We start from the raw sequence: 61,563 nt of genomic DNA, 5'->3' as shown, positions 1-61,563 counted from the left end.
TCTTATATTTGTTATCCATGGCCTCCTTCCTTCTAAAATCAACTTTTAAAACTTTGCTATTCAGCCAGAAGGAATCTGTAGCATTGACAGGCTTTAGTTGATTTTAGAAGGGGGGGGGGGGGGGGGGGGGGGGAATTGGGGTTTTGCATTAATAACAGCTATAACAAGATTAACATGGTAACAGTGCCTGGATTTATGAGTAGGTTTCCCAGGTTTATCATGCTTGATTTTGAAAAATTGAAACTCTGCCAAAATATATTTTTGGTCTCCGCAGCTGTGAAGGAGTCATTTATGTATTGAAATGATGAAAAACTAGCGATTCAGACTTTTGGCCACTATTTGCAGAATAATTGTTTATCTATTTTGATAGCGCAGACATTTTGGGACATGGGAATACCTAAAATATTTATGATTTTACTTTATGAGTTTGTTTTTATATGTGTCATAAGGAAAGGAGGGTGGTTTTAACTTATATATTTTACTATTATTTCAGGCCCCCTGGGGTACTTTAACTCATATACTGTATTACATTTACAGTATACTGCAATACTGCCTCTGACTGACTGTAATATAGTTGCCGAATAACAGCTATGGGAGCCTTTGACAGGATGAAGTCATGGTGGGCGCTTATCACACTGTCAAGTGCTGCAGTCTGGGGACTTTTTTATGGTCCTAGGCTTGCCACCATAGTAGTTCTGTTACACCCCCTTTTGTCCAGATTTACAATGTTCAACTAATATCACATGCAACTCCTATTATCAGTACCATCCATAGATTCTTTCGCTTTTTGGACGTGTCTTGATCAGTTTTCTCTTTTTCTTCCCAGAAAGTGTGATATTAGCTCTCGGGCAGGAACTAAAATGACTAAATAGAAAACACAGTCAGAAACAAATGCTCCGTTCACATACTAGATTGTACATTAAACTACAGCCTGTATTCTCCTGATGTATGGGCAGGGTCCCCCTTGTATAAGAGCACAACAGGCATTTTTTTTTACTAGTATACATCATTGTCTGTGTTTTTTTTTTGTTAAATATTAGTTAATACCACTGTTAAACTGGCCTTCTGGTAAAGCAATATCCTGTTTACACTAGCTTTACATCCAAACTCTGGATCACATGATCTTCTCCTTAGAGTTGGTGCATCATTACAACATATGGACTTGGATTCAAACACTGTGTTGAGATCCAGCCCCCTCAGTAACAAAACATTGTCCTGAACAGCCAGACAAAGTGCAGGCATCTCTATAAGCGAATACAATACAATATTATAGTACTTTATTGATCCCCTGGAAGGAAATTCTTTTGTACTTGGTTTCCAGATAATTTTTTACACACCATTACCAGTGCGGCGCTTACAGTGTTGTGGTGAAACAGTAGTGTGCTGCTGTTGGTTTCGGCAAAATGGACACTCCCCGCCTGGTGTCAGCTTCTACTGGAGCCTTGGTACAATGTTCCTCCTGACAAAGAGTAAGGCTTTGATTGCAATCACTTACATCTCAGGTGCTCCAATGGAGCTGTAACTGGTTCTCTTGGCTGCCAGGTTCTGATGCTTTGTCACATCCAGTCGTGCAACATGGAACTCCTGCTACAGAGAGATGATGGTGCTAAAAGGGGGATGCAGGTTGGTGCCTGAGAGGGGCACTGATGATGTACAGGGCCGCAGGAGCTATTAGGGCAATAAGACCGATGGGCCTTGACTGCTGGGCATTAGGAGAAAGGGCCTGGTGGGGAGGATCACCTAGTCTCTGGGTCATCAACATGATTTGCCAGCGATAGTGACTGATGGTGCTGGATCTCCTCAGTACATCAATCTGAATCCAACCCCTGGTAACATTATCTAATGAAAGTGAAGACCATGTGACCTGGAATCAATGCAACATTACTGTATGCAACCCTTCCAGGTTCTGGGAACACTACTAGTCATTTACAGGAGTAATTAGTAACAGCACTCAGCAGGGAATAAACTACTGAATTTACTCATTTTCTCTGCAAAACCTCTTTAAGGGGACAAGACTCCAATAACTGATATCACTAATATATATATATATGTGTAAACACTATAGGCAGATACAGTATTTGGCCGGTTGATCTTCCCTCCGGGCGCCACCTGGTGTCAAGTGCGATTCCAGACAACTTCCGGTTTCTTGCGTTCCGCGCCTCGGTTTCGAGTGGTTTGTTGTCCTGACCAACGGTAAGTTAGTATAGTAGGGGGCGTGGCGATTCAGGCCGGACTATAAATGCGCTGGCCGCGGTGCGCTCCTCATCTTCGTGGTGCGGCAGGTGAGTAGAAAGCAGCGGGTGTGTGGGAACGCATGGATGTAGTATTACGCGGGGAGCGGGTCGGGCGTGGTTTGTCCTCCAATTCTTGGCATGCCGGTTGTTGTCCGTACACCTGTGTGTAATGTGCGGAGGTACATGATGTCCGGTGTATGTCTTCGGTGCCAGCTCTCTCCTGGGCTGGTTCTATCCTCAATCACCGGTACAAGCCGTGTATGGGGGAAGCTTCAGTGACTGTGTCCTCTACATGATGTGTAACCTGTGTGCGGCCCCCTACACTTCCTGTGGGATTGGATGTATGGATCATGACTACATGAGGGTCCCATCTACCCCGGTGCTGCAGGAGTTGTTCCAACTAAGGGATGACAAGCTGAAGAGTTGGGAGTGTATTTGCTGACACCCATGATGTCCCATGTGGTGGGGTCTAGTAATTCATACTGAATGGAGCAGCACCATGTGTCGCTCAGCTAAGAGCCATTGTCTCTATTCCCTGTACTACTGGAACTGGTGCCCTCAGGTTCTCTGATCCGGTGGATAGCAATGGCTATACAGCAATACAATCCCTTTAATGGTGGTGCTCCTGTAGGACTGTTGTACTTGGGTGCCTGTCATATGTTGTTTGTATCCTGCATGACTGCTAGTATAGACTGTGTGGGTTTTAGGTCTTTCTCCTTACTGGGGGCTTCAGTGGTCACTAGTCTGTAGATGGGTCAAATTGTCTATCAACCTAACATTATGATCATTTCAGTTTCTTCCAGGTGACCTTGTGTATCCGGTGAGACTATGGATGCTGATGTGTACAGTATCACTGAAGATTGAGTTTTGGTTTGTATTGTGTGGCCCATATTATGTAGTGATGGGCTTAGTATATGGTGTATCAGTCTTTTGCTAGGTTCTTTTTACCCTCATGTGTATTTAGTCACTGATGCTCATGGCTGTGTACTTCTCCAGGGAGGATTAAGCCTGAGCTGTTGTATGCACTTAACTGATGTGTCTGTTTTAAACTATTGTTACAATAAAGCTGGTTTGAAATAAGATTCTCTTTTTCGTTGCCTTCATTTTTCTTTAGTTTTTTTGTCAGTTTTTGAGAAACATGAATACCAGCAGTAATACAGAATGGAAAGATTTGCCCCTGTTCTGTGGGAATGGGCATTATCGTGGCTTGGATGCATTGTGCCTGGGTATTCTTGCTGTATTCATTTGTTGTATGCTCTAGGGACACCATTTATGGTGATGGGTCATGTAACCATTTTGTGCCTTGTATTCCCATAATACTCACAATGACTTATTTCATTTAGTTTAAACCAATGTGAAGTGTTCTGAACACTGGGATGGTTTCCTTGTTTGCTCAGTACACCAGGAGAGCATTGCACCCACTATTTGTGGTGCATAGCCTTTCTTGTGCAGCCATGCCCCTTTGTACAAGACTATTGGTGTAGTCCTTTTTCAGATGCAGTTTTTGAGCCAAAAGCAGCTATGGATAATACTGAATAAGTGGTCTCACCCTGAAGGGTTTGAACCCTAGAAGTGCTGTGCAATGGTTTTCAGACTCTGCTACAGAACTCTATTTAATTTGCTTCCCCATAAATCATTTTCTTGGATCACCTTGCATCATGGGGGCATGTCCTGCTCTGCCAGCCCCTCCTATTTAATGTTTCCCATGCCGTATGCCTCAATTGTAACAGTTCTTGAATGTGACCGTGACATCTGTTCCTTTAGTGTCTTAATGACGAACTGTACCCCATGCATGTGTCTGACCACATGAAGTACAAGGAGGCAGAGTAGTGATTTGAATAGACACAGCTGTCGGTCAGATAATGGGGAATGGCTCACTGTTATAGATGATTCTCCTCTCTCAGGGCGAGTCCGCACATTCAGTTTTTCAGATAGTCTTTGATGCCCAGCGGAGCATCACTCAATGACATATCCTCTCCCATTATGATCCACACCTGCTTTTGGCTTCAAACTGCATCTGAAAAACTGAATGTGTGGCTGCACCCTTAGTCAAAAGCTAAATTGCGTATCAGAAAAGGTGGAGTGATGTGGCCAGAAGACAACCTCAGGCACATATCGGTCCTTGAACCTGGATGCGCAGCCGCGTAATACGTCATCATGCGGCCGTGCACCCTATCCTGTCCGGTGGAAGCCAGAGGTAAGTACAGCAGTAGCAAGACTGGCGGCCCTAATATGTGAAATAATCATGGGGCCATTATAGAAAATAATTAATGGTGGGGGACAGCCTATTTAGGGTTCACAAAGGGGTGCAGTATATAATTAAGGGGGCCCAGTGTATTAGATGTGATCACATGTACTGCTAGAGTGCTTTTTCAAGGAATTTCTTATTTTTTAATTTTTAAACTTCAGTCCAGCCTCCAACGGTCTGAGGGACAGTGAATGGCCCCCTATGAAAAAACTTTGGGGACCCCTGCTTTATATGGTTAACTTTCAAACAGACTTACCAAAGCAATTTTTCCCCTCGCTTTACCTCATTTTAGTGGTAAATTTTGGTAAAGTTTTGCATTTAATGTAAAAAAAATTATGTATTAATGTTTTCAGGCAGTTTTACCACCTAAATAAGTTGCTGAATAACATTTTCCATATGTCCACTCTACATCATTACTTTTGATGTTTGGATAGATTATTTTGATGTAATGCGGCTTACAAATCAAGTATTGGTTTTCCATATTTTCAGAATTGACTATTAGGGATTAATGACTGTTTTGATAGAAATTTTAAATATTTAACCCCACCACCTATAACAACCAATTTCAATTTTTAAATTTGTACCCCTCAAACTATCAAACAGCTTAGGAAGATTGTTAACCTTGATCTTTAATAGTAATTAAATCGAAATGGAGTACTTGGAATGGTCAAAGTTTGTCTGTTGTACGTTCATTTTGACCTAAAATTTACACATTTCCAAATGAGAACCCAGCTGTGAAAAATAGGGCCTGGGGGAGGGATACCTTATACTACTCAAATCCCCGGCTTTTCCCCAGCCACAGCTTAATTATATAATCCTGCTACGGACCGGGTTTACATTAAAGGAGAACTGGTGGTAGCTCCTTGGGTTGAAAAGATTGTTTCACTGAGGCTAGTGAATGAAGCCTTGTCTATTCAGAGTTGTGATTTATTGGTGTGCTAGATCCAGAAGTTGTGTGGACAAGTTTATCACTTCCTGTGGCTCTCAGAAGCCGTGTACTGGCAGTGTCTATAAAAGAATAGCTAGGTGTCCTTGTGTACCCTTCAGGACCTGAATCAACATGGTTTTTCACACCATCTTAATGTTCATGCAATTTCTCTGGCGTATAGAGTCCCACCCTCTCCACGTGGCCGTTACTTGTTTTTGGGTGCACAGCGAGACTCAGAAGGGAAGGAGTGCTCTACATCTGCCAGGATTATTTTTCTTTTTCATTGGCTACATTGTAGGCTTCAACATTTTTGCTTTTTTTTGTTATTGGGGCCAAGTGATGGGAAGTGTTACCATTCTTGGGTTGGTATCGCCTACTGTTTATGACTTTTATGAACATTTTTTTCAGTTTTAGAAAACCATCAATACTGTACTGTTTGTTCACTTTTTTGTTCACCATAATAATACCGTATATACTCGAGTATAAGCCAAGAACTCTAATTTTACCACCAATAACTGGGAAAACCTATTGACTCGAGTATAAGCTGAGGGTGGGAAATGCATTGGTCACAGCTTCCCGGTATACAGCCAGCCCATCCTGCCCCCCTCTAGTATACATCCAGGCCAGCCTTGTAATAAAAAATAAACTTGTATAATCACCCTCCGGTGGCCCTGATGAATGCACGGTTCCGTTTTTTTTCCTCGCAACTCGTTTTCAATCTTCCTTCTTAACATGGCTGCGCCCTGCAGGCTTTTAATCTCCCGTCCAGCAGACGCATACTATGACGCGGCTGCTGCTGACGTGTATCCCGATGCTGGCTCAGCTCCTATCTGAAATTGAGCATGCATCACCTCTGCGTCCACTCGGACTCAGAACGCTAAGGAGTTAACCCCTTAGTGAGCTGGGATGTGATGTGTATAGACGGAAGACACTAATGTGCTCAGGCAGCGGTGCCCCCAACAGATGTTGTCTGTTTTCTCATTCTGGGTCCCTCTAGGACAAATGCAATGTTGCTACATCCTTACTGACGGTACACTGGATATGAAGACATTATTGCAGTCTCTATAACAGACTTTTCTGAGACCACAACAGCTGTTTCTTGCATTTTTTTCAGTGTCCCTTTTCTTCGCCTATGCTTTAAAGAAAAAATTGCTGTCACTGTATAAGGGGTTGTTTCCTGTGTCCATAATAACTGCAATTATATGGATTTATCATTACATTTACAGTTTCATTGAACTTAAAACTCCTTTTGTTTGTTTTTGGTATATGTTTTACCTTGTAGTAGAAAAAGGCACAAACACTTTTCCATTCCTTAAGCCACCTCCATGCCAAGTAACCGTGGAGGAGCTCGCAGTGGGCCGTGTCTGGTACAGGTTATAGCACAATTCTACTGTCTGGCCACATGGTTGGACTGCGGATATACTAAAAGGCCACAACCTTTTTGATGTGAGGGGTCGGAAATGCGTTGACCTGACTTTTTACCTCGTGTTGCATGTACCAATTTTTATACTTCAATGAAGCATCTGCATTGGAAAGATCCCTGAAGTTGTCCACGGGTGCCGATTTTCCTCTTTACATGTTGCACGCTTGATAAAGCATGCCCAATGAGTGTATATCATAGTTTGCTTTTGTGAATGCATGTTATGTGAACATAAGACTAAGGGTGAAGACACACATGGCGTTTTTAGGCCGTTTTTGGGCCGTTTTTAGTTAGTGCGTTTTCAGATCGTTAAAAACGCATCCGTTTTTAAAAATGCATGCGTTTTTGAAACGTATGCGTTTTTGTCCGTTTTTCCGAAATTGTGCAATGAAAAACGGACAAAAACGCATGCGTTTTTTAACGATCTGAAAACGCACTTAGTAAAAACGGCCCAAAAACGCCATGTGTGTCTTCACCCTAAAAGATGAACTTTCGGTCTCATGCCATTCAGATTTATCTATAATACAAGACAGTCTTATACTGCAGAAATAGAGAAAATAATTTCACAATCCTCAGTTTCTCCTGCTGAAAGTATGTCACCATTCAGACTAGCACCATCGCACTCTCATTATCCTCCTTTAATTATATTTGTAGCTGGAAAAAAATATGTAGGCAGATGGTGTGGTACGTTCCAACAAAGTTAAAATTTATTTCAGTTCATCATACTCACAAGAGTCAATTAAAAATGTGCATATCACAAGTTCACATAACGGGACACTAGCTTTCCTATCCGCCCTTATACTGCACCTGATTTATCAAATTGTCTGATGCTGGATAGGCCTGGCTTAGTTTAAAATTGTTTAGTCATACTTTGCACCTCTGTTTGCTTAATTTGCACGTTGACCACACCCATTTTAACCAAAGACAAGCCCCTTTTAGTGCATCAGTCACAAAAATATCTAAATACTTAGGGACCGAAACCTGTGTTAAAAGCCCCCAAATAATGGCAATGTCATGTGGATCCCCAGGCACTGAGCTTATCAACCCCTTTACGCCAAGTCAACACTGAGGGGGCATAGATGGGCATACCTGGAAGCGGAATCCCACATCTGCCCACTTGCTGCAGTCTGCTAACTTTCACAAAGTTGGTCTCAGGATCAGGGGTAGTGGACCCACTGAACCACCGCCAGCGATGACGTAAGCTGACACCTGGAAGTGGAGTCTAAGAGGCACCAGGTTTTCACCTGAGCCCTCCGCAAAGCAGGTTGGATACCACCAAGTTTTTCCACAGGCGCAACTTCGCCCATGGTGGTGGCCAAGGCAAGGTAGAGAATCGTAAGGCTGTGTCGTGGACAGGTTGGAGGTCAGGACTGGAATCATGAACAAGGCAAAAAGTCAGGGCTGGCAGCAGAGGAGCAAAGTCGGGAACGGAATCAAGGTCAAGCTTTTTCTGAGGCACGGAGCTCAAAGATCCGGTAGGGGACACAGGAAGTTTGTAGCTGGGAATCTTCTCCGGGGTGTATCTAGAAGACAGCCACACTTTTTGTTTTTATAATTCTGTTTATTGATAATACCCCACACTTTATCACCTGGAGAATTGACTGGAGAGACTAGCGCGTTTGTTCCCAGGTGGAATTGAGGTCTTGAACCAATTTTTCCATGGCAAGAACATCAGAAGACACAGACAGAGGAAGAGTTGGGTGTGGATGTCATCCATAGACGATAAAGAAAGGAACGGCACCGGCAGATTCGGAGTCCAGAGAAATATTTGAGAATTCCGCCCATGGTTAGCGGGTTAACCAATCGTCCTGACGAGTGCTGTAGATAGCAGCCCAGAGTCCGGTTGACCCTCTCCACTTGCTCGCTAGTGTGCGGATGATATGCAGAAGAGAATTTGCAGTTGCTTAACTTGCAGTTGACTGTGCAAGGAACGCCAGAATCTGGAAACAAACTGGACCCTTGGTTTGAGATGATGTGTTGAAGAAGTCCATGAAGCCAGAAGATGTGGAGGAAGAACTGATTGGCAAGACGAGGAGTTGACGGCAGATGAACAAAGTGGGACATTTTGGAGAACTGGTCTGTGACTACCCAGATGACAGTATTACCAGAAGATGGCGGAAGATCCATAACAAAGTCCATAGCAGGAGCGGACCTGCTAGCTTTAGACATGACGACTTGTTACGGGCACAGGAACTCACAAAGTCTGGAACATCCTTGACCAGACCAGGCCACCAGTAAAATCAACATATGAAAGTGACAGATCTCTGCACCCCAGGGTGCCCAGCCACACGAGAGCAATGTCCCCAAGTTAATAACTTCTTCTGAAGAGCTGGTCGGACATAGGTCTTGCCAGGAGGAAGCTGCCATAGATCCACAGGAGAGACAACAACCAGCCATTCGGGTGGAACAATATGTCGAGGAGCTGGTTCTTCCCCAATTAAAACTGTAGGCAGGAAAGATGGCATTGGCCTTGAGAAGAAGAGGGATCAACAAGCCTGCCGTGGATTGAGGCCCTGAGCAGTCTGGAGATATAGGAAATTCTTGTGATCTGTATAGATGAGACTCCTTCCAGAAAATAATGCCACTCTTCCAAAGCAAGCTTTATGGCCAGAAGCTCCCGATCACCTATGGAATAATTCCTCTCTGCGGATGAGAAGCCGCATGTGAGAGTTCGACCCTTAGGCCCTTTCTGGGTGAGGCCGGGTGAAAATGGGAGCGGAGGCAACATTTACGCTTGGAAAAAGCTTGTTCAGAGGCCAGAGTTTAGGGTCGGCGTTTTCTTGGTTAGCGCAACAAAGGGAAACGCATAGGAGGAAGAATGTGGTATGACCTGCAGGCAGTAATTAGCGAAGACCAGGAAGTCAAACAGAGCAAGACCACTGAAGTACCGCTGACAACTTTGCGGGATCCATCTGTAGACCCTTGTCATAGATGATATACCCGGAAGACTCTTGATGGAACTGGCACGTCTCGAGCTTGGCATACAGGCAATTGGCCCTTAGGCGCCTGAGAACTTGACCTACGTAGACCTGATGGGATTCAAGGTCCGAAGAGAACACCAGAGTCCAAAGAGAATGACCAGATACTCAAGGTATCCATCACGAGTATTGAAGGTGGTCTTCCATTCATCGCCCTCATGGATACATAATATTATATGCCCCCCGAAGGTCCAATTTAGTGAAGAACTGGCTCCATGTAGACAGGTGAAGAGTTCTGTGATCAGCGGTAGTGGGTAGTGGTTCTTCACCGTAATCTTATTAACACCGCGATAGTCAATGCATGGACGGGTGAACCATCGTTATTGGCCACGAAGAAGAATCCAGCTGCTGAAAAGGACTTGTGTGTGAACCCCTTCTGCAGATTCTCCCTCACATAAGCCGACATAGCCAGGGTTTCGGGCACTGACAGCGGAGACGTGCCCGGCAACAGGTCTATAGGGAAGTCGTAGGGACAGTGCGGTGGCAGAGTCTGCTTGCTTCTCCAATAAGATGTCCGCAAAGTCTAAGTAAGAAGCTGGAAGACCCACTGGAGGGCTTGGAGGAGGCTGGAGAAGTTGTGGTGGATACGGGATGAGGTACCACCAAACATCGTGACTGGCACTCAGGTCCCCAACTATGAACCTCCCCGTCTGCCAGTTGACTACGGGTGCTTGGCGCTGCAACCATGGAAGACCCAGAAGGATGGAAAACATGGACTGGAGTAGCACATAAAATGATAGTTTTCTTTGTGAAACGCCCAGACTTGCAGACAGAAGCCAGGTGCGTTACCGGACTGGACCGCAGTGTATCTGCCCACTGACGAAGGAGATGACCAGCGGCTACTCAAGACGAACCAGAGGAAGATGATGCTGGTTCACAGCATCCACAAAGTTTCCCGCAGAGCCGGAATCCGGTAAAGATGAAGCACAAAACTGCTTGTTCCTGAGCTAAGTAGGTCAGGAATATTCAAGCAAGGAAAAGCTCTATTCTCACCTGGGGACGCCTCTCCCAGAAACCCTAGGTGTGTGCGTTTCCCCAAACGCTGTGGAGGGAGTGGACAAGCACTGAAAAAAAGTGCTCCAGGCTGGCACAAGAGAGATACAAATTCTCTTGTCGTCGTCTAGCGTTCTTGGGGAGTCAGACGCTTTTTATCCACGTGCATGGCCTCCTCTTGAGCAGACAAGGAGGAAGGCTTTGGTAGCAAGTGGGGCAGTCGACGGGTACATACCTGCGCTTGTTCGAGACGCTATTCCTCCAATAGTTCTGAGAACCGGATGTCAATCCAAGTAGCCAAGGAAATGAGGCCACTCAGGGAGGACAGCAGGTCGTTTCTTTCCAAGCAAGCTCAGAAGCTAGATGCGGAAGCGATCCATGTAGTCACCAAACGGATAAGTCGCCTTAAGTTCAGCAGTGCAGTTGCAACTGATGATGCCCAAGCAGGTCCCTCGAAGATGGACCAGAATTCAGCGAGGAATGCGGCGCGACTAGCCGTGACTGGAAGCTCAATGCCTGGTGGTGCACACAAAATATTTGCTGTGCGGCCTCCCGCTGGATACTTCAGGAAGCCTGAACCTGTTGATGTATAAAGCGCAATCAAGTATGCTGGTGTATAATAATTCTCCTCCACAGTCTGAAATCTTTTGACAAATTTGGTTCAAGATGCTTTGAAAGGTTCTTCTGGCGCAATTTTTTAATTCTTTTCTCCCCCAAATAAAGAATGAAGTAATGTTCCCAAACAGCTGTACTCAACACGACCAAGACGACTGGCATTAGCCAAGGTAAAATTGGCTACATTCAGACGAACGTGTCTACTTTATTGTAGCATGGCTACACGTGGGAGAGGAGGAGGGTTGAGCGCTGCTCATCCCCGCTCCTCTCCATAGAGATACACCGCATCATATTACGGGGAAAGAAAAGACACGTACAGGGCCAATGGGGGATGTATGGGCGCTATACATATGGCGGCCCTGTTAATGTAGCCTTAGTTCAGACAAGTGCCTGTTATACAAGATTAGAAAGTCTTTCTATAAGATTAATGAATACAACATTAACATGACTATAGTCTATATTAAATGAAAAAAAAAAAAAAAAGAACAAAAATGGATTAAAGTGTTTTTATTTTTTCAGGTTGCAAAATGATAAAAAAAATTTGTGTGATTACATGGGAGATCAGAGTCACTGGGAGAGATTTATCAGAAGTGTCTGAGAGTAGAACTATTCTAGTTGCCTATAGAAACCAATCACAGCTCAGTTTTCATTTCCCCATAACTATTTATAAAATTAGAGCTGAGCTCTGATTCGTTTCCATGGGCAACTAGCAACAGTTTTACCTCAGATAACTCTCCCCCACTATGTGTATCAGTTACGGCTTCTCCCTGAAATGATCTTTGATGTTAGACGCAGCAAGATGTTCTGGGGATATTGTCATAGTGATTTATGGAGCTGCTGTATAGTCATGCAGGACCATAATTCCTGTAGTTTCACCTGATGACTATTGTATTACTCTAATGTCTTGTATAGTCCGGTGCCCCTGCTATATACTATAGTCCAATTGTTTCTATCAACATTGAGTTTCTCCATTTTCTTTATAATAGATTGAAGCTGCATCATATAGTATATAATAAGAGAAGAGTTGGTTTAAAGCTTGTCCATCACATGAGAAACTCCGGCGTGTAAGATTTACACAAGTGATCCCTTGTTTCTTGTTGTATTATTACAGGATGCACCAAAATGGACAATAGGCCGATGTCCAGACTAAGGCTTGATCACTACATTAGAGATCTTCACTAAACTTCTCCCATTTCTACATCCTTCTGAGACTTCTTGGGTTTTCTTTTTGTGGTGCTGCTCTCAACTTCCATGCTGCTGGTACGTTTTTGAGGTTTTGCTGTGGTTTCCACTATGAAATAAAATTAGATGTGTATTATTAGTATGCAATGGCCATGTTGGTAATTCATGTAACATATAGTGAATGTATACTATAAAGCTATGGACACACAGTGGAATGGCTGCAGAATTCCACAAGCATCAGAACCCAGCCAATTAGCTGCAATTTTGATAAGCAAGGGGCAAATCTCAACCTTCCCATTAAAGGAAACCTACCACTTTAAAATGACCCTTCTGACCCACAAATACCTTAATCTAGCTCAGGATGAGCTGATGCCGGACCATATTTTCAATTAAACCAGAAACCGCTGTATTTGTACAAAAATGATTTTCTTGTGGTAGTAAAATCTCCCTTCGGCGCTTCTGTAAGCGTCATACGGCGCGCACCCCGGACCCTGCTCCGCCATCACGCTCTCGTCAGCGCCGCTCCCGTCACTAATTTTGCTGTGCCCGAGAGCCGGTGACGTCACCGAGCTCTCAGGTACACTAGCGCATGCGCACCATCTCCTCCCGGCCGGATCCCATTGCGCATGCGCGAAGTCCCGAAGCTTCGGAGAGAAGACCGTGGGGGTGAGCGAACATTAAAAAAACACTGCTCGCCGCTCCCACCAACGAAAGGGGGGGTTCCCTCCACTGCCACTACGAGGCTTCGGGACTTCGCCCATGCGCAATGGGATCCGGCCGCGACGCGCTAGGAGGAGGTGGTGCGCATGCGCTAGTGTGCCCGAGAGCTCGGTGACGTCACCGGCTCTCGGGCACAGCAAAATTAGTGACGGGAGCGGCGCTGACGAGAGCGTGATCGCGGAGCAGGGTCCGGGGTGCGCGCCGTATGACGCTTACAGAAGCGCCGAAGGGAGATTTTACTACCACAAGAAAATCATTTTTGTACAAATACAGCGGTTTCTGGTTTAATTGAAAATATGATCCGGCATCAGCTCATCCTGAGCTAGCTTAAGGTATTTGTGGGTCAGAAGGGTCATTTTAAAGTGGTAGGTTTCCTTTAAAATGTTTAATTCTGTACCTAGATTTGCAGCTGACAGATGACATGCCACAGTTCATAAATCTGCAGCAGAAAACTTTAATACAAAGGATGGGACTCCACGTATCACTATTACAGATTGACCACCGTGCCGGAGAATGGATCTGTCACAGACGGCCAGTGTACCCCCACCTCGGACTGACCTCAGTTGTGTGCAGCCACCTGCTACTTACTATAATACATTATTTCCCTTAAATTTTTCGTTTTTGTACTTCCATTTTTGCTCCCCACCTTCAAAAATATATCAATTTATTTTTCCATGTACAGAGCTGTGTTTTCTGTGTAATAAATTGTACCGTATGTACTCAAGTATAAGCACAGTTTTTCAGCACAAAAAACCCAAACTCTGCTTATACTTGAGTAAAAAAATAAATAAATCAAAACTCACCTTTCCGGCGTCCCCTGCAGGTCTTCTGTGCAATCTATCCGCCAGTGGCGGCAGGTCCGTGTGACGTCACATGCTCTGACGTCAACCGCGGCAATGGTATTGTTAAGAACACCCAACTCACAGACTACCCCTAGTTACAAACGGACCTCTGGATTTTGGTAATTTACTGTACTTTAGTCCTAGGCTTCAATAAACAGCCCTAACAGTTATCAAAGGTGTCTGCAATTAAGATGTATTGTTAATCCTGGTTCTTATGACAAACCAATATTTTTAAATCTAATAGTCATAGGGACCAAAATTTTTTTTTACCTGGGGTTATAAAGTATACAGTTCCGACTTGTATACAAATTCAACTTTAGAACAAACCTGCAGAATCTTGTACGTAACCTGGGGACTGCCTGTATTACTAGGGTGCATTAACTCATACAGTATTACATTTACAGTATACTGAATTACAACTGTACTGCAATACATTGTGTATTTACTGCTTTTGTATTACGGTCTGCCTCTGACAGGATGAAGTCACGGTGGGTGTTGATCACACTGTTAACCCCTTACCGACATGTGACGTAATAGTACGTCACATGTCGGGTCCCGGTGCATGTAGAGGGCTCGCGGGCCGGCACCGATTGCGGGTGTTTTCCTGCTGATCGCCGCTGTTGGCTTCTTTCTGAGGAACGTCGCTCCCCGTGACGTCATCGGGGAGAGACGATCCGTCCCATGGTAGCTTCGGGTCTCACGAAGACTCAAAGCTACTTCGGGTTAACCCATTCATTACAATGTGCTATCAGCACATTGTAATGTATGAGTAGTAAAGTACACATATACTGCCATACTGTAGTATATGATAGGATCGTACAGACACCCTAGGGTTAAAGTACCCTAGGGAGTCTGAAAAAGTAAAAATAAAAAAGTTAAAAAAAAATTTATAATAAAAAACCTAAAAATTCAAATCACCCCCCTTTCCCTAGAACTGATATAAATAAACAGTAAAAAAATCATAAAACACATTAGGTATCGCCGCGTCCGAAAATACCCGATCAAAATATGATAACGTTTTTTCACTGCGTTTAACCCCATAATGGAAAATTTTGCCCAAAGTCGAAAATGGCACTTTTTTGCCATTTAAAAAAAAAAGAAAAATTCTATAAAAAGTGATCAAAAGGTCGCACAGTCCTAAAAAATGATATCATTGTAAACATCATCAAAATTCGCAAAAAACAACACCACCCACAGCTCCATACACCAAAGTATGAAAAAGTTATTAGCGCCAGAAGATGGAAAAAAAACCCAAAAATTTTTGTACAGGAGGTTTTCATTTTTTTAAATGTATGAAAACATTATAAAACCTATATAAATCCCCATAATCGTACCAACCCAAAGAATAAAGTAAAATCCAAGCCCACAAGAATACGGCACAAATTCGTTTTTTTTACCAATTTCACTGCATTTGGAATTTTTTTCCCGCTTCCCATTACATGGAATGGAATATTAAATACCACCATTTTGAAGTGTAATTTGTTACACAGAAAATAAGCCGGCACACAGCTCTGTACATGGAAAAATAAAAAAGTTACAGATTTTTGAATGTGGGGAGTGAAAAATAAAAACACAAAAACGAAAAAGGGCTGCGTCAGGAAGGGGTTAAGTGCTGCAGTCTGGTGGCTCTTTTATGGTCTTAGGCTTGCCACCAAATTAGTTCCGTTACACCCCTTTTGTGTAGGTATACATCTGTTCAGATTTACAATGTACTACTAATATCACATGCAACTCCTATTATCAGTACCATCCATGGATTCTTTCGCTTTTTGGACGTGTCTCAATTGCTTGATCAGTTTTCTCTTTTTCTTCCCAGAAAGTGTGATATTAGCTCTAGGGCAGGAACTAAAGTGACAAAATAGAAAATACAGTCAGAAAATCAGTTCTCTGTTCACAGACTAGATTGTACATTAAACCACAGCCTGTATTCTCCTGATGTATGGGCAGGGTCCCCACTGTATAAGAGCACAGTTTTCAGGGCATTTTCTTGGCTAGTATACATCATTGCCCGCTTTTTTTGTAAAATATTCGTGAATACCACTGTTTAACTGGGCTTCTGGTAAAGCAATATCCTGTTGTTGTACACTATCTTTACATCCAAACTTTGGATCACATGATCTTCTCCACATGATCATTACACCATATGGATCTGGATTCAAGCACTGTGCGGAGCTCCAGCCCCTCAGTCACAAGACATTGTTGTGAACAGCCAGACAAGGTATAGGCATCTCTATATGCTAATACAATATTTTAGTACTTTATTGATCCCCTGGAAGGAAATTCTTTTGTACTTAGTTTCCAGCTAACAGTGTTGTGGTGAAACAGTAGTGTGCTGCTGCTGGTTTTGGCAAAATGGACACTCCCTGTAGCCTGGTGTCGGCTTCTACTGGAGCCTTAGTACAATGTTGATACTGATAACCAGTAAGTCATTGATTGCAATCACTTACATCTCAGGTGCTCCAATGGAGCTGTAACTGGTGCTCTTGGCTGCCAGGTTCTCATACTCTGTCGCACCCAGTCGTGCAACATGGAACTCCTGCTACGGAGAGATGATGGTGCTTAAAGGGGGATACAGGTTGGTGCCTGGGAGGGGAACTGCATGGAGGCTGCTGACTATGTACAGGGCCGTAAGAGCTACTAGGGCAGGGAGACCGATGGGCTTAGACTGCTGGGCATTGGGAGAAAGGGCCTGGTGGGGAGGATAACCTAGTCTCTGGGAGCATCAGTTGGATCAGCTATATCATTTGCCAGTGATAGTGACTGAATGTGCTGGATCTCCTCAGGACATCAATCTGAATCCAACCCCTGGTCAAATGATTGAATGAAAGTGAGAACCACTTGACCTGGAGTTTATGCAACATTACTGTATGCAATCCTTCCAGGTTCTGGGGACACTACTAGTCATTTACAGGAGTAATTAGTAACAGCACTCAGCAGGGAATAAACTACTGAATTTTCAATTTCTCTGGAAAACCTCTAAGTTTTATAACAAAAGAAATAGATTTAATTACAACTTACGCTCTTTTCTTTAAGTGATGAACCGTTATTAAGTCTTTGTCCACCACAGCTCCAACTATTTTATGCTTCCTCCGCTTCTCCCGAGTAATCAAACGACGCCGTTTCAGTACATTCTTTTGCAAGTCCTGTGGCACAAAAAAAGTGAAAATTACAACTGCTCAATTCTGAGCATATTAGCAGTTGGGGGCCTCAGTAATCTATATAGAAGTCTGAAAGCTAGTTTAAAATTTCCCTGCAGTACCAGTGCAGGCTGTCACCAGGTTACGTACAAGATAAGTACAAACCTAAATAACCTATGTTAAATTTGTATGCAAGTTGGAACTGCTATATTTTATTATTGTAACTCCAGACAAAACTGGATTTTGTGCTGCCATGGGAACAAATGTTATAAAAAAAATTAATCACAGACACTTTACAGCTGATCATTGCAGCCAGGAACTAAGGTAAAGCATCCAGAAAGGTTCATCAGGCGTCAGTGGGCAGAGGTCCATTTGTAACTAGGGATCGTGTGTAAGTCAGGGACTGCCTGTATAGTGGAAACCAATGCTTTGACATAGAAAGAGATGTGCACATGCCTGTGACACCTCTACCCCCAATAAAGGAGTTATCCCAGACTATTACATGTTTTGGCACTGAACAAATCAGATTTCAAAATTCTCTCTTGGTAAATTCTGAAGTTCAACACCTTCCTCCCTCAACTGAACTATTAGAACGATCGCTGCAAATTCAGAGAATATATATATATATATCTATATATATATATCTATATATATATATCTATATATATATCTATATATATATATATATATCTATATCTATATCTATATCTATATCTATATCTATATATATATATATATATATATATCCAGCAAACAAGGTATATGCCAAGCTCCAGGCTTCTCTGCTGTCCCATTAACCTTGGACTTTGTATACAAGATGGCAGGTTCAAGTAGCAGCATTTTCATTTATTATAATATTTTATTCCCATATAAAGAATGGCTGGACCATTATACAAGCTCTTATACCTCGTGTCCCCCCTCATCCTCATAGACTGTAAGCTCTTGTGTCACCCCCTCATCCTCATAGACTGTAAGCTTATGTGTCACCCCTCATCCTCATAGACTGTAAGCTCTTGTGTCACCCCCTCATCCTCATAGACTGTAAGCTCTTGTGTCACCCCCTCATCCTCATAGACTGTAAGCTCTTGTGTCACCCCCTCATCCTCATAGACTGTAAGCTCGTGTCACCCCTCATCCTCATAGACTGTAAGCTCTTGTGTCACCCCCTCATCCTCATAGACTGTAAGCTCTTTTGTCACCCCCACATCCTCATAGACTGTAAGCTCTTGTGTCACCCCCTCATCCTCATAGACTGTAAGCTCTTGTGTCACCCCTTATTCTCATAGACTGTAAGCTCTTGTGTCACCCCCTCATCCTCATAGACTGTAAGCTCTTGTGTCACCCCTTATTCTCATAGACTGTAAGCTCTTGTGTCACCCCTCATCCTCATAGACTGTAAGCTCTTGTGTCACCCCTCATCCTCATAGACTGTAAGCTCTTGTGTCACCCCCTCAGACTGTGAGCTCTTGTGTCACCTCCTCATCCTCATAGACTGTAAGCTCTTGTGTCACCCCCTCATCCTCATAGACTGTAAGCTCGTGTCACCCCTCATCCTCATAGACTGTAAGCTCTTGTGTCACCCCCTCATCCTCATAGACTGTAAGCTCTTTTGTCACCCCCACATCCTCATAGACTGTAAGCTCTTGTGTCACCCCCTCATCCTCATAGACTGTAAGCTCTTGTGTCACCCCTTATTCTCATAGACTGTAAGCTCTTGTGTCACCCCCTCATCCTCATAGACTGTAAGCTCTTGTGTCACCCCTTATTCTCATAGACTGTAAGCTCTTGTGTCACCCCTCATCCTCATAGACTGTAAGCTCTTGTGTCACCCCTCATCCTCATAGACTGTAAGCTCTTGTGTCACCCCCTCATAGACTGTGAGCTCTTGTGTCACCTCCTCATCCTCATAGACTGTAAGCTCTTGTGTCACCCCCTCATCCTCATAGAATGTAAGCTATTGTGTCACCCCCTCATTCTCATAGACTGTAAGCTCTTGTGTCAACCCCTCATCCTCATAGACTGTAAGCTCTTGTGTCACCCCCTCATCCTCATAGACTGTAAGCTCTTGTGAGCAGGGCTCTCGCTCCTTTTGTTCCATGTGACTGTTTGTACTCTATAATGTAATATTATATTTGTATATGTCCCCAATGATTTGTAAAACGCTATGGAATATGATGGTGCTATATAAATAAAGATTATTATTGATGTTACCCATAGCAACCATTCATGCTATATAGGAGATAACTTGCTGATTGCTGGGGGTCTCAGTTGTCGGACCCCAGGGATCATGAGGATAGGAGTCAGTTATATCCTAAATGAATGGAGCTCAGGTCGGACATGGACACTGCACCTCCTGTCCCTGAGGGCGCGTTCACACGTTGCGTTTTGACCTGCGTTTTCATTGCGTTTGAAACGCATATGCAACAGCTGAGGAAGGGCGATTTGCCTAATTACATCACTGTTAACATTTCAGTTTACAAAACACATCATAAACGCGATGTTAACGCATGCGTTTTGTTAACACATGCGTTAACATTGCATTTACAAACGTAAACGGTAATGTAATTAGGCAAATCACCTCATCAGCTGTTGTATATGCGTTTCAAACGCGACCAAAACGCAACGTGTGAACGCGCCCTCACACGTTGCGTCTTGGTCGCGTTTTCATTGCGTTTGAAACACATATACAACAGCTGATGAGAGGTGATTTGCCTAATTACATTACCGTTTACATTTGTAAACGCAATGTTAACGCATGTGTTAACATCGCGTTTATGATGCGTTTTGTTAACGGAAATGTTAACAGTAATGTAATTAGGCAAATCACCCCTCCTCAGCTGTTGTATATGCGTTTCAAACGCAATGAAAACGCAGGTCAAAACGCAACGTGTGAACGCGCCCTGAAGGAAGAAGCAGAGCACTGCGCCCGGCTATGTACCCTGAGCGCCTTTTCCTTAGGGATAAGCAGTTTTCCTTTATCCTGTGGTTCCTGGGGAACTTGTTGTGACTTGAACCGACAATCCCTCTATTAGATTTGATATGTTATAGGAAACTTCCCGCACGAACTACTATGCTTGATTTCACGCTTTTCGCTGCATCCTGGGACAAGACTCCAATAACTGATATCACTAATAAATACATGTGTAAACGCTACAAGCAAATACCGTTTTCGGCCGGTTGATCTTCCCTCCGGGCGCCATGCTGTTGTCACGTGCGGTTCCTGACAAACACCTTCCGGTGTCTCTTGCGTTCCGCGCCTCGGTTTCGAAGGGTTTGTTGTCCTGACCAATAGTAAGTCGGTATAGTAGGGGGCGTGGCGGGTCAGGCAGAACTATAAATATGCTGGCCGCGGTGCGCTCCTCCTCTTCGTGGTGCGGCAGGTGAGTAGGGGGCAGCGGGTGCGCCTGGATTCGTGGATACAGTATTACGTGGGGACCTGGTCGTGCTTGGTTTGTCCTCCAATTCTTGGCATGCCGGTTGTTGTCCGTACACCTGTGTGTAATGTGCGGAGGTACATGATGTCCGGTGTATGTCTTCGGTGCCAGCTCTCTCCTGGGCTGGTTCTATCCTCAATCACCGGTACAAGCCGTGTATGGGGGTAGCTCTACATGTGTAACCAGTGTGCGGCCCCCTACACTTCCTGTGGGATTGGATGTATGGATCATGACTACATGAGGGTCCCATCTACCCCGGTGCTGCAGGAGTTGTTCCGACTAGGGGATGACAAGCTGAAGAGTTTGTGGTTTATTTGCGGACAGCCGTGATGTCCCATGTGGTGGGGTCTAGTTGTTCATAATGGAGCAGGATGAACATGTTATGCAGCTCTGTTCACCATGTGGTAATTTTAGAACAAGGTGCTTGGAAACTCCTATTTCCTTTACTGCTGGAGAATTTAAGAGCCATTGTCTCTATTCCCTTTACTGTAGGAACTGGTGCCCTCGGGTTCTCTGATCCGGTGGATAGCAATGGCTATACAGCAGTGCAATCCCTTTAATGGTGCTACTCCTGTAGGACTGTTGTACTTGGGTGCCCTTCAGATGTTGGTTGTATCCTGCATGACTGCTAGTATAGACTGTGACCTTACTCCTTGCTGGGGGCTGTACATGGGTCCAATTGTCTATCAACCTAACATTATGATCATTTCTTTTTCTTCCAGGTGACCTTGTGTATCGGGTGAGACTACGGATGCTGATGTGTGCACAGGATCACTGAACTGAATTTTGGTTTGTATTGAGAATATTGAGCCTATATAATATAGTACTAGGCTTGTTATATGGTGTCTACTGGGTACCATGTCACTCTGTGAATTTGTAATACTTGGTTCTCTTATCCTCATATGTATATAGACCATGTTGACCCTGGCTGTATACTTCTCCAGGGAGCTGTTATATGCACTTTACTGTAATGTCTGTATTAAACAATTTCTAATAAAGGTGTTTTGAAATATTAAATTCTCATTCTTTGGTTACTGCCTTCTTACATCTTTCATTGGTCTGTCTTGCATCAGTTTTTGAGCCAATGCAGAAGTACAGCAGTAGGACAGAATAGAAAATGTTGCCCATGTTCTGTGGGTAAGGGGATTTATCAAGGCTTGGTTGCATTCTGCCAGCTATCATAATGTGCCTGGGTATCCTTGCCATGCTAATTTGCTGAAGCAAAGACAAGTCATAGGAACAGGCAAGTTGACATTTTTTTGCCTCTATTCCATAAAACTTTTCAACCACTCTTCAAGGACGTTGTTATTTCATGAGTTGTGTTAAGCAGATAGATAGATAGATATCTTCAATTAGATGTTAGAGAAAATGTTCCTTTGTAAAGATAATTTCTCAAATGTAGTCATATGGTCCCTTAGAAACAAGACTGAATCCTTGGATATGGCCACCTCTGGAGGGATTGCACAAAGATACAAAGGGTGTTTGTGTATGAAATGTCTGGGAATTACTGCATTCATTTCCCACAGCCGTCCTGTGGTAATGATTGCTGAATCCGGGGTGGTCAGGCAGGGCTCAATAGTGCATGTCTGGCCACTGCTGCCAGAGGGTGGGGTGGTTGTATCCGAGGAAGCTACCTTGTTTCTAAGGGACAACACAGCTACATTTATGAGAAATTATCTTCACACAGGAACATTTTTAATAACATCCAATTGAAGAAATGTTTACATGTGGCAAATTAATTTAAGTGAATGCCCAGATGGGAATACCCCTTAAAGTCGTCCTACTTTGCACCCAGCTGTTTTTTATGTGCAGTCTTGTGCTTTTTTACAAGGCTAAAGTGGTTTAAACCTTAAAGCTGTACAATGTTTCAGACTCCAGAATTCTGGCTAAGACTGCTGGATATATCTCCATCATATAAAACAAATGCGAGGGGTTTAGTGGTTTCTTTCTGAAGAAATGTATTGGAGAACGCTACCACGTTTACAGTCTCACACCACACCTTTTCAAATTTTAAGTGGCCTGCCCCTAAAGGGGTTCTGAGACAAATTATGTGACTTGGAGTGGCCTGCATGAAAAAAAATTTACTTGCCTCCAGTGTCCCGGTGTGCCTTGCTTTTCGTTTACACAGTCCCGGAAGTCAGCTTCTGCCCACCCAGCCCCATATCATGGCACAAGATGCAGTACTGGGAGTAGGGAAATGCGCTGTGTGTGTGCTGATTATCAGAGCTGTACTAGGTCTGATTAGACCCAGCAGCTCTAAAAATGAGTTTAAAAAATTGCACTCACCATTTGGTTGTAGATCTTATCTTTAGAACCATGTATTTATACTTAAAAGTACAAAAAACAAACAGGGGATATAGGGAGGACTAAAAACACCATGTGGAGGAGCGACTGCTTGCGCTTCTTCCTGCTCCTAGGACCTGGAGAAAGTGCAAGCTGAGGAACAGTTGTCACACTTCCACATGAGAGGTGTTTTTAGTCCTCCCTATATCACTTCATGGTTTTTTTTGTGCTTGTAAGTATAAATACATGGTTCTAAAGATAAGATCTACAACCAAAGGGTGAGTGCAATTCTTTTTCAACTCTTCATATTTTATTAATAACCAATCGGCTTTGAAAATAGTGCACCTTTTGTTTGGTTACAGTGCTTATTGAGTACCCATGTGTGTCCATTCGTGTTTACAACCCATCATGGGAATACTAATTTTGATGCTTTGTTTTCTACACAATAGACCCAGCAGTTAAGTGACCTCGAGTCTATAGAGCTGGCTCTTCCCCTCTGTCTTGCTACTTCAGTACATTGCAGTTAGGAATGGTGAAGGGAGAAGTAGTAATAAACTGCGTCTCTGACACCTGGAGACCTGGCCCTGTGGGAGCAGAAAAGAAACTGCTGACTCGTGACTTGTGGTTGTAGTCACATGTTGTGTTTAACACCATGCCATGGGTGTGGAGAGCAACAATTCCATTGAAGATATTGGCGCCAACATACGGTCGGCAGAAACACTAGAATGAATGCATAATTTAGCCCACACTAACCATGTATGAAGAGGGCATACATGTATGTCATAATACTTTAAGGGGTTAAAAGAAACAAATACAGTTGCATATATGACATAATACAATGACCTTATAAAAACAATACGACCATTGTAGCATTTCAGTAAACTTCTGGTCATTGCATACAGGAGAAGATTGACGAATCTGTCAATGGCAGAATTCTGGAGCGATTTGCACCTGGAATGCTGTGCACTACATTGATTGGGGATTTTAGACAATTTTTAGGAAGTTTTCCAACTTGTCTGAAAAGGGGAGTGGCCTAGTCCTGGCACCAAAATAATGTGTGTGGTTTTGTCTGGCGTAGGCTTAAAACTGAAGTCTAACCCTACACTGCTCTATTCACTAACATATTGTCAAATCCACACCATTTTGTTCTTAAAGCTGAATATACTGCCATTAATCCACAGATCTGTGCTGTTTCTGCTCGTCCTGATGTTCAGGCTTTCCCACAGGCTCTTACCAACATTGCGCCTGTCTCTAGGTCAAAGATTTGGGACAAAGGGTGACAGATCACATGGAGGTTGGTACAGATCATGTTTTAATTGTTAGTAACTTTAAAGGACACCTGTCATCAGGTCTCTATCACTATTTCTGTCACCTCTAGCTGTTGGAGCAGCTCACAAGGATCCCATCTCAGCCTTCATCTAGTCAATTCATACGTTAATCATAATAAAATCATCTTTTCTTTATCATGTAAATGAGGCTGGTCACATGGTCAGAAGCAGTGATGTCACCCTTGTCCCCCCTCTCCTCCCCCTGCTCATGTCTGTGTGTAATGTATAGTAAAGCATTGCTGGTGTCTGTGCTTTACCTGCTGACGTGCTCTCCCTCCTAATATACATGTGTGAGAGACAGACATCAGCTACACAAGTGCTTGACATGTTCTGCTAACACACACACACACACACACACACACACACACACACAGTCAGTCATGTGTATAGGAGTATCTCATACACACAGGCTGCAGGGGGCGCCAGCAGCAGGAAGCACATGGAGGAGCCATTACACTATTATACATCACACCATTATACAGGCTGTCAGTCATGTGTATAGGAGTATCTCATACACACAGGCTGCAGGGGGCGCCAGCAGCAGGAAGCACATGGAGGAGAGATTACACCATTATACCTCACACCATTATACAGGCTGTCAGTCATGTGTATAGGAGTATCTCATACACACAGGCTGAAGGGGGTGCCAGCACCAGGAAGCACATGGAGGAGCCATTACACCATTATACCTCACACCATTATACAGGCTGTCAGTCATGTGTATAGGAGTATCTCATACACACAGGCTGCAGGGGACGCCAGCACCAGGAAGCACATGGAGGAGCCATTACACCATTATACCTCACACCATTATACAGGCTGTCAGTCATGTGTATAGGAGTATCTCATACACACAGGCTGCAGGGGACGCCAGCACCAGGAAGCACATGGAGGAGCCATTACACCATTATACCTCACATCATTATACAGGCTGTCAGGCAAGCACTGGGGGTGTGGCTGTACCTCCCACTCATGAATAAGCCGGACAGCTTGAATATGATAATGACTCATTGGACATCTCTCAGGTCATTTGCATACAGCTTTAGGACCTCATTGCTTAGGTTTACAGGCATGTAGAGGGACAATGAAGTGATAGAGGCAATGCTATCTAATGGCAGTTTATGAAAATATATTTAGTTTAGGGGGTTAATTTGCCTGACGGTTCTCTTTAAATCCCCCATAATCTTCCCCTGCCCCTTTCTAGCAATGACATTTCAAAAAAAAATTTTAGGTTGGCAAAGTTAGTTTTAATCAATCCAACCTCTTACCAAATAAGAGGTTGGATCCTTGTATCCTGTCCCCTGGCAGTCGGCCTTATTCATAAGGGGGCCAGCCGACACTCCCCCTCCATGCCCCTGTCAGCGGGGACCTGAAAGAACAGCCGGCAGCAGCGCATATACGATGCGGTTGACGAATATATATAACATTTGGCTGGTGCTGTGAATAAGCACGCCACCGCATCGCAGAGAGCCAGCAGCGATAGCACAATACTGTATATGCGCTGCTGCCGGCTATTCTTACAGGTCCCCGCTGACAGGGGCATGGAGGGGGAGTGTCAGCCGACCCCTTATAAATAAGGCCGACTGCCAGGGGACAGGATACAAATAAATAAATCTAAATAATAGTCACCCAACTAATCTCCACAGCTGGTCTCTGGTCCCTTGTAACACCCAGCTCCTTGGCCAGTGATTTCCGAATAATGTGAAGATCTGGCGGGAGATTAGGAAATATGGGCCTGTTGGTAAAGGCTTTTCCTGCCAGACAATCCCTTTAAATGTCAAAATGATTAGCATTCAAATTTTTTTTCACTACTGGAAAATCTGGAAATTAGCATAAATGTACTATTATCCATGAATGTAAAACGTGCCTCTTTAAACATGTCTGCTAGTGATAGCACTAACTTATCCAAACTCTCCATGTCATCCACTTACAGAGGGGCTTCGTCACAGCATGGGCAGTAGCTCGCTTTGGGATAAGATTTACTCCAGTAGAAGAAGAAAGGATTCTTCCCATTTTGACTGGTTCTGTAGTTACAAAGATTTGGAAGGTTTTCTGTTGCCACTAATACATGAAATGGCGCCACTTATGAAGCAGGCAGAGAAGCCTTTGCATGTGCTGGACCTGGGATGTGGCACCTCAGATATTGGACTTGGTCTGTTTCGTGAGTCTTATCTTCCTCTTTGGATATCCTGCATAGATCGTTCAAAACCTGCAATACTGGCTATGAGGGAGCGCGTCATCCAAGACGCTGTTACTCCAAAGCATCCAGACTCTCATCTTGAGTATATTGAAGGTGATGTCACTGATCTGCAGGGTGTGCGGTCTGGTAGCATATCACTTGTATTAGATAAAGGAACCTCTGATTCTCTCCTGCGCTCAGGGACAGAACAAGCACAGCGTCTGGTACACGAAGCCCTCCGCGTTCTGCAGATGGGAGGCAAACTGGTTCAGCTCACTGATGAAGATCCTGATGCTAGGCTTCACTTTCTGGAGAGAGCTGGAGCAGGACCATCTGTGACATTTCATGATATTGCACAGAAGGATGGCATAATGTATTATGCTTATATTGTGACACAGAAAAATCAGCACAAAGGCGAGAGGTAGATGGAACATCAAGTACTGGACTCATTTATCTAAATACCTCTATAAGGCCAGCATTACTGTTACTCATGTTGTGAGAAGGATATTTCAATTTATGTATAAAAATAAAATTCTCAAAAAAATTTTGGGCTCTCACTTTATACAGAAAGGATAAACCTGCATAGCAGCAGGGAAAATGTATTATATGCGCAATTAATTGGAGAAAAAGTCAATTGCTGGCAGTTCGCTACCAATTATGATTATTTCAGGGCTTCAACACCAGTTTTCTGGCATAGAAGTCCTGATAGATGCGGCTCAGGGAGTGCAAGTATGGTACAGGCTTCAAAACTGAGGTATTTATTAACGTATATACTTGAGTAAAAGCAGACGAGAGTATAAGCCGAGACCCCTAATTTTACCTCCAAAAAAATGGGAAAACCTATTGACTCGAGTATAAGCCGAGGGTGGGAAAGCCCCCATGTAGTATATAGCCTGCCAGCCCCCATGTAGTATATAGCCTGCCAGCCCCCAGTAGTATACAGCCCCCATGTAGTATGCCAAGCACATAAAAAAAACAAACTTAGATACTCACCTTTGGGTGGTCCTGATGCTACGCTCCCCGCGGCGGCTCTTCTTTCTTCCCTTTGCTGTAATAGCCGACAGAGACGTGTCCACGCGATCTTCTGGCCGGTGCACACTATGACGTCATCAGTGGCGACCCAGACTAATCATAGTGTGCGCCGGCCGGCAGATTGCATGGACGCGTCTCTGCCAGCTAATATAGGATAGAAAAGACATTAGAGGAGCCGTGCCAAGGATAGGGAGCCGCGCCAAGGATAGGGAGCCGCACCGAGCATCGGGGTGCCAGAGGGTGAGTATGTAAGTTTATTTTTTTTATTGACTCGTGTCAATTCATGGGCCAAATATCACCTTTATAGTCCTATGCCCCTAAATGTAGCAAAAAGGTAGTTGCATGGTTCAGTTGCATATTATAATATGTGGAAGATAGAGTAACTAAGTGATGCATGATCAGTTCTACTCCAGCTCAAATGATGAAAGTGGCCTAGAAAAGGGGAGGTATGTTTTAATGTTTGTGCACTGTACTTTTGTATATTAAATGTTAAAACTAAGTCTCTGCTTGTAGCCTTTAAGAACCTGGAGTTTCTGATGGCGCAACTAGGATTCAAGTCACGGGTGCTCCTGCGACCCATGTCGTCCCCCTGTCTGTCGTCCCCTTGCCGCGTTCCAGGGATGGCTCCGGTGTCCCGGCTTCCAGAGATTTAAAGGGTCAGCACGCCGATAATTGGCACTGGCCGGCTGCCCATTCTGTTAAATTTCCTGCCGGATCTTTGTGCTTCCGTGCCTCAGAAAAGCTGTGTTCCATGCCCTGTGCGCTAGACCTGATTTCCCGTTGTGACCCCGGTTCTGTACCTGACCACGCTCCTTCACTGCCTGCCCTGACCTCCTGCTTTGCCTTTGATCCTGTGCTGCCTGTCTCAACCCCCTGCCTGTCCCCGACCACTATTCTGCCTGAGGAGTTTGTACTACGCCTTGGCCACCACCGCAGACAAATTTGTGCATGTCGACGACCTAGTGGTGCCACGCCGCAGCAAGTCCAACCCGCTTTGCGGCAGGCTCTAGTGAAAACAGGGTGCCACTTAGACTCCACTCCCAGGTATCGGCTTACGTCATCGTCCTCGGTGGTGCAGCGGGTTGACTACCTCTGAATCCTTGTTAATATTAATTTAAAAGTATGTGGTGGCAGTGAGGATTGGGTTAAGTGAACGCTAGGGCTAGGAGAGTAAAGGAAGGTACCATGAGGTAGTACAAACCTGCTGCCATTACATGAAAATGGCCTGTCTCCTGATTGGCCCTTGTGTTTAAAGGGAACCTACCACCACAAATCTACCTATAAAGGTAGATCGGGTGGTAAGTGGATCAATGGGACGTGAGGATAGCCCTTTTAAGGGCTAATCCTCACGTCCCCGCACTTTTTTAGTAACTTTTATTTGACTTTTATGCTAATTTTCTTATGCGGCTACTGGGGCGTGGAGTAGCCGCATCTGAGGTTACACGAGGCGGCTACTCCACACCCCGGTAGCCACTTTACCCCTCCTACTCACCATCTTCGGCGCACAGCTGCTCGTAGCTGCGCGCCCTCGTCCGACGATCCTGCAGTCTGCGCATGCACAGAACAGCAGGCCCGCGCCTGCGCGGTCACTGCTCCGAAGCCGGGGCTGCACAGGCGCGGGCCTGCTGTTCTGCGCATGCGCAGACTGCAGGATCGTCGGACGAGGGCGCGCAGCTACGAGCAGCTGTGCGCCGAAGATGGTGAGTAGGAGGAGAAAAGAGGCTACCGGGGCGTGGAGTAGCCGCCTCGTGTAACCTCCACGCCCCAGTAGCCGCATAAGAAATTAGCATAAAAGTCAAAAGTTACTAAAAAAGTGCGGGGAAGTGAGGATTAGCCCTTAAAAGGGCTCTCCTCATGTCCCATTGATCCACCTACCACCCGATCTACCTTTATAGGTTCCCTTGGTTGAAGGCAATTGGATGGTGGCTTTGAGGTATTATTAAGGCGAACCTGTCACGGGAATGTATTTTTTAGCTGATAACAGATTCCAATAGCCTATGCTATGCTGATTTTTAAATGCCTTCACTAATTGTATAATCCAAACACACTGACTCAGTGCCTTCCCTACAGAGAGCCGGTGTTGTGGCCATTATCCATAGTGCTATTGCCTGTACAGCAGCACTCTCATTGTTCTTATTTGCTAGGCAAATGTCTGATGAAGGTCAGGTTATGACCGAAACATCACATCTGTTTCATATTTGTTTGCCATTTCGATAATTAAAATCAAGTATTAACCCCTTATCGCCGGTGCTTGTTTTCAGCTTAATGACTCGATTTTTAGAATCTGTCACGTGTAAAGATAATTAGTTATAACTTCGGAATGCTTTAACATATCCAAGTGATTTGAATTTCTCGAGACACATTGTACTTCATGATAGCTGTAAAATTTAAGTGATAAGTTTCATTCTGAAAAAAAAAAAGTTTTGGAAAAAGTCTTCATTTTTAAAGTTTGAAATGTTCTGCTTTTCAGGCAGATAATTAAACTACCCTGAAAGCTAGATGACTAACATTTCCAGAATGTCTGCTTTATGTTGAGATATTATTTTATGCGTCCTCTCATTTTTCTAGGATGTTATGAGGTGCAGAACTTTAGGTGTGATTTTTCATGAAAAACTCACATTTTGAGGGACAACTCAGCTTTCAAGTGACTTTAAGGGCCTAAATGATATTAAAACCCCCTAAATTAACCCACTATAAAAACAACACCCCTCCCCTTTTTTTTTTCACATTGTTCACCGAGCGGGTTCAATATTGTTTTAGATTTATTGTACAGATTGATACGACACGGTGATACCAAATATGTATTTTCGATGTGTTTTTGTGTTATATATATATATATATATATACAACTTTATTTTGATTTTATAAGTAATTGGGCTGATTAGGGGACTTTTATTTTACTGAATTATTATAAAATAAATTTTTTTTTTACATTCTTTACATTTTCCAGACTTAGGTTTGAACAAGCGTTCATCCAATCACTTGTTCACGCCCTTACACTGCAATACACTTGTAAAGTAAAATGGTGCAGAAAGAAGAATATTGGTAAATTACCTAATATCCTGTCCCCCACACACATATTACAAAAATATGAGGTTAAGTGGCCAGCCCCTTGAATTAAGAAGGGGTATTTATATACCAGTTTCAGCATGGGTTTATGGGAGATTGGTCCTGTCAGCCTAATCTGATTGGTTTCTATGAGGAGGTAAGTTCCAGACTGGATCTGGGGGACGCTGTGGATGTTGTATATGTGGACTTTTCAAAGGCATTTGACACCGCGCCACATAAAAGGTTGGTACATAAAATGAGACTGCTGGGAATAGGAGAAAATCTGTGTATTTGGGTAAGTAATTGGCTTAGGGATAGAAAACAGAGGGGCATATTTATCAGGACCGTGAAGGCGTGAAGGGGGGCGCGGCCGGCCGAGCGGGGGGCGCGGCCGGACGGGAGTGGGCCGGCGCGGGGCGTCACTGTTCATACGTGAAAAGTCGCCGGCTACTTTTTTTCTGCGCCAGGCCCTGCCTGGCATAGTTTAAACGCTGTGCTGCTGGCAGCCCGATACATCAAGAGGCAGAAGCCTCTTGATGTATCGGCTGCGAATATGCAGAGGCGGGGCGATCATACGCTGGCGCACGAGCGCCAGCGTATGATAAATATCCTCCAGAGGGTCTATTACAAGAACATAATTGGACACTCACATATCACAGTGTTAACTGTTGCCTTGCCAGGCAGTAGCTACAGCTGCAATTACTCAGTTCTCCAACACCTAGAGAATTCTTAGAGAGATGATCAGTCCCCCTAACAGCTCCTGACATGGAGAGGGTGATATTCCCATTTACCACCTTGCCCATGCATTGGCAGGGGTGTTGAAGAAGTCAGAATGTGAGAGGTTACGAGTCTATAATGTGTTCCAAGCAAAGCTACATGCATAGAAGCAAGTCCAGGGGTAGGGAATTACAGCAGTGACCTTACCCAACCTAGAGGGTGAAGGGTGCCTTCCCACGTGCTGTTTTCATCATGTTTTTTAACGCATCCAAAACGCATGTTGGAGGCGGGTCTGCCTGAAACGCATGCGTTTCATTGCAAACGCATATGCGTTTTGGCCAAATCCCCTCCCACTTTTGTTTAAGATGTGTTTAAAAACGCGACAAAAACGGCACGTGGGAAGGCGCCCAGAGGGTAAAGCAGGTGGTAAAGCAACTGAGTGCACTGCAGGCAAACTGACGTTAGTACCGCACACACCAAGCCTCCTTACCTGTCCATTTCTCAAAGTGAAATTGCGGATGCCTCCACTGTGCCTCAGCATGTAAACGCCATTTCTGGAAAACTCCAGGGTTCTGCAACTTCACTCAGGTGGGGGAATCTGAGATAGGCCAGAAACTACACTCCACAGTCTCACTGTGGGAAAGACAAGAGGCCAATCCAGAACACCACACACAGCTGACAGAGAGGAAGGGTCAAAGTGGGCAAAACCTGAATGCCGTGTCTTCCTCATCCAGCCACCATAGTGCAACACCCTGTACCTGGAAATCAGGAGATTTCCCATGGAGGGGAAAAAAAAGGGTTAGAAGAGCCCATGTGCCACATCCCTCCAGGACAGAGGGACACCACTATACAGTGTATACAGCCTGGAAAGCAAAGTCTTGTCTCTATGATAATGAAGGGAAATAAAAAATACAATACTGAGTTTTGTACAAAAAAATGTTTTTTTATTATTATAAAAATATACAAAATAGTGAAGAGAAATACATAAAAAAAACATAGTTGGCTACTGCTTTGATTGGTCATTGCTTTCTAACATGTCTCTATATTAAGGCCGCGGTCACACGTTCTGCTAGCGTTGCGTTCATAAAGCGTCACTAGCGCACAGGAGCCAAGGACCGCCCCCTGTGCGCTACTGTCGCGTTATGAATGCAACAGTAGCGTAACGTGTGTCCGCAGCCTAAAGATACTGTGGAACCTTATCTCATTGTGTAACTTGTGCTGCCTGAAGGACGAAAAGGAAAGTGCATGTTATAATACCACATAGTGTATGTTTTATATAAGTGAGCATGTTTAAATATTGTCTATTTTGGGATGTATACTATTTAGAAGCAGGTGACATTGTGCTATGACTTTTAGGTATTTTTTTGGGCGCAGTGTGAAGATGTGCTGCTGGAAGCTGAAGTCATCTGGCGGTTGAATTACCGTATATACTCGAGTATAAGCCGACCCGAGTATAAGCCGAGACCCCTAATTTTACCACAAAATACTGGGAAAATCTATTGACTCGAGTATAAGCCGAGGGTGGGAAATGCATTGGTCACAGCCTCCCCAGTATATAGCCAGCCAGGCTCTGCCCCAGTGTATATAGCCTGCCAAACCCTGCCCCAGTGTATATAGCCTGCCAGACCCTGCCCCAGTGTATATAGCCTGCCAGATCCTGCCCCAGTGTAAATAGCCCGCCGCACCCTGCCCCAGTGTATATAGCCTGCCAGCCCCTGCCCCAGTGTATATAGCCTGCCAGACCCTGCCCCAGTGTATATAGCCAGCCAGCCCCTGCCCCAGTGTATATAGCCAGCCAGCCCCTGCCCCAGTGTATATAGCCAGCCAGCCCCTGCCCCAGTGTATATAGCCTGCCAGATCCTGCCCCAGTGTATATAGCCTGCCGCCGCTGCCGGACAGATTGCACAGAAGATATACAGGGGTTACCGGAAAGGTGAGTTTAGATATATTTATTTTTTTGACTCGAGTATAAGCCGAGTTTGGGTTTTTCAGCACATTTTTTGTGCTGAAAAACTAGGCTTATACTGGAGTATATAAGGTAACCATGGATGAGAGAAGTGGTAATGTAGTCCTATTCCTGATGGAGCGGATTGTCACCTGCAAGGTGTTAGATGCCATTAACGTCAGTGTCACGGACTGATACTAGTGTGTGAGACAGCGTCAGCCTGTGTAGTGTCAGCAGAGTGATCTAGAGGAGCTGTGTGGGGATGTTAGTGATGTCAGAATCAGGTTCAGGATGCTTTTTAAAGACGTGTCTGTAAATTCAGTGGGCTGAATATATCAGGGGATCAGGACTAGGCTTTTTAATAAGGCTACAATCGGCCCAGCCTGAAGGTAGATACAGTTGAATATAAAAATGCTGGAGCTGCCGCATTAAACCTTGCGTCTCCTGGCTTCAGAGCCGCACACAGCAGAGGCTGAGAGGGAAGCAGGGCTGCTGCAGGGGAATGAGGAAAGGTAAGTACCTTTTTAAAATGTAAGTTATATATCAAAAGGAGGAAGGGGGTCCAAATAGGGAGGACATCATAATTATTGGGAGGGGGGGGGGATAATTTTAAAGGTCTCATTATAAGTGAGGGACCAAAAAGGCTTACGATCCCACATCTTAAAGTTTAGCTTCTGGACCTAGGGTGTTTTTCTACTTTTCCCACCCCTATTCCCACTTCCTTTTCTGTCTTACCCCCTATGTGGTCTTGTGTACCCATGTTGTTTCTACTATGTTAATTGAGTTATTGTTTACGGTTCTGTTTGGATTGTTCCAGTTTTTTGATTTTCCTGTTCCAACACATACGATTCCATTATGCACTTAACCCTCTCAACCTAAGCATTTATCATAACGATACTTCTATACTTGATATGCTTGTCATAACTCCCTTTAATTGTCAATGTGCATACTAAATAAAACTATTATTGAACCATAAGCGAGGGATCAAAATGAAATGGTCCAAGGATATCAATGAGTGGGAGCCACATAAAAAGGGGCAGCAGTGGCAGGCTGAGGAAGGGGGACATTTCATGTGCGGCTTCTATAGTGTTGCAACGGTCTTTAAGGCCGCGGTCACACGTTCCGCTAATAACGTTTACGGGGAAACGCATGCGATCGATAACCAGGACCTGGTGTCTTGCATTTAAACAATATAAGTTACCAATCGCATAGGTTTCACTCAAGAAGCATATGTGATCAGGCCTCGGCCGTCCCCTGTGCGCTAGCGTCGTGTTATGATTGTAATGCTAGCGAAACGTGTGACCGCAGCCCAAGTTTTTAAAACTGAACAAATGACGTTCTGGCTGTTTCTGCGGCTGCTGATTGGACTGAATCGGGTCCAGTCAACCCTGGGCTGGGAGATTGTATCAACACTGCAGGAAAACACATGTAATGGCCTGTACACAGGAGAGGTTAGTGCTTGCGGGGGCTTCTAAGTGATCAGATAACTTGCACTATGTGCAGAGCCGGAAACCGGTGCCAAAATCCAAAATTACCAAAACGCAATATGTGATTACGTTGAAGGGATTATTTATGACTTGCGGTTCAGTGCTGACACCATCAGATATACTTTCTGCAGAGATAAGAGAAGAGCTACACGCAGTCTACAATGTGCGGGTCACAAGAACGCGGCAGCCGCATGGGGCGTGGCTATGGGCGGGCTAGGCCCCGCCCCTCTGCCGCCCGCGCTGCAGCCTCATTGAGCCGTGCACTAGCAGCTACGTCCGGTATCGGGGCCGCGCTTCCGCCATCAGTCATGTCCTCTACGGAAGACGAGGTGTCCCCGGCCCCGCGGCGGACCCTGGAGAACTGCCTGAGCTGCCGGCTAGTGTGCGGGGGCGGCCTGATAGGAGCAGCTGCCTATGTGTATGCCGGAGCCCGGCAGCATGTGAGGGGAGGCCTGGGTTCTATGGGCACTATGGCTCAGATAATGTTTGCCCTAGGTAAGACATGCCTAGCCAATCACAGAAGAGAATTCAGCCCGGCTACGTCACGTGTCCTGGTGTTTTAGGTGCAGAGCCCCGGCCCATCACTACAGGGGGAGGAGGGGAGAAACCCCCAGTACGGGATGGCTATGGCTATGGCTATGGCTATGGCTTTCCTCATAACGGTCCCCAGCCTGTCCTGTGAGATCTATGGAGAGCTGATCACTGGCACAGCACCTAGTTAGGACAGTTACTGTGATGACTGGAGAAGTGACTGCTCAGCTCCTCCTGCTCTATAACATGGAGCCTGCAGACATGATACTGTGTATAATCTGTTCAGCTCCTCCTGCTCTATAACATGGAGCCTGCAGACATGACACTGTGTACAATCTGTTCAGCTCCTCCTGCTCTATAACATGGAGCCTGCAGACATGATACTGTGTATAATCTGCTCAGCTCCTCCTGCTCTATAACATGGAGCCTGCAGACATGATACTGTGTATAATCTGTTCAGCTCCTCCTGCTCTATAACATGGAGCCTGCAGACATGATACTGTGTATAATCTGTTCAGCTCCTCCTGCTCTATAACATGGAGCCTGCAGACATGATACTGTGTATAATCTGTTCAGCTCCTCCTGCTCTATAACATGGAGCCTGCAGACATGATACTGTGTACAATCTGCTCAGCTCCTCCTGCTCTGTTATATGCTGCCTGCAGACATGACACTGTACAATCTGTTCAGCTCCTCCTGCTCTATAACATGGAGCCTGCAGACATGACACTGTGTACAATCTGTTCAGCTCCTCCTGCTCTATAACATGGAGCCTGCAGACATGATACTGTGTATAATCTGTTCAGCTCCTCCTGCTCTATAACATGGAGCCTGCAGACATGACACTGTGTACAATCTGTTCAGCTCCTCCTGCTCTATAACATGGAGCCTGCAGACATGATACTGTGTACAATCTGCTCAGCTCCTCCTGCTCTGTTATATGCTGCCTGCAGACATGACACTGTACAATCTGTTCAGCTCCTCCTGCTCTATAACATGGAGCCTGCAGACATGATACTGTGTACAATCTGCTCAGCTCCTCCTGCTCTATAACATGGAGCCTGCAGACATGACACTGTGTACAATCTGTTCAGCTCCTCCTGAACTATAACATGGAGCCTGCAGACCTGATACTGTGTACAATCTGCTCAGCTCCTCCTGCTCTATAACATGTTGCCTGCAGATAGGACACTATGTACAATCTGTTCAGCTCCTCCTGAACTATAACATGGAGCCTGCAGACCTGATACTGTGTACAATCTGCTCAGCTCCTCCTGCTCTATAACATGTTGCCTGCAGATAGGACACTATGTACAATCTGTTCAGCTCCTCCTGAACTATAACATGTTGCCCGTGTATAGGACACTGTGTACAATCTGCTTAGCTTCTTCTACTCTATAACATGCCATAACATATATTGTAATGTAGATATTGTATTGTAGATATCTTTGTTGCCATAAATTGTAATGTTCTTTTTCTCAGGTTTGGCTTCATTCGGAATTACAGTTATTGCAAGACCACTAAGTATACAACCCGAGAAGTAGTGAGACATGCTCAGCACATGGAAGGGGATGGTCCAGTGACGCCAAGGGATTGTTGTAGAGGTTCTTCTACAAATATGATATCCTGTTTAAGGACCCAGAAAGACAATGTTCTTGTACAGTGTGAAGATGGATAATGGATTGGATATGACAGAATGAAGGCGCTCTTCATCCAAGATGCATCTGCTAAGACCCGAGGCTGATCCCATGAGTCGCTATCTGACACTTTTTTTGGACATTTTTGCAAAGATGAGTCTGGAGGAGCTTATTAGAGGAACAAATCCGGTGACAGAAATAACGCGACCCCTTACATTGATGGCCGTGGCTATGGTGCCCAATGTCTTGTCATAAGGAAACTTGTGTAAAATGCACTAATAATAAAAACACTGATAAATATTGAAGTACAAGTTGTGTTTTCTTAAAGGGAACCTGTCACTAAGGATCTCATGTTAACAAAAGCCCATTACACCTGCAGTGCAGAGATGTCTTCTCTAAACAATTTCGGTACAATATAATTGTGTCTTTTATCTTACCTGGCTCCCTGCCAGAATCCTGTGCTGAGTCCTGGGGTTTGTTTTGGATAAAAAAAATATTGTCTTGTCAGTGTTTCTTGTCACTCACTCCTCAGCCCCCAACTTTCTGCTCATTTACAACTTTCCTCTCCCCGACTGATGTCAGATCACTGTGTGGTGAGATCTGTCCCTGTGTGAGTGAAAAAAGAGGAGCTGTACAAAAGCAGAAAGTTGGGCGCTCAGGAGTGACAAGTGTTTTTTTTTTTGACCTGTGAAATGTCCAATGAAGCATTAGCATGTTCAAGCTGTCCACCTTATTCATGAGTGGGAGGCACAGCCACACCCCCAGTGCATGACTGACAGCCTGTATAATAATGTGAGGCTGTATAATGATGTGCTTGCTGGTGGCCACGCCCCCTGCAGCCTGTGTGTGCATGTGTGTGTGTTTAGGAGAGATATACAACAGCTCCAGGCAGCCATGTTACAGCAGAACATGTCAGGTACATGTGTAGCTGATGTCTGTGTCTCTCACCTGTATATTAGGAGGTTGCAGCAGGTCAGCAGATGCAGCACACACACTAGCAATGCTTTACTATACATTACACATAGACATGAGCAGGGGGAGGAGAGGGGAGGGGTAACAGGTGTGACATCACTGCCTCTGACCATGTGACCAGCCTCATTTACATGATAAAAATATAGATGATTTTACAATGAATAATGTATGAAATAACTAGATAAAGGCTGGGATGGGTCCTTGTGAGCTGCTCCAACAGGTAGTAGTGACAGACAAGTGACACAGACCTGATGACAGGTGTCCTTTAACCCCTTACCGCCAAAGCCACTTTTCACCTTCACGTCACTTTTTCAAATCTGCCTTGTGTCACCATAAGTGGTCATAACTCATCAGTGACTTTGACACTTTGTACTTCATGGTAGTTGAAATATTTCAGTGGTGTTTTGCATTCATTTTCTAAATAAAATATTTAGCGAAAAATTTAATTTTCCAAATGTTCTACTTTTTCCACACATAGTCATAACAGCAAACAAACTTGATGGCTAACGTTCCCCGAATGTCTTCTTCATGTGGACATGGTTTTTTCAATGAATCTTCTCGTTTTTGTAGGAGGTTATGGGGATTTAGCAATTTAAACAAAATCCTGATATTGAGGGACCTGCTCAGTTTTCAAGTTTTTTTTGAGAAGCCCCCATAAATTAACCCATTATAAAAACTACACCCCTGAACTCAACTTTTATGAAGTTTGTTAACCCTTTTTTACAGGGGTTTAAACAAAATCGTGTACAATTGACATTTATATTTTTTTTGGCTAAATGAATGAGTTTATTTAAAAAAATGTACACATTCTCCGTGGATAAATATCAAAACACTCCACAAAGTTTGATACCCAATTTCTCCTGTGGTGGGGCTCATGCACACCATTGTTGTATTGACTAGAACACAGCCACATAGATTTCTATGGGTACATGCACATGGCCAACAGCCAAGGCGCAATTTATGGAGGCATTTCTACTGTTGCCCTGCAGTCTTATTATTGTCAACGGCAGGGGTGCAGCACACAACCCACAGATGACATACGGACTGCAAAGAAAAAAGTCCATGTGACCACTGTTTGCCGCCCTTGAGGGTTTTGTCTCACCCTCCCCCTGCTACCTCAGCACTTCCCCCATCTCAAGGCAGCAGGGAGTTTTTGCGCACAGTGTGAAGGTTGGGGAGTGTTCCTGCACAGTGTAACAGTCTAAGTTTACAGCACAGAGGGGCTCTGGTAATGCCCCCAGCCCCCTTTATTAGCATATTTTGATTTTGGAAGGAAGGAGGCTATGGATAAAAAATATAAGATTATCTTTGGTCACAGTACCTGGATCTATGAGTAAGTGAAAGCGGTGCAGACTGTGTCATACAAAGAGAGACATAGAAAGTTCTCTAGAATCACATCCAGACTGGGATGGACGGAGCGATAGGGAACGATAACCTCACTATTCTGTGTAGGAGAGTTTCATACTCGGCTCTGCTATTTGTCTCCGCTACACACAGAGAGCACTGTTACATGACTTCCCTATCCTTCCTCCTGTGTGAGCAGGGAGCACCAGCCTCACCCTCTGTCAGTCCAGATCTCTAAACGATTGTGCACAGCCAGGAGATATAGCTAGTGCAGAGCCAGGCTAAACTGAGGAGGATAACACAGAACCTACTGCACATCGGTAATCAAGACAATAGGCAAAGTTGTTCTATACCCCAAAAGCTACTGATTTGTGAAAAAAGTCATAGTTGAGCTTTAAGCAGTACCCATAATTTTGGTGACATCTGCCATACCACATAGAGGGCCACCGCTGTTTTGGCTGTGATACAGATCATGTGACACACCTTCTCTCTACATAAGACGATCAGTATCTGCCTGTGAATCGGCATTGATGAAGAAGGGGGGTGACTTGACTACTAAATAGAATAAGAGACCACAAAACCTGGTGTGGAGTTGTCATTTTATTTCCTCTTATTATGATGACAACACAAAGAGAAGATATCACACAACTGCTTTGTTCCTCCCCTGCACATGACACTCCGGGAGGGGAGGGAGGGAGTCAGTCCGTGTGGGACATGAGGTGGCCCATTTGCCTCCGTGCTGGTCTTGGCTTTTCGATGTCCTCAGTTGATCTTTTTTTGGTTTATTTTAGACAGGAAAGGACTGTGTGCAATGTTATTTCTTAGCAACGATTAAGACTGCAGAAGGCACCAAACCTGAAGAGAAAGCAAATCACATATATAACGGGTGAGAGACTGATCATTGCTGACCACAGCTTCTCCCACATGTGCATTTCTTGTATCGGTGGGATTTACAGAAAGGATACTAATATCCCAATAAGTTCCTGGTGCACCTGCTCACCCCTGCTAGTGCACTGGCTTTTCCTATTTCCCAGCTGCCCATAGCCTGGAAGCATGGCTGAAGAGTGGAGCATCGCTCTGCCACACTGTGCCCACGACTCCTATTCAAATCTATGAGAATTATGGAAATAACATAACAATTGCAGCCATTTGTTTCCCCAATCTTGATCACCTGGGAACAGTCATCTCTGAATGATCTGAACAGCCAAGCGTGGGCACATCCATGGGCACATCCAGTCTGACACAGGATTGGCACCATTATATACATGTTATACTGCATATTGAGTTGTCAGTGCAGATAAGAAGGGGGGAGGGGGGAGGGGACGGTAGAATGACAGGACTGGGATCTTTTTATCTCTAATTCCTGCACTCTACATGTGTGTGTGTAGTCCTGCGCAGAGGTGCAGGGAATGTATGAAGAGGGCTCATGGGCTGAGTCCTCTTCATACAAGGGTGGGGGTTGTTGCATATTGCAGCAAACCCCCACTGCTAATAACCGTGGTCGGTGCTTGCACCGATCGCGGCTACTAACTTTTCCATTGCCGACGGCGGCATTCAAAAGACGGCGGCGCGTGGGCGACGCCATCTTTATTCCGATTGTCGCTCCCCCGAACGTCATGGTTGTAGCCTCAGGTCTTCGTTTGACCCGAGGCTTAATGGCTTCTGCAGATTTGTTACAATGAGCCAGTGGCTCATTGTAATGAATGACCTGCAAAAATGCCATATATTGCAATACAGAAGTATTGCAGTATATGGTAGGAGCGATCTAACCATCTAGGGTTAATGTACCCTAGATGGTCTAAAAAATAGTGAAAAAAAAAAGAAAAAAAAGAAAAAAAATGTAAATATTAAAAATTCAAATCACCCCCCTTTCCCTGGAACTGATATAAAACATAATAAAGAGTAAAAATCACAGACACATTAGGTATCGCCGCGTCCCCCAATCTATCAAAATATAAAAACGGTTACGGCCGGCGGTGACCTCCGAGACGGGAAATGGTGCCCAAATGTCCGAAATGCGACTTTTACACCCTTTTACATCACATAAAAAATGGAATAAAAAGTTATCAAAAATGTTGCACAGACCAACGAAAATGTCGGCTCATTTTGCAAAAAATGACCCCTCACACATCTCCGTGCACCAAAGTATGAAAAAGTTATTGGCGTCAGAAGATGGCAAAATGTTTTTTTCTTTTTTGTACACATTCATTTAATTTTGAAAATGTATTAAAACGCAATAAAACCTATATAAATTTGGTATCACCGCGATCGCACCGAACCAAAGAATAAAGCTGTGTTATTTGGAGCGCACAGTCAAAGTTGTAAAAACTGAGCCCACAAGAACGTGACATGCGTTTTTTTAAATTTTTTTTCCATGTTTGGAATTTTTTTCCAGCTTCGCAGTACACGGCATGTTAAAATAAATAACATTACGGGAAAGTAAAATTTGTTAAGCACAAAATAAGCCCTCACACAGGTACATGTAAAAATGAAAAAAAGTTATGGATTTTTGAAGGTGGAGAGCGAGAAATGAGCGAAAAAACCCTGCGTCCTTAAGGGGTTATGGGTGCAGCCGCACGTTTAATATTTCAGATGCAGTTTTTGAAGCCAAAAGCAGGTGTGGATAATAATGGGTGAGGACTTATCATTTAGAAGTGGCTGCTCCTCCTCTATTTTCACTCCACTCCTGGTTTGGCAAAAACTGAATGTGTGGACGCACCTTAAGGGTGATGGGGCCCCATTCAGCAGGCTGCTATTGGGCCCTGCCTCTCCTAGTTATGACCGGGGCTCCAATACTATTGAATGAAGCGGCAGGACGTTCTAGCAGTCCACCTATTAGTGAGAATGAGACCACTGCCCTCCTGGTTGCTGGGGCTCCCATTATTATGATTGGTGGTCCCAGTTTATGCACCTCTTTAGATTTATAGCTGGAATTCTTTGAGAAATGGTTGGATTGATTAGAAGTCAGCACCTATCAATAAAAAACACTGACCGCTGGGGCAGCCAATGATGATGAGACTGGGGCTCCAGTGTTATCTGCTATTAATAAAGCGGCATGTCATACGTGGCTATAGGACTGCCAGAGCCCAGTAGTACAGCACTAAGCAATCCAAGCCGCTCTATAGAGATGAGCAGAGGTTTCTACAGAGTGTTCAGACTCTTGGTAATCCTTCCTGTATGTAGGTGATAATCTGTAAACCTGGACAAACTCCTACAACAGGACACTTTTAATGACAAGGTGACATTTTTTTTCCAGCACAATACTAAAAGCAGCAGCATCAGGGGCTATTCTAGATTATAAACTCATTAACTATTTCTCACCAAGTTCTTGTAGTGGTTTCTCCATGTCTTCTTCTGTGAAAACCCTCCGCGGAAAGGAGGTCAAAAGGTTAAAAGGGCCCTCCGGACCACCAGGCCAGTTCAGTTCCACATATAAGCGGACAGCTGCCAGCTGTTCACGGGCACGAAACGTTTGGGATAAGGCAGTGCCATCAAGTAGACGTACCTGCAGGTGTACAGATATTAATGGCCTACAGTGTACATAAACCCAGCTGGTAATTCTCATATATGTACCATATATAGTTATTATCCTATCCCATCACCCTCCACTCCGCGATTATTACCTGAATACGGCACTGATCATACTCCTTCTTGGTGGGAGGCTCCTGTACAGGGGACGATGGGGAGGGGGTGGAAGTCGCAGGAAGAGGGGATTCTGCAGGAGGGGATATTGGATCAGATGTGGCTCCTCCATACTAAAACAGAGATGATGACAAGTCAGGGATAAATAGCTGTCTGCACGTTTCTAGAAACATCCATCCATCCACTAAAAGGGTTGTCTGACATAAAACATAAAAATTGAATATGAAAAAAAAAGTATAACAATATTATCACAAAGGAATATACTCGAGTTTAAAACGACCTCCCCCCATTGTACATAAAAAACTGGGAAAACATATTGACTTGTGTATAAGCCAAGGGTGAGAAATGCAGCTGCTACTCTTTAATCAAATGTCCAGCAGCAGTCCCCACAATGAGTGAATTGTGCTGCAGCAGCTCCCCCATATTAATAAAATGTCCAACAGCCGCCCCCCCCCATTAATTCAATGTCCTGCAGCAGCTGCCCCCCATTAATGAAACGTCCTGCAGCACCACTACTCACCCCCAGCGCCCTCTTCTGATCTTCGAATTCCCAGCAGCGCAGATTTACTCTGCCCGAACACACACTATGAGGAGGCTGGTGATGTCATAGCATTTATACTTGTGTATACGGTGAGTGGGTTATTTTCTGCACAAAAATTGTGCTGAAAAACTTGACACACACCTCTGCAATATACACAGCCCTGCTACATGCACAGCGACACACAGCCCTGCTATGAGACAATTATATCTATATTTTAATACTTTTGGTGTGTGGGGATACCTTCCAGCAATGTGACACTGATGTATAGGTGCTGTAGTTTGGTTTAGCCTTTAGCCCTCTCCATACACTCTTAGGCCCCTTCCACACTTGCGTTTTTCACGCTCGTTTTCTGCGCGTGCTTTTGACATGCAGAACTTGCATTGCACTCTGACCCATTGTAACCAATGGGTCTTTTCAGACTTGCATTTTTTTTTTCACGCGCGTTTAAATCTCGACATTCTCTACTTTTGCAAGTCACGCGCGTGGAAAACGCACCATACAGGTCTATGGAGATGCATCAAAAACGCATCGCACTCTGAGACACTTGCAAGTGCAATGCTTTTTTCACGCAGCAATTGCCATAGAAAAGATAGAGCTCAGTCCTGAGTCCTTTCACGTGCATTACCTGCGCGTGAAAAACGCATTGAAAACGTGCGTGAAAAACTGCGACACTGAACAAACTCTGACTGAAAACTGATTGCACTCTGATGCAAAATGTGCGTTTTTCACTGACCAAACCCTGATCGCACCCTGATCAGACTCTGACGTGATCTGCAACGCAAGTGTGGAAGGGGCCTTAAAGGTGGCAATTTGACTTCATTGTATTTTGTAATGTGTGTACATGTGGGGGCAAGATATTAGGAAATGTACCAATATATGTGTATTAAAAGTCCTGCACCAACTTGCAGATATGAAAAGTGAAACCTCATTGTTAACAAAATGTCCTAATCAGCCCTCATTCCTCCAAAAAATGGCAGTAGATGGAAGATCATGTGCGTCCATGACCAATCTATCTTCCACAACCTTATGATAGTATTCATGAATAGAAGATCAAGGTCCTGGAAGGGCGATTGCTCATGATCAGAGATCACATGACCCTCCATCTGCGGCCATTTTCAGGAAAGGAATGTCTGACTGATGAGAAATTTATGACCCAGGTGGCCTCACTTTACATATCAGCAGTGCAGAACATTAAATACATCTATTAGTTAGCTACCTTATCTCCTGCTCCCCACTTTATTTAAAAAAGATGAAAGGGAACCTGTCACCAGGGACCTCATTTCCCGACAGGTTACAAAAACCCATTACACCTACATTGCACATATACCTTTGTGTCTGTGCTGAAAACTCCTCTTCTCCCACCCCCCACCTTTGTGCTCCTACATAGGAACAGAGCTCACAGCCTTGTGAGCCTAAATTAAAGGGGGAGGGAGGAGCTCTACAGGAGCACAAAAGTGGGGGCTGAGAACTGAGGAGTGAGCGGCACAGACAAGTCACATGTTGTTTTTGGATGCAAATCAAAGCCCAACCCCTGGGACTTAACAGAGGATTCTGTCAGGAAGCAAGGCAAGTTAAAACACAAAAATTATTTTGTAATGCAAACGCTTAGGAAAGGCCGAAATACATATTTGCAATGGAGGTGTAATGGGCTCTACAACCTATCTATAGTGAAAATGAGGCCCCAAGTGACAGGCTCCCTTTAAGAGCACCATTATGTATGGCTTTATGGGGTTAAAGTAGTAAAAGATAATCCCTGACCCTATCAGTGTTCCCTTTGCACTTTCTGGACTCTGAAAACACAGAAATATGACCCATTCCAACTAGTGACTTGAGAAGTGGAGGACACAGAAAGTGTCAAAAAGGGGGGCAGCCATCATTGGTTAGGGAGTATACAGTCAAACCAGATGACTCAACACATGCCGCATCTTCCACATATTGCTTCAGAGGGAGAAAATAGCTGGAATCCAACCTTCACGGATCAACCAATTATAGATAGGTTCTACCTTCTTTCCAAGTCCACCGGAATGCACACAGTGACGTTGGTCAGTCGGTCACACTCACCCTCTTTGCTCTCTCTGCTTTGTCTCGTGCAATTTTCTCTCTGACACGTTCCCTGTGAGTAAAAGGTAAAAAAAAAAAATTAAACAGTCAGGAATTAAAGGAATTTAATGAATATGGTGAATACAGGAACCTCAAGGCTGCTGCACTATTTTTCCCCGCTAACAATAATGTAAAATGGAACAGAACCTGCCTAAAACAAGCAGATACTTGTCTAAAATGACAATCTGAAAAGGGCAGGACTGGAGTATAAGGATGGCACTCTTCTTATGATATGTTATAAAATTGCATTCTGTTTTGTCTCGCGTTTAATTGTCATTATAAAGGTAGCGTATACATTGGTCACTTTTGGGAGCCCTACCTCTATGGAAAATGGGGGTTTTTTAGTGTTTGGCAATCCTATGCAGCTTAAAAGGGATGAAAGTTTGTGGCTTGACCATCTTCATAGCTCCCACAGATGTCAGTGGGGAGACACAATATGGTTCCCTCTTATGTGTGATGTCATAGGGTTCACCATCAATAAGTGGCAGAGACTGGTCATTCATGTAACTATGTCAGCCATTGGTTATTTCACCTTGCCATTCTTTCCTCCTGCTTCTCCCTCCTCCTTTCTTCCGCTGCTTTCTGCATTTCTTGCTCTTGCATCTTCTGTCGGATTACAGCTAACTCCTGTCCTTGCTTCCGCCTCTGTATCTCCTGATCGATCCTCTCCCGTTTTTCTCGCTCTTCACGCTCTTGTTGCTTCTGTGCTATGAGCTCCATCATCCTGCAGACATAAGTATACAGATTTGTTCCCAGCAGTTAGTGTCATATATGCTCTGTTTTCTGGCTCATATATATGCATTTATATATTTTGTATATTTTGGTCCCTCTTTTTCAGCAGGTCCGTTTAACCTCCAGAGAAACTTGCTCTTAAATAATAACTCACTGTTATAACATCAGTCATATCCTCTTCCTTCTCTTCCCGTTTTCTAAAACTTAACACGGACAAAACAGATTTCATAATCTACCATCCAAAATGCATCATGATAAACCAGGAGCATTTACTCATATATCCAGACACTGTGGCATCTTCTTAGATTTGATATCCATGGCCGCCTCCTTTCTGAAATCAACTTTTAAAATTATGCTGATGAGCCTGAAAGGCTGCTCTAGTGCTTCAGTGATCTGGCTTTACAGACTGTTACACTGTCTCATCCTCCCCCTGCTCCCTCAGCAATTGTGCAGTGAGCACTTCCTACTGTATTCTTAGTGCTGAGGGAGCAGGGGGAGGGTGAGACTGTGTAACAGTTCAAAAAGCCAGATCACAGAGGGGATAGGGTAGCTCCTCAGGCTTATTAGCAACATTTCAAAAGTTGATTTTGAAAGGAAGGGGCCCATGGATATCAAATATAAGAGGATTACCACAGTCACAGTACCTGCATCTATGAGCAAGTTTCCCTGGTATATCATGATGGATTTTGATAGTAGATTTTCTTTACATACAGTCCCTTACTACAACCTGCTGCCTTAGACTTAAGAACATCTCTTGCATCTGACCCTTTCTCAGCCTAGAGTGCACAAATTGCTAGCCCATGCCCTCATCATCTTACTCTTGGGCTACTGCAATGCTCTGTGGTTTCCCAGCTAATCCTCTCCTCTAATCTATACTTAAAAGGGGTTGTCCACTTTCAGCAAGAATTTGATATGGTTTGTTTAACGAAAAGTTTCTGTATCAGTTCCTAATAGTTTTCTAGATCTCTGCTTGCTGTCCTGCTATAGAAAGCTTCTATGTTTGCTTACAGTTAACAGAAATCTGCCCAAGGTCTTGTGATGGACACACAGGTGCACAAGCTGTTATTATCATAGGGAGTAATCACAGCCGTGTGATATAACGGCTTGTGCACCTGTGTGACCATGGACAGATTTCTGTACACTGTAAGCAAACATAGAAGCTTTCGATAGCAGGACAGCAAGCAGAGATCTAGAACACCGTGAGGAACTGATACTTAAGGTTTTTTGGGAAATTGGATAACTTTTCATTACACAAACCATATCCATTATTTGCTGAAAGTGGACAAACCCTTCAACTCATCTTTCTCCTCTCTTTTCCTCTTCCTCTCTGGTACTCGCTCAACTGGTTACCTACTGTAGCCAGTGGACTTAGAAAAGCCGTCTACAACCAGTCCCCTTCATATATATCAGACCTAATCAACAAATACCATCCCACATATAATCTGTAATCCTGACCAGACCTTCTGCCTCACTCTGTTACCATCCAAGTTTCTCACAAGCGTCTCCAGGAATTCTCCTGTGTATCTCCAATGTTCTGAAACTCTCTACCAAAATGTGTCAGACTGTCCTCCATCTTCCAAAAATGCCTGCCTACAACACACAAAAAAATTGACAGCATATATAACTTTACATATGCAGATGCTTTTATGGAACGTACCTTTTCGTCTGCCTCTCTTTCTCCTCCTCAGTTAACGGGGACCTTCCTTAAGGACAGAGAGAAAATTGAACTCCGATTAAACACTATAACAATCAATACATTTGTAAAAAGTGGAATAAACATGCCCATTTCTTTTAAATTTACTTGTGAACCTATAAAGTTGGCTTAAAATTAACCCCTTAACAATTTCAAATTGAAATTGGTTGCTACTCTTATTCATATCCATATTGGATACAACTTGGTATCCATGATTCCTTCCACATTGTGTTTTTCCTTCCGTTCCCTCCCCTCTGATTATTTTACTGTTATAAAATCTTAATAAATTGAAATATGAAAAAAAAAATTTGATACCATTTTGGGGACTGTACAAATATTTTATATATTGGGACACGGCACATATGTTTATGATTCTGTTTGTTTATTCCAAATCCAGGGAAGGGGGGGGGGATTTGAACTTTTAGGTGTTTTATAAAAAGTTTCATATTTTTTTTTATTAATATTATTCTTTGAACATTTATTATAGGTACCGTAGAGTGCTTGAAACATAAGTGGTCCAATCGCTGATCCGATATACTGCAATACAATTGCTTTAAATTATATTGGAAATTTACTGGATCTGTAAAAAGCCCAGCCTCTAGCAGGATGTATTACAGACTCTGCTTTGACAGGCAACAAATCAGTGCCCCCCTTATGATGTCATGCGTTTGACCCTGCAATGTATGGAGAGGGCTCAGTCCATTAGCCCTTTCCAGACCTCTTAACAACGCCATGATGTTCTATTCCATCATGGGTTATTAAGATTAAGGGGTTAAAATGATTATCCACAAACTATAACATCCTCACAGTCTGAAAAAACCTTAGGTACAAGGGTGGACTATGGCTTTGTACAGCCTCTTTATGGCCATAAACTTATATGGATTCTTGAATTCCATTTCAATACGACAGAAGAAAATGGACCTTGCACCATCAAATGTCCCTTTTATGATCATTGCTAGTACAGTTTAGTACAAAAGCCACATATAAAGGCATTCAAAGAGCTTCCAGATAGATAGTATGGAGTCACAGAGACCCCCATATTCCTCTGTAGATAAAATAAACTAAATTATATAAAAATAGGAGAAAAAATATTAATTTGAAATATGCATATGAAAATCACAGCTTCTGACCTGAACTTGTATCCATTTCTTCTGAACCCGTCTCCATTGTTTGTGGATCCTGCTCACTCACATCCTCTTTGACGTCTGGCACAAGGGGCTCATCTATGTCTGGATCGTCTTCATGTTCCATCAGCCTGGAACAAAGGAAGAAAAATTTTACTTAGCAAGGAGTAAAATAAGGCAATACAGTGTACATACAGAAAGCTCTTCTTACCAGTCCATGGCTGACTCTATGCCTTGATTTCCAGTGGCGGCCACTGCTTTCTGCCTGTACCAAAGAAAGAGATTTATTTCACAAGATGATAAAAAAAAGAAGATCTCACAAGGTCTGGTGCATTCCCAACATCATAGCTCGGAGATCATTTCTCCAGCTTCTGGAATTTACATTTACAGAGAAAGAGGGCAACATGGGAAGATAATAATAATTCTTTATTTATATAGCAGTGCTGCACAGAGCTTCCCAAATCAGTCCCTGTCCCCAATGGGGTTCACAATCTAATCAACCTACCAGTATGTTTTGGAGTGTGGGAGGAAACCGGAGGAAACCCACGCAAACGGAGAGAACATACAAACTCTTTGCAGGTGTTGACCTGGATGGGACTTAAACCCAGGACCACAGTGCTGCAAGGCTGTAGTGCTAACCACTGAGCCACAGTGAGATGGGGGGAATGGAGGAAAAAGTAGGGAGCATAAAAAAATAGAAATGGAAAGATGGATAAGAGATAGAAGAGATAAAAAAGATGCAACAGAAAAATTGGCGGCACAGAGATAGGAAGAGGGGGGACTTGCTGTTATATATACAAAATTTGTATATATAATTAAAATTGAGATCTATCTCTTTGATTGAAATTTTTTTTTTTTTTTAAAAGTCATTTTAATTCTATCCAAAAAAGGGTTGCACTCACTATTAAAGTTTTAACTAACTGAATGGTCAAGGTCCTACTGCTGGGACCCCACTGATCACAAGAACGTGAGCCCCCAGCAAATCAGAGAATGGGGGTCCCATTCTTGCTAATAGGCAGGACGTGCATGATCACGTCTGATCTTCAGCACAGTCATAGTGGAGCATTAGGACAAGACTGATCTCAATTGCCCCTATAAATACAATACAGAGACATCTGAGAAATAGCTGCAATTGCTTTAGATCACACACCAGCACAATGACTCGGGACTGGACAATGGTTCATGTATTGTGTGAGGTACTGGAACTCATCCCCATTCACATGAATAGAGCTCACATGTAATACCTGGCATAACCCATGGAGAAGGAGGTGCTGAATCACAGAACAGCAGAGACATTACACATTAGATAGAGGTCATAAAAAATATATTACGCTCTGTTTGGGGAGAATCCCATCTCTATGAGGCTTTCCAACGCTGAAGACTCAGACATTTCTAGAAACAAAAAACACAAGGATATTATGTAACTTAATATCTAGACGTGGACATTTTGTTGAAAGATAATGTACAGATATGAAAATCAATCAAATGGAATTTCTGCCCGTTTTTTTTAGCTCAAACTGTGGGGGGCTGTAGATTATACCCACTTATTTAGGCCAGGATAAGTAAAAACATGTCTGCTACCAGAAACACTGCCACACTTGTCCATAGGTTAAATGTGGAATTGCAAGTCTTTTGTATTCCCTTCTGTAGAGTTGGAGTGCAATAGCAGACATAACTTATGGTGAAGTGTGGCGTTCACGCTGTAGGAACTGTCCTGGCCCATTACATGAGAAGAGAGCAGGAGGCTGCATTGTATACGGTGCGCACCTTTGGATGATTCAACGCCCCAAACTCCTTTTCTGTAGGGCACTTGGTAAACCATAGTTTAAAGGGACTATCCAGCCACATAAAGTTCTACATCAAGTTTCTCCTATACAAAGAAAATGGGAAAACTTTCTGATCAGGGTTCCACACGGGGGTCTGTTGTTGGAAATTTGTTGCAAGTTGGAAATACGACTGCTGCTCTATTCACTGTATATGGCAATGATTGAAATAACTTAGCAGAGTAATCAATAATTTCAAACAGGCAGCACTCCAAGGTAGTGGTCAAAACGATGGGGTGTCTTTATTCCATGTGCAACGTTTCAGCTCACCTAGAGCCTTTATCAAGCATGATAAAGGCTCTACGTGAGCTGAAACGTTGCACATGGAATGTGCAACGTTTCAGCTCACGTAGAGCCTTTATCATGCTTGATAAAGGCTCTATGTGAGCTGAAACGTTGCACATGGAATAAAGACACCCCATCGTTTTGACCACTACCTTGGAGTGCTGCCTGTTTGTGGAATTATATACTAAAGACGCTCTAGCCAGAGGGTCAAGGACTTTGCACCCAACCAAGTTGCTGTGCTGCTCTGGACTTTCCAATATTTATTTAGCAGAGTAATCAGCTACTTCCAGCAGTGCCATAGACTGTGACCGGAGACGTAGGTTAGACATGCATGCGGCTGTTCCATTTTTTTGGGGTGCAATGGACCTCCGTTCTCATGATCCATGGGAGTCCCTCCTCTAGTTCCCACGCTGAGCAGCAAGTGATTCCTTGGGGTGTCACTTGGTATGGCTTGATAACCACTTTAAAGGTCACATTTTAAAAGCACATGGACCACGGAAGCAGACGTGGTCTGGTGTTTGTAGCCTGTGGTTAGTCGGCTTGTCTGATGACAGTAATAGATTAGCAATAGAACCTGAGGGCGCCTCCCCACGTGGAGTTTTTCTCGCGTTTTTTAAATGCATCCAAAACAAAAGTAGGAGAAGGTTCGGCCAAAACACAAATGCAAAACACTTTTGTTTTGGATGCATTTAAAAACGCGAGAAAAACGCCACATGGGAAGGCGCCCTGAGGTGCTCATGGGACATACAGGGTAGTAAAAACCATAGTCATGTGTATAAGCCCATAGAAATACAAGCATTTGTGTTCAGGGGGCCTAAAAGTAAAATAATTAGATCCCCAAATAGGAAAGTGATGAGCCATCTTGGGCCCTTGCTGTCTGATGAATAAGAGCATAAGAGAGAACTGTTATTATGTTTTTCATCATTATTTAATTTCATCATCATTTTATACTTGCTGCTGGTTGAATTATATGTCTATATTTCATAACCTACTATTAACATATACCCCTAGAGAAGGTGTCCTCCTGGCTCAGTCCTGTGTGTAGTGGCACATTGCATAATACCTGCAGATTTTTTTTCTGCAGGGCATTGCAGTGTGGGAAATCCCCAGCACCATACAGCAGGATTATATTATATGGCAGTGATGGCGAACCTTTTAGAGACCGAGTGCCCAAACTACGGCCAAAATCCACTTATTTACCTCAAAGTGCCAACATTGCATTTTAAGCAGTAACTTATTACTGTTCTTCCACATCTTTCAATCGTATTAGCCCGAGGCCACCAATACAGTTGAAAGAAAGAGGGTCTCTCTGTAGAGGAAAAATGGTGGGTCCAGCAGGATGACCTCCAAACACAATGCAGTTCTGTCAACACCACCTCACTTTCCCTGCCGTTCCAAACAGCCAATGAAGTGTCGCTTTAAAATAGCGCTGAGAGCATCATCTCATAAGTTGCCTGGGACTGCAGGAAGATTTGGTCCTGTTTGGTGAATTCTGTCCTGTGGTGATGACCTGAGTGCCCACAGAAAGGGCTCTGAGTGCCACCTCTGTCACCCGTGCCATAGGTTCGCCACCACTGGTATATGGGATCTATGACAATCCCATACGCCCAATGTGACAAAAAATCCAAAGCCCAAACACCTTTCTGCTCCAGAATTTTGATTTGAAGCAAATTGATGACCCAATACTGATCACTGCAGATTGTGGTGCAGAAATCAACCTTTGCAATGAGCTCTGCCATCAGGATACGGCAGCGTTGTACCATTATACACATCACAAACTGGAGCTAATTGTGGATGCTTGTGGAACGGCCTGAGATATTACACTACATTGTGTGCAGTTACCCTTAAAGGGGGTTTCCAGAGGTTAAAAAACATGGCTGCATTCTTCAAAAAACAGCTCCTCTCCTGACTGTAGGTAGTGTGTGGTATTACAACTAAGCCCCATTCATCTCTATAGAGCTGAGGGACAATACTGGCACAAACCATGGAGAGGTGTGCCCCTGTCTTTGGAAGAAAGCAGCCATGTTTTTCAAACTCTGAACAGCCTGTTTAAAAGGGTTGTACACTTTATCACCTATACGAATGATTGATAAGCGTTTGATCAGCGTGGATTTCCCTGCAGGGACCTCTACTGATCATGGGAACAGATATTTCGTGCAGACTCATAGAGGTAAATAGAGATGCAACACTAACACTTTATCAACCGGGGACTCCTATCCTCAAGATGGGTGAGGGGAGAGTTCACATGTTGCGTTTTTAAACACAATTCAAACGCAATGGGAGGGGGTTGTCTGCATGTGAACGAAGCCTCAAGGGGGCGACTAATTGGACCCACATTGGATTATTCTCTATACCACGAGGCAGTTAGACGCTATATGGACGAGAATGGGCATCCATTGCACAGACTGCATGTACATGAGGTGACTCCGGATACATGAGTCAGGAGAATCCGATCACTACATATTAGCACACACAGGGTTAATTCCTATAATATAGCATAAAATCCTATAGGTGCTGCTATAGGATCAGCCAGCGCTGAGGTGACCACAGACAATGCACTCGCAGTCATATGAATAAGAGCTACACGACCGCTGCCGCGAGATATAACCGCAGCGGTACCGCATCCCTCCCCAAATAATAACGACATAATCACTATTCTACAGATAAAGAAACATATAGATGCCAGTGACGTCACGTGATCTCACTCACCGGCGGCTCCTGGTAACCACGTGACGCTGCACCCGGAGAGGGGCGGGGAATGAGCGCTTTCTACGGGAGCCGAGAAGGGACATTCGGGTAATGTCGTGCGTATTACGTCATGCATGGCGTACGTCGTGGAGGCCGCTAACCGCTGCCTAGCAACGCGAGTGTTTTCTGGGCCCTGCGGTTTTTGCGCTGTTGTCTGCAGGTTCGGCGGTTTATAGTATTTCATTATATTTTACTGTAACAGTGAGCTCTGAATGTACTGAGCAGCAGACATGTTACCTGAGGAAAAACTCAACTTCTCCCGATTTTAACTCCTGAAAGTGGTACTTGTAGTGGTCAAAATTACAACATGTTCAATAGGTTCACTCAGAATTGTCATTTAAACAGTCCTCCTCATCATGCTGCTCACATTTTAACATCCTGATTTTGAGATCAAGAGGACACAATCCCATCCCAGGTGTGCAATTACAGAAGTGGCCACTGAGATTAGGGCCAATTCCCATCTGCTTTTAGGTTTCTGGTTTAAATTTCTGTAAAAAAAAAAAAAGATCAATTTTTCCCATTTATTTCAATGGACTTAAAATTAATGAAAATGGACTTAAAATAATGAAAAAGAACTCCTGGTACATTTAAAGAGAACCTGACAGGGTGATTTGGGACACTAAACCAACCACAGGTCCTAATGGTTTAGTGTTCCACATCGCTCCCAACACGATTATAGGCTCAAGAAAACAAAGAATTATTCTCACCTTGTCCACAGCTCCCTTTGCCTGCTTGTTGCAGCTAATGCTTAGTGCACCCCGGTTGGTTTCACTGCACAAACGCCATATGTACAGCGCATGCCCAGTTAAGCCGGGATAATGGCCCGGCTTCACCTGCCGTAACGCAAGAGGCGGCGCCAGCGTGGGATCTGAACATGTGAGTCCTATGTGCCTCATCAGACTCACATAATAGTGAGTATAAATGTTTTTTTTACTTTCATTCAAACCACCCAAAAACAATATACAGATCAGAGCCCCTCCAGGATCTGGCTACCTGTTCCCCGCAGCCCTTCTAACCTGCTGGCTGCCTCCTCTAGCCCTTCCCTCCTGCCGTCTGCTAAGCCGGCTGACGTCATTGGGAAGTAAAAGCCAGAGGAGGCAGTGGGCAGGTAAGAAGGGCTGCTGAATCTCAGGGGGCTCTGCTAACGCCCCTGGAGGCTTTCGGGGTAATTTAAATAAAAATTAAAGACTTATTGGGGATCATTTACTAAGGGTCCGCGGACCGCACAAACGTTGGATATTCCAACGATTACCGTTTTGTTGCACATTTAAAAGGGGATTGTGGCGCACGCGATCGGATTTTGGCTTAAACGTGCCGGCTTTCATGCGACATACATCGGGGGGGGGGGGGGGGTGTAAGGCCATCGGACGATCCGACGGATTTGGACTGAGCTCGGGAATTTGTGTCGCAAACCATGCACTTACATGCACCAGGAAGAAGATGGTGAACTCCGGCGGACCTGAGCAGGGAAGCGACACCTGCAGGAAATCGGCCGCACGATCTTCATCTACGGAGTGCTGCTTCATTACCTTTTTTCTTTTTTATATATATATATATATATATATATATATATATATATATACATACACTCACCGGCCACTTTATTAGGTACACCATGCTAGTAACGGGTTGGACCCCCTTCTGCCTTCAGAACTGCCTCAATTCTTCGTGGCATAGATTCAACAAGGTGCTGGAAGCATTCCTCAGAGATTTTGGTCCATATATTCCTATATCTTTAGGAATCACCGTATTTCAAAGCAAGCGAAATCATATAAACTTTTGGATATGGGGCTTCAGATGAATATTGCAGACTGGGAGATGCAAATATCAATGCACACTATTGTGCAGAATGTTAAAAAAAAAAGGTTACAAATTCCTCATTATAACTTGGTTGTTTTTCTCTCCATAGCTGACACTGAAGACATTCATGATGCTGGTAGAAACTTAAAGATTCTGATCACCAACTTATAGGATTCAGGAAACAGTATGGAGAACTACAGATATTCCCATTTTGATGGCTTTGGGAACCTGATGCCAGGAACAGACATCGCCCAGGTTACGTTTGATGGGTGTGAGAATTCACATTTATATGGGGTTCCCATGTGCTCATGTTGCTTTACCCAGGATCACCTTACCTGATACTTTGTGCTATGAAAGGAACTGAGTGTAGAGAAAAGTTTCTAATGCAGTAAATTTTAGCTCTATAATAAATTATTGGGTGTTTTTATCTATTTTTATTCAGATGCTGTTTTTACTGCATTGGAATAGCGCCTTCTGGCTGTTGGAGTGGTTACGGTTAGTATTGGTAAAACATGGACATACTCGCAGCCAGGGCTCTTTGTGCCACTGGGTGGGATGTGCAACCCCCCAAGCTGCCAGCAATGCGGAGGGCACCAGCCTCGATCCTCCAACTGCTCGAAATTTCACAAGAATAGGGAATAAATATCATTAGTAGGAATATCTCTTTGTAACTAGTATAACTAATGACTATACAACAGCATGAAATTATATTTCTTTCTACGCGATTGATAACACTAAGGTTTTGCCATTTTATTTTTCTTTAGGATTTTAGGCCGTTCCCAGCTTATCATAATGACATTACACATTTACTTGACTATTACTTGCATCCATTCAGCGGACTCATTCACCCAGCAAGTGCTTCAGACCATACCGGCGGTACGTATATAGTTTGCATAGAGAGGGCTCGGCCTGTTATCCCTTTCAATACCCCATTGACTTCATAATGATGTATATTTGATGAAAGAGACTTGAATGGCACACCCGGCCATCTAAAAATTTCAGGGTAACCAATAAGTCCTGCTTGCTTTAAAAGGAACCTGACACCTCCTTTAGGCCCCTTAAACCACAAACAATCCCTTATATGGCTTGATTAATGCGTTCTGAAGGTGTCCTTATAATCGGCCAACACTGCAGCATGCCTATATTCCATGTCTTTCCTCCAGTCAGGGAGGTGGGGAGCTGGACAAGCAGTCAACTGGGCACGCCTCCTGACAGAAATTCAGACATTGAACTCTGCCTCCTTCCATCCCATCTGCCCGTGCCCTGCCTCCTTCATTGATCAGGCAAAAAAAAGCAATAGAAGCGACACTCGTGAGTCTTGAATAAACATCTTTATTTTGTCAGTGCTGTAGTGTGTGTGTGTGTGTGGGGGGGGGACCAACCAAGAGAATGGAACGGCCAGTTTGCGGGATCAAGTGTTTTCCCAAGCCTCTGACGTTATCATCCCAGGACACCAAGATTTAAATAGGCCTTCATGGGAACAAACATACAACATATTGGCGTCTTTCTACTTACAATACAAAGTGCCAGGGCCGGCTCCAGGTTTCAGTGGGCCCTTTTGCAGTAAACTCACATAGTGGCATGGATTCATTATAAACAGCCACCACACCCCCATGGATTAATTATATGCAGCCCCATGGATTAATTATATGCACCCCCATGGATTAATTATATGCACCCCATGGATTAATTATATGAAGCCCACTGACCCCGCGTGGATTATATGCAGCCTTTCCCCCACAGTTGACACTTGCCCGTGTTTGCTGGGTGCTGGCGCCGGCCCTGCAAAGTGCATATAGTGCAGCATATATACAAGGACACATTATAAATACAACAATACAGTGTTAAAAATCTTCACAAGGACTGACAACATAACATTAGTAATACACATATTTCATAAGCAAAATACTTAAAAAGCCATGCATGTGGGAGGCACAGAACAACAGGAACAGGGGAAAGGAAACAGCACTGAAAAAAGAGAGGGCTTTTACACAAAGACACCCAGATGGTTACGATCGCTCAAGTCCATCATACCCAAAGCATCATATCTCATAATATATCTTGCATCCTGGCGCAACAAAGTAAGTGATCGGTCTTCTCCCCAATGGGTGGACATGTATTCTCTCCAAGCCACCAAAAAGAGGCACCTCAGATTTTTCTGCATGCCATTCTCTAACATGAGCTATGAACCTCGGACATTCATTTCATGAGATTTAAAATGCTCCCTGGTCCTGATAAATACACCTGATCGTTTTCTCGATGCAGTGTTTCTCCAAGGCCCATCACCATATACACTACAAAGGTGGTTCTGCCTGTGAAACATTACCTGATCCTATAGAAAGCACCACCAATCTGGATATTGTTTTCCCGCAAATTAAACTTGCAGAAATTGCACTGGTCGCTCTCTTCTGACCGGCAGTGATGTCCTGTCGCGCCAGTAAGTAAACGCTTTAACATCCTCCAACAAACATTGGTAAAATCTATCAACCATAGTACTAGGGGGTACAAAATGTGTACCCAATGCCACCTCCAAAATCCCCCGGCTCCTGGCTTGGACTATCAGTTGGAAGCTGAACAGGTTCCTTTATTTCTCTTTTCTCCTCCAAATGCCTCTTTCATTTCCCTCTGCACCGCCAGTATGCCGAGGTCTCACTCGTGTACTCGTGCATTCTCTGTGTGCCTGTGTCTCCGGCTTGGTGCAGAGACAGGCTATGAAGTGGGAAATAAAGGAGACAGGGTGTGGGCGGCCGATGGGATGGAAGAGGTTGGTTGGGTTAGTGCCAGAATGACTATTCATCCAGCTTCTTGACCAGAGGAAAGACATGGGATATAAGTGCTTTATTCAGGAATGCTTCAGCACCTCCAGAAAGCACCTCATGCATAAGGAGGTGACAGGTTCCCTTTAAGTACCTGTGTCACTGATGCCGCCCCCCATTACTCAGCAGGTAGTGCCGCCCAAGGCCTCATGCCAGGTGCCTTGCTCTGCATATGATATGGATAGACACAAGGTAGAAAGATCAGTAGATAGATAATAGATAGACAAATACTGATACTAATGGGATAGATCAAGAGATAGAAAAATATAAGACAGATAGATGAAGAATAGATTGGAAATGTCATTGAAATTATCCTGATAATAAAAAGAAACTTTTTAAACATTTTTTGTCCACAGAAAGTCTTCAGAACTCATATAGACCTAGTAACGACCAGCATGTAAGTATATTATTGATGTTCATCACATGACTCGCTTTTCTCCAAATTTCTGACTGAGCTACATAGCAAAAAAAAGTAAATTGAAAAGGGGTGTTGTAGAGACAATGAATTCCCTATTCAATGCTTAGGGAATGACAGCTAGACCTGTGGGGGTATGATCACAAGATTCTAGGTCCTTTGTTCCCTGCTTGAATAAAAAGGTGGCCCACTACTTGTCTAAGTGATGACATAGCTATTGGGGCAATTCAGTTCTTTTTTGTGACCAGTTCCCCAGGATCATTATTTTTCCCTTAGCTGGGAAATGTCCTATGGGAGGTCTCTATCAATGCTGTAATTGGGATTTGATGTGGTCTAAAGAGGCTGCTCAAGTAGTGTTACTGTACATCTAGAAAAATCCGTTTTATCGATGTGTACTGTGCTGTGTCCATATACTGTATACAGAATAGAAGTATTACTACAGGGCTAAGTTCTTATATTCTTATATACAGAATAGGAATAGTAGTGCTGTTCTGTGTTCATATATATATAGCGCAGGAGTAATAATACAATACTGTGTCCATATATACAGAATAGGAATAGTAGTGTTGTGCTGTGTCCATACATACAGATTAGGAGTAGTAGTGCTGTGCTGTGTCCATATACACAGAATAGGAGTAGTAGTATTGTGCTGTGTCCATATTTATAAGATAGGGATAGCAGTACAGTGCGGTGTCCATATATACAGGATACCTGTAATAGTACAATGATGTGTCCATATATATATATACATACACGGAATAGGAGTAGTAGTATTATAATGTCTCCATATATACAGAATAGGAGTAGTAGTTCTGTGCTGGGTCCATATATTCAGAATAGGAGTAGTAGTACTGTGCTGTGCCCATATTTACAGGATAGGTGTAGCAGTACAGTGCTATGTCCACATATACAGAATAAGCGTAGTAGTGCTGTGCCTATATTTACAGAATAGGAGTAGTAGTACTATAATGTGTCCATATATACAAGATAGGATGAGCAGTAATACTGTGCTGTGACTATATATATATATATATATATATATATATATATATATAGGACAGGAGTGTACGTATATACAGAAAAGGAGTAAATAGTACAGTGCTGTGTTCATAGCTGCGTCATGGCAGTAGTAATGTGCAGTGCCCATGTATGCAGGATAGGACAGGTGCTGTGTACACTGCTAGCCTTGTCCCTCTTTTCACATTCTCAAGAGGTTCAATATAGGAAGTATTGTAATATCGCTGCACTATGTGAGCTGAGAATTGTAATTTAAAGGAATCCCCCTCCTGCCATAGGGCCTGGTTCAGTGTCACCCATTGCCCTATAATTAAATGACCCTGCATTTTTGTTGGATTTTATTTATTAGTACCACTTCTGACCACCAGAGGTCACCAAAGACTTTACTAGATTTGTGCAGCGCTATACACATCTGCACTAATGGTCCATCAATGGAGCAGCACATTAGCAATTACACAATAAAATGCAAGAGTATAACAAGAAAGAACAACATAAGAAGTAAGGGTTTGCAGTTAACAAGTAACAGAAATGTAGAACCTGTATAGCCACAGGGCACACAAATAATAGTGTCTCAGAGATACACAAAGCATAAATGACCGGTTACACAGGTTTATTATGCAATACTGTAAAATGTGTGATAACAGAGCACCCATACACAACATACAGGGCCGGATTAAGGTTGGTGGGGGCCCTTGGGCGCAAAATCTGGTGGAGGCCCCCACTAAGTGTAGCGTACACACACGTCCTCCTGCTTCCTTTCCACTATCCCAGCAGTAACACAGCTACATACAGCCGCCTCACCCCAGTAACACTGCTACATACAGCCACCTCATCCCCAGTAACACAGCTACATACAGCCGCCTCACCCCAGTAACACTGCTACATACAGCCGCCTCATCCCCAGTAACACAGCTACATACAGCCGCCTCATCCCCAGTAACACAGCTACATACAGCCGCCTCGCTCACAGTAACACAGCTACATACAGCCGCCTCATCCCCAGTAACACAGCTACATACAGCCGCCACACCCCTAGTAACACAGCTACATACAGCCGCCTCACCCCCAGTAACACAGCTACATACAGCCGCCTCACCCCCAGTAACACAGCTACATACAGCCGCCTCATCCCCAGTAACACAGCTACATACAGCCGCCTCACCCCCAGTAACACAGCTACATACAGCCGCCTCGCCCCCAGTAACACAGCTACATACAGCCGCCTCGCTCCCAGTAACACAGCTACATACATCCGCCTCACCCCCAGTAACACAGCTACATACAGCCGCCTCATCCCCAGTAACACAGCTACATACAGCGGCGACAGCACAAAACATATATATATGTATATATATAGAGTATATACATACATTCCAAATACACAGTATATACAAAAACCACATCATTCACATATATATAAATGTACACACATATATGCTTATATAAATATATGCGTGTATATACACAGTAGATGCATAAATACACAGTATATACATATATATACACAGTAGATGCATAAATACACAGTGTATACATATATATACACAGTAGATGCATAAATACACAGTATATACATATATATACACAGTAGAT

The 61,563-nt window shown here is 43.9% G+C and overlaps 4 protein-coding genes, 1 long non-coding RNA gene and 2 other non-coding genes across 16 annotated transcripts in view; 5 read left to right on the top strand and 2 right to left on the bottom strand.

The window, feature by feature from the left end:
- The first annotated feature begins 2,092 nt into the window (after positions 1-2,092).
- On the top strand, positions 2,093-3,314 carry LOC140068976 (uncharacterized). The gene is made up of 2 exons (XR_011848661.1): positions 2,093-2,282; positions 3,028-3,314. It is a non-coding gene; the product is annotated as an uncharacterized lncRNA (long non-coding RNA).
- On the top strand, positions 2,358-2,489 carry LOC140071464 (small nucleolar RNA SNORA57). The gene has a single exon (XR_011849159.1). It is a non-coding gene; the product is annotated as a small nucleolar RNA SNORA57 (small nucleolar RNA).
- Positions 3,315-11,908: 8,594 nt separating the features above from the next.
- On the bottom strand, positions 11,909-20,609 carry C7H11orf98 (chromosome 7 C11orf98 homolog). The gene is made up of 4 exons (XM_072118014.1): positions 20,462-20,609; positions 17,179-17,303; positions 15,908-16,005; positions 11,909-12,707 (listed from the first exon to the last, which is right to left on the bottom strand). The coding sequence occupies exons 1-4, from the start codon at positions 20,495-20,497 to the stop codon at positions 12,595-12,597; spliced, it is 372 nt and encodes a 123-aa protein (XP_071974115.1). The 5' UTR covers positions 20,498-20,609; the 3' UTR covers positions 11,909-12,594.
- A 143-nt stretch (positions 20,610-20,752) lies between these two features.
- LOC140071463 (small nucleolar RNA SNORA57) lies at positions 20,753-20,884 on the top strand. The gene has a single exon (XR_011849158.1). It is a non-coding gene; the product is annotated as a small nucleolar RNA SNORA57 (small nucleolar RNA).
- A 569-nt stretch (positions 20,885-21,453) lies between these two features.
- CSKMT (citrate synthase lysine methyltransferase) lies at positions 21,454-27,020 on the top strand. 2 transcript variants are annotated; one of them, XM_072118005.1, is made up of 3 exons: positions 21,454-21,520; positions 24,196-24,308; positions 26,276-27,020. In XM_072118005.1, exons 2-3 carry the CDS (start codon positions 24,221-24,223, stop codon positions 26,944-26,946), a joined length of 759 nt encoding a protein of 252 aa, XP_071974106.1. In that variant the 5' UTR covers positions 21,454-21,520; positions 24,196-24,220; the 3' UTR covers positions 26,947-27,020. The 2 variants fall into 2 exon arrangements, with proteins under 2 accessions (XP_071974106.1, XP_071974107.1); XM_072118006.1 differs by lacking the exon at positions 24,196-24,308.
- Positions 27,021-39,819: 12,799 nt separating this feature from the next.
- UBXN1 (UBX domain protein 1) lies at positions 39,820-54,017 on the bottom strand. The gene is made up of 10 exons (XM_072118004.1): positions 53,884-54,017; positions 50,398-50,458; positions 49,278-49,331; positions 49,073-49,197; positions 47,907-47,952; positions 46,050-46,241; positions 45,479-45,530; positions 42,858-42,989; positions 42,556-42,739; positions 39,820-40,089 (listed from the first exon to the last, which is right to left on the bottom strand). Exons 1-10 carry the CDS (start codon positions 53,996-53,998, stop codon positions 40,049-40,051), a joined length of 1,002 nt encoding a protein of 333 aa, XP_071974105.1. The 5' UTR covers positions 53,999-54,017; the 3' UTR covers positions 39,820-40,048.
- TESMIN (testis expressed metallothionein like protein) overlaps positions 53,211-61,563 on the top strand; it is a 30,905-nt gene continuing 22,552 nt past the window's right edge. For 3 of the 9 annotated variants that reach the window (XM_072118001.1, XM_072118003.1, XM_072117994.1), the window contains exons 1-4: positions 54,098-54,337; positions 55,832-55,977; positions 56,487-56,598; positions 58,895-58,935. In XM_072118001.1, coding sequence (XP_071974102.1) covers positions 55,909-55,977; positions 56,487-56,598; positions 58,895-58,935 — 222 coding nt within the window. In that variant the 5' untranslated portion in view covers positions 54,098-54,337; positions 55,832-55,908. The other 6 variants (XM_072117996.1, XM_072117998.1, XM_072118000.1 and 3 more) reach the window with 6 other exon arrangements.

The sequence above is a fragment of the Engystomops pustulosus genome, chromosome 7, assembly GCF_040894005.1.
Source record: "Engystomops pustulosus chromosome 7, aEngPut4.maternal, whole genome shotgun sequence".
In the NCBI taxonomy this organism is placed as follows: domain Eukaryota; kingdom Metazoa; phylum Chordata; class Amphibia; order Anura; family Leptodactylidae; genus Engystomops; species Engystomops pustulosus.
This window is presented reverse-complemented; position numbering and strand designations above follow the sequence as displayed.

Coding starts and splice junctions, on each gene's coding strand:
- C7H11orf98 (XM_072118014.1), bottom strand. CDS start 20,497: ATGGCGCCCGGAGGGAAGATCAACCGGCCGAAAACG. Junction 17,304..20,461: donor AGATCAACCGGCCGAAAACG/GTATTTGCTTGT, acceptor TTTGTGCCACAG/GACTTGCAAAAGAATGTACT. Junction 12,708..15,907: donor AGCGAAAGAATCCATGGATG/GTACTGATAATA, acceptor TTTATTTCATAG/TGGAAACCACAGCAAAACCT.
- CSKMT (XM_072118005.1), top strand. CDS start 24,221: ATGTTCAGGCTTTCCCACAGGCTCTTACCAACATTGCGCCTGTCTCTA. Junction 24,309..26,275: donor GGGTGACAGATCACATGGAG/GTTGGTACAGAT, acceptor ATCCACTTACAG/AGGGGCTTCGTCACAGCATG.
- UBXN1 (XM_072118004.1), bottom strand. CDS start 53,998: ATGCATGACGTAATACGCACGACATTACCCGAATGTCCCTTCTCGGCT. Junction 45,531..46,049: donor CAGGAGGAAAGAATGGCAAG/GTGAAATAACCA, acceptor TTTTACTCACAG/GGAACGTGTCAGAGAGAAAA. Junction 42,990..45,478: donor AAGCAGAGAGAGCAAAGAGG/GTGAGTGTGACC, acceptor TCTCTGTTTTAG/TATGGAGGAGCCACATCTGA.